Genomic DNA, 72,089 nt, shown 5'->3' on the forward strand with positions numbered 1-72,089 from the left:
CATATGAAGTCTTCTCTTCACAGCCTGATTCCCTTCTTGCCACTATTCTGCAGCTGCCAATTCCGTAGACTCGACTCAATTCAATTCCTTTGCTCCCAGGCTCATATCCTGGCAGGCTGGAGTCTCGAAACTCGACCCTCCACTCTCGAGTACTGTTCTCTGCTTTACTGCTATAAGCTGCCGAACACATCTTTATAAGCACTTCGCACGGACCACGCAGACAGCAGCCTCTGCTGTTAAAGAGGCGAGTTGACTGGTCCGTTGTCTAACAGTGGACTTCCCATTGTTGCGCGCGTACGCTTGCGCGGGAATGTGTTTACAGAATCGTTGCCTAGCAATGGATACACGCGTCACATTATACATATATACATATAAACGTCATCTTAGCAAATTAGAAACAAGATCACAGTATATATAATGAATTGCTTGAAATTGTTTTTTTAAATCTAAATGAATTGCACCAGCTGTTAAACAATGAAATACAATGTATAAATTCTGGAAATTTAGGTTATTAATAGATTGAAAACCCATTATCAACGCTTCAAATTTCAAAAAGCACCAAAGCACAAACCATAACTTTGGTAACTTTGCTTCTATTCTGTCGTTCTGAAGCTTTGATTTTTACTTTCGAGGGTTAAAATAAATTACGAGCGTTTGAGACCTAAGATATGACGAAAATACGAGTATTTCTGTTTAAATCTATTGTATTTGCTCACAAATGATTCCATAATGTTTTGTATGCGTTCACAGTTCCTTGCCGTTATGTCAACACAGTTCATCCTTCTAAAAAGAACTTCTCTTCACAACTAGGTCTGTTTTGTAAAAACAATTTTTATTCATTTCACAATTCTCTTTGAACACCTCACTTAACTTTACATTTTATAAGTTTCTCTCATTATATCTCCCACTTTTACAGCATTAATCAGTAATTTATATATTGCCTCACCCTCTCGCATTTGAGTACAAACTGTGGCTTTTCCTCTCTCGACACTTTGGTCAGTTCCCTTTAACGCCGCTCTTTTTCAACCCGCCTTTGTTATATCAGCGCAGTCGGAATGGTGCTATCCCTGCTACACCTGTTCCTACCTTCGGATGGTGTATGATGGTCACTGCAAGTTGTCCTCACAGGTCGGTATAGGTACGGGAACCTAGCTGAGTCGGTTAGCATGAGGCTCCAGGTGGCGATGCCGAATTTAGTGGTATTCTGAGAGTTGATACAGCTAGATGTTGATTCACTTATATTTTCTCCAAACCACACTGTTTAATTTATTGTATGCTTGTGTTTTGAATTACAATAAATTGCTTGATCTGCAAACAAGGTCTCGGAGAGTGTGAGGGTCACGTCCGTACACTTCAGAATATGGTGAAAGACTCCTGTGGCATGCGCATCCCATGTTGGGAATTCGAAACAAATCGAATTCTCCCCGGTGCGGACATATACAAGCCATCCCATCTCTCGCAGGGAAGTTTGAATGAGGCAAGTCATAATGGCCCTTGAATGGTCCCCATTCACAGGCAATTATAACGAGTTTTAACCTGGCTTTTTCACTGATTTTTCTAGATAAAAGAACGGCTAGGATTGATCAGCGTCAGCCTCTTCACACCTTGTTTCTTGTACACTCTTAATGCCTGGCTGCCGCCACACTGCATTATTCCAGTAACTGTTTAGACTGTGCTTTAATCGCTCCTTGGTACTTAAACCACACAGGCCTGTTTGTTATTATCTTCCTCCAGAGTCGTTTCAGTTTATGTATTTATATTCATATTCCCTGTTGGGAGTAAGTCTCCAGATATGCTTAAATGTTGTGACATGACACCCGAAAGCCAGAATAGTGAAGTCAGAATACACGTTCATTCCTACGCAACGACTTGTTGAACACATTCTCGCGGCAACGAATACGTAAGACACAATCGAGAAACTTCCGTTGCTATGCAACGGCGTTGTAAAGATGCCTTCCAAACAGTAGGGAGGCTGTATATTTTACGTAGTCTGTGCAAAGTGTTTATAAAGAAAAGTTCAGTTGAGAAGAAGCCAGCCAGACCGGATATGAGTTCGGGAGCAGAGGAATTGAATTGATTCGAGTCTTCGGAATTGGCATTTGCAGAATAATGGCAAGAAAGGAATTAGGCTCTGAAACAGAGACCTCATTTGTGATTTGAAGTGACTGAGACTTTTATAAATCCGATGCCAGGATACGACTAGTGAAGACTGAGTATCCTAGTACCTGTGTAACGGTGAACTGTAAAGGGTACAGATCAGCAACAGCGCTGTACTGGTTGTAGTTCCGAGTTGTGTGAATCAGATGTCAGTAAATCCAATCATCCAATCCAAAACCTGTCTTTAAGTCACACAACAACCCCTACATGTTCTCTTGTTAGGGAATTGTGACTTTCTTTTAGAATACTTTATAATTTATCTGTCATTGTACAGGAAGGCCCAAAAGTCATTTAAATATGTTAGTAAAATGTACACTAAAATACGCTAGAAGTTTATTTAATACTTACTTCATTTACAAAAATCTTTCTAAATAAAAACGTGCACTGCACTCTCAGTGCACAACTCACATCTCTGTGATACCGCTTTACAAATTACGTCATACACTGATATACCGAACGCAGGATTCACTTTTTCCATTAATGTACGAGAACTCCCCAGCGTCTTCGTTGAATTTGTTTGCAGCGATTCACAATTCAAATTTTTTTTTCTTCAAAGAAACAATCATAATTTAACTCCGATAAAATGCATGAGCCCTATTTTTCGGCAGGATAAAATACCTCCACCCTAACCCAGCCAGTCGTAGAAGGGGACGTAAAGGGAACCCGCTGCCTGGGGGTATAACCAGACTACCCTGTCACTGGGGGACATAAATACAGGGACCTGATCCTCCAGGTTGGGAGTTGGACTTAAGGCTGACGACCTTGCTCTGTGAAAAAATCATTGCTACGAAATCCAAATGATTGAAAACCGGGTAAAATATGGCAGATCCTTGTAAGGAAGGCTATGGCCCAGAAAGTGCTGTTTTTCAAGTGATGATGATGATGATGGTGCTGAAAACGCCGAAGAAATATGCTTAATATCAAAATGTAAAAGTTGCCACCATGTCAGTTAATTGGTTTTCTTTTTTCTGTTCGGCTAGGTTTTCCATTTCCTAATGATTGCAGATGTTAACCATTTAGATTAGCTATGTAAAGTTATGCAATCAAAATGCAGACTGCTATACCCTAAATATAGGTTACATTTTAATAACTGTTTCAGAGACTCTGAATATGCAGTTGAAAATTTTATCAGTAAGAATGAACAGTAAGTTGTATGTGCTTAATTTTTAATGTTATTTATATCGTTATACGTGACCTCAACCGAAACATGTCATATGAATACGAATATGTGCTGCTTCTGTATCTGTATAAAGTTGCTCACGACATATGCCACATTACACACATCAGCATGAATCGCACTTCGTTGAGTATTCACCAGATCGCATAAACGTTTGGCATAGAATTTGTAAGTATTACTGAAATCTGTGCTCGAACTTACGTACTATTTTAAATTTATTTTTTATATTTCTCGTTCATTGATTTAGCATTTTACTTAAGTTTGTAGAACGATGGTCCTCTTTATTATAAAAATAATAAATGTAAAATTCAACATTTAGTGGGTTAAATTTTGGAAAGACATTAACTGTATTAATTCTCCCTTCAGTTTCTATCGCATTCATTGCGTTCTGAAAGATTTACTAATTAACTAACACCTTCTGTACTGTTTAACTCCAGCCTTTTACTTAATTCGCTTCCGAATTGTATTCATTAAAGCGAGCATTGAATACTTCTCACTCTTGTCAAAGTTAGTTCATGGACAGAAGCCTCGTATTACAATGAAGCTCTTCACTGTAACGTAGCTAGTCTTTTGAACAAGTGGTGAATATAATTTGTAACGCCTCTGCCAATTCCACTAAAACAGATATTGAGCACTTTTGGGGCCACAAACCAGATGAATTGAAATTATGTTTTTAAATTAATATTCTAAATTTTTAACTTTTTTCATCCTTGTCTGTCACACTAGTAATTGTATGAATTATTATTCACGCCGTCTGGTGTGATGGATATACTGCCACAGTCAATAAGTTCGTGGAATGGCCGCAAAGCGCCGAACGGGAATTTACTGCCAATATGTTTCAGCAATGTTTTCGGCTGCTATATCAACGTTGGCAGACTTGCATAGCGGCCAACGGCAACTATTTTGAGGGCCGATGTGGATCTGCGTAAGTGTATGTGAAAACCTTGTAATATGATGCGATAAAACGACATTCCACGAACTTAATGACTGTACCACGTATATATTGTTTTTCTTTTATAATCTTTCATGCTTTACGTGTTTCTGTCGGAGAGACCATCTTCAGAAGGGCATATCAATACATTTGGAAACTACTATTACGATGGCATTCGTCATTATCAATACATACACTCATTACTATTACAGTGTCATGAATACAAAATATTATCCTTTAACAATTACAGCCATGTGTATGAATTTATTGAAATGTTTATGAATTTTTATAATTAGTCTACTTATAAGTATAGTTTAAATTTTTTTTTGTTCAACTCTAGAATGAATTTGGTTCGTACCCTTTATACTGCCTCTCTTTAAAGAAGCTGTGTGTACACCTCGTCATGGTTCCGTTGTTTGAAGAACAGGATACCGTGTCGTCCAGTTGTTCGGGCCATGCAGTGTTGTTATTCTAAAACGAATACAGATTGATGGGTTATAATGCCGTTTAGTCCATATTAGTTCTGCCAGGCTGCACGGCGTTACATCACGCGATATACTGCTCCTCATAGTTACCGGTTTGAGAACCTCAGATTCAGTATAGTTGCCCCTTTTGGGGGAGGCTGCCACAAGCAAACTTAACAGAGCTCGAGCCGAGAGAGGGAAGCGCATCTGTGGCCTGTCCTTCGACCTGAAGGAAAGGGATCAATACACATTAGGGCGAAGTTCCACCAAATTACACGACATTATATGGCAGAAGACGGCTCTCGGGGTACTCGCCGATGTGAGACCCGCAAATCCAAAATAGTAATGTTTTCAGTTGAATTATTATTATTACTTTGTTTGTGTATGGCTTGTTTCTTTTTCATTACTCGTGCTGACTTTGTAATTGGCCTTTGGTCTGTTTACTTAGTGCGTAAATAATTAAGAACTGAATTGAATTAAGAGGCGGTACCCTGTAGCGTAGTTGGTTGAAGCACTATGCTATAAGCCGGAGGTTGCGGATTCAATTCGCGAGTAGATCATTACCTTTTTTTTCAATTGACCTAATCCTTCCAGCCGGACTATGGCCCTGGGGTCGACTCAGCCTCTAACAGAAATGAGTGCCAAAATCTGGCTGGGGCTAAAGGGCGGCCGGCGCGTAAGGCTGAGAGCCTCACCGCCATCTGTGAGCCGATTGTCTAGAAAATGTGGGAGCCTCGACGTCTCGCAACCCTATGGGCCTCCAAGGCCTGTTACAGGGATAGCTTTACCTTACTTTTGTTGATTTAAAAAGCAAAGAGGATTTGATAAAACGTCTTGGAATTCGGTCGCTTGGAAGACCAAGAAGGAAATTCGAAGAAAATGTTATTGATCCCAAGGGGATTGGTTGTAAAGAGTGAATTGAGCCAGGACTGTGTACAGCGACGGGATTTGTTATTAACGGTCTCGAATCTTGAGAATCTCTTGCCAAATAATGCAACGCTTTTATAACAGGAAATGTATTGTAATCTGACCACAGAAGATCTTCACTTCAGTTGCACCTCATACATTAGTAATATATTGTGTGTGAGACTTAATGCTTAATTCTAGAGGGTCTCATCCGATCACCGGACCGCGATGTGCAGACCACTGTTTTAGACCCCAAAAGTTACGCTATTATTGCGATATGCTACCAGAGTGTCCCTACAAGGCATCCAGGAAACTAGACCGTAAGACTTGAACTTTAGTCGTATCGATTATGAAGAAAGGAAAAGAAAGACCGCAGTGTTCATTTCAAAGTGTTACCAGTCCCGCGGGGCTCATTAAGTTACCAGCGCTCTGTAGGTCGTGTACACCATGAATAGTTGCACACCAGTTCCTTAGTTTAACCATGTACATGTATACCTACAATCTGAGATGCAGAAAACAGGTACGAATTCCTTTCCTAATACCAAAGCTTACACCTCAGTGTTTGCCCGAAGGAGCTTGTACTCTGCGTTACTTGTAATGATGTTAGTTACCCGTGGTCGCAACCCAACGACTTCTAGCTTGCAGTACTTAGCAGTTGTCACTCCGCTCTTATTGTATCATTCTATGAGGGTTAGTGATCAGAGTGTTATATAAACAGACCTGAGTAGTCCGTTGAAAGTCAGGTGACTTTTCGGAGGAATATATTGCCTCTGCCTTCAAGGTCGGAGAATAAGCTGTGCAAGAAACCAGCGTGAATGCAGGTGGCAAGCGGAGAAGTCTCTAGTCGGAGTTGTTGAACCTGCGGAAGGATCTGGAAACCAAGAAATATTGTCACATTTCAGAGATATAATGATTAATGGAAAAGAATAACCAAGGAAACGAACAGAAATAAGTTCAATATTTATCATCGATGTAAAATTCTTCTGCTTCTACATAGTTTTCCTTCTCCCTTCTTTGTACGAGTATATGGTCATTTCTAATACAATATGTATGGTAATGTACAACCCTGTTTCACCTCGAAACACTAAATCGTGTTGTAGTTTAAGCGATTGGTTTAGTATTTGTAAGCCTTACTACTATGCAGCTCACTGGGACGTGCCATTGTTCAGGCGGTTAGCCGCCGGCGGCCTGGGTTCGAGCCCGGGTCCAGTCATGTGGTGGACAAAGTGGCACTGGGGCAGGTTTTCTCCGAGTACTTCGGTTTCCCCTGCCAGTTCTTATTTCATCCATTGTTCCACACTCGTGATCATCATATCTGTCATCTTGGTCTGGTACAATGGGCCAAAGGGCAGCCGCAACTGGACTCAGTCTCACCCCATGAAAAAAGAATAAAAAATGCAGCTTGCTGTCGTAACTGAAAAAAGAAGCGTTCTTTCACATTTTTTCAGGTATATATATGTATATGCATCAAATGCAAATTGTATGTGATATAAAATATTTGTATAATGATCACTAACCTGGAGCGAATGACGTGTAGGCCCACATTATCAGCAGCACCTATCTAATGTGTGCTGTTGATAGATTTTTCTACATTCCTGCAATCGTTTTGCTTCCATCTATTTATCTGTGGCTCTACAGTCATTTTGTTGGACTTGGCCGATCTTTCAGTTTCTTAATCCAAACTTAGTAGGTAGGACTCCTTGCACGGGGGATCAGCCCGTCGCAAGGGCGCTGCCTACACACAGAATAAACGCACGCAGACATCCATCCGTTGAGTGCGATTAGAACTAACGATCCAAATGTTCGAGCGAGCGAAGACAGTTCATGCCTTAGACCGCGCGGCCACTATGATCGGCCATTTTGCTTGGAGGAACCATATTCCTCTTATCTAGACAGGAAACATGTCATGGTTAAATAAAACGCATCGTATTAGTGACACTTCAAGAGTTGACCGCCTTATTATTTTTCCTGCAACTCTTTGGAGTGTGTCAGTGAGGTGTGGAACCCAAGATACGTGCACATATGAATACGAAGAGAGGAAATAATACAGTACTCAAAATTGAGCGGCTGTTGGACGGTATTAAGGAAATGGTCAGGCATTTGGGAGGCCGTCAGTGGCAGCAAAGCGTTACACGGTAAGGATACAGGATATAAGGAAACAGCAATTCTAGACGACCCATTTCGTCGCATTTTCCAATAGTTCCTACATCTGGAGGCAAATTCCAGGAGAGTGCCTTCTAATACGGCACGAACGTGACCCTTCCCTTCCTTACACAATCACCGATCTTGTTCATCCTCAGATCTTCCTACGCTCTTCAGGAAACCGAAGACTGAGAATAAGGACTTTTACACATGAGCTAATGTCAAATGATCCGTACCTATGCCTTTAACAGAAACATGCTGTGGGATGTATGATCGGAGCAGTACAATTCTCTTTCTCCGTTGCGTGCTACGAGTAATAAGTATCCTACCAAGTTAGTACCGGGCGTCCAGTTGCGGAGGGTAAAGGAGCCACAGCCACATCTCCATCTAATGCCGGAATTAGTGAGTAAGAATATTGTGGCATATTGACTAAAAGTAAGAATTTTGGAGTCACAACAATCGGCCGTTACTAGGCAGCGGCCCATAAAATAAACAGAGGAATGGTGTTTTCTGCACAGTCTATTCCGAGGGCTGCTCACGCAACAATTGAATATGTCATGTCATCACTAAGTAACAGTTGCACTGTAATAGAGGAGCGGTGTTTTCCAAGCTGTCCGTACCGAGATATAAGCAAGATAAGTTACGTGTTGCAGTTAGATAACCGATGGGGTTCAGTTGTTGTGAGCTGTTGTTGTCAGAAGCTTACAGCTGAGGCCGGATACAGTTTTAATATGGAGGAAAAGGAAAATCCGTCGCTTGAAGCCGCTACCAAGCAACGGCACGGCTAGTGAAGACTGCAACAGACTGAGAAGACCTAGTATGTCCTATAATGATTTGCGAAGTGCGTAGAACAGTAAGAGCATAATCCTTACTTATGGTTACGAGTTTTAAGTGTTCAATAAATCCAATTACTGATCCAAATCCCGTTGGTTATAACCAAAATCGTGGCAATATTCACTAAACAGAGGAACGACTTTATTTTACAAAGGCACTCCCCCGACAATAATCGTCGCTATTCATCGGTTGGCATTTCTATTTCTAATCTTGTAGGCTACGAGTTTGAATATGGATCCGGAGACCAGATATTATGACCGAGGCTCTCCTTTTTGTTCCTCAGTATCCACAGTCCAGTGCCATGACAGCACTTTAAACAGGCCACGGCCTCATCAGTATTCCAGTTCATCATTCAACGCCGAATTAATTTAAAATAAACGAGCTCTGTTGAGTAGTCCAGTCATCTGTCCTTTGTGAGCGAAATTACAGAAATCGGGAAGACTTGCTTGTCCGGTTCTCAGCAGAGAAGTCGAACTACATGCAAAGTGTGAGAGCCCTGCCACATCGCCGCGTTCAGTCTCTGATACGTAGCTGGTCCGGTAACTTTGCAGATTGTGCCGAGTTCAGTCACGTGAATGCAGCGGAGGCCTTTCCTAGTTTCCGATATGGGAATATCACTTCAGCCGCTGATGATATTGTCCTGTCCACCCACAGATGAAATAAACTTTGCTACTATCCTTTAATTCTGAACTTAGTTGTTGCAAGTTTCCTGTGGGGGTATGTTTGAGCTCTAGCTAGCAGTGAGGTCCAAAATTCTGATCATTCGTATTTCGTTTGAAGGCCTTAGTATATATATGTTGTTTTCACAATCACTGAGCTCTGAGCCGCAGTGTTGAGTTGTGGAGATTGTTTAGTCCACATCCTGTCGAGAGCCTAGGTACAGTGGACAATAATATTTCGAGTTATTGGGACTGATGTTGAAGTTATTTTTGCCCCAGCATAGAATGAGCAATGATGATGATGAATGGCTTTCTCTAGTATGCATTCGCCTCAACGAGAGTGAGAGAACCACGAAATGTGGTTAATATTCCCCATTCGAATCAGGAGGTGTCAGTTCCATCGGAGGTGAACTAATTGCGGAGGAAGAAAGTCGTCTTCTGGGATCTGGCGCCGTGTATTCTTTGTTTCAGCCGACGTTCCTCCGAAACGTCGGCTGAAACAAAGAATACACGGCGCCAGATCCCAGAAGACGACTTTCTTCCTCCGCAATTAGTTCACCTCCGATGGAACTGACACCTCCTGATTCGAATGGGGAATATTAACCACATTTCGTGGTTCTCTCACTCTCGTTGAGGCGAATGCATACTAGAGAAAGCCATTCATCATCATCATTNCATAATTGTCGAGGAGTTTTTTATGAGTTTACACATTTTATCAGATAATTGTACGTACTGTGCTCTTAAACAGATCACGTATTCCTTGCACATCATCTCTTGCTTTTTAATTAGAATCAGTCTAACACGCGACAATATATAAACATTATAGCTGCAAGCATCCTTACAAAGCACCCAAAAATGGGCTACTCAGCAAGTACCACGTGGAATATCGCATGTCAGTGTTTACTTGCGAGAACTGTACTAAATTAGTTACGTATAGTATCTGTAGAGTTAAAACTGGGTGACATTTTACCCCATTTAGCCCTTAGTTTCGTACTACATTTTACGTTAAGCAGTGAGTTGATTTTTGTGGGCTGTCGTGTTCTTCAAGTCTCCTTCCGTTGTTACCGTCTTGACCACAGAAATCATCTCGTCAGCAGGCCACTGCCATTGCGCCGTAAGGGAGACTTGTTTCACGTTAGGAAGAGAAGCACGTGCTGGAGACACAATTTCCGTCCAATGTTTGTGAGGGCCGCCCAAACTAATACTTCTTGCCCTGGGGTAGCTGGTTAAACCATTCATTGGTACTGATTCTAGAAGCAAAAGTAAAAGAATGGTGTAGAAAAGAGGAAGTTGAAAGGGTGTTCAAGGAAACCTCTGCAGTAACATTATAGTTCTGCCAAAGTAGTTCCTCTAAGGCAGCTGTTGTAGCGAATTTTCTTTCCCCTATTACTTCCTGTGATTTCTTTCTCAATTATATTTTCACAATTCCTCTTCTTCGACAGATACGTATTTAAAACTGACTTGCGGTTTTACTGTGTGTGATTGAAGGGTCTTGCAGAGAGAACTTGAACTGCAAACTCTGATTTCATGTGGTATTATCTGGTATATAAATGTGCTTTAGCAATTGAATTTTGGTGTTAAGAGTCGTTTTATTCTCGTGAAGATAAAGCAACTCGTATTTGATTATAAACTTAGTAGTTAACTCCATAAGACATAGTCTTTCTTGAGAAGTCAATACAATCGAGAATATTTCGCCTTCTATGAAGCGCTTATATACCTTACAAGTTTTCGCAGGATGTACTATTAGCCTCTGTATAAAGTCTGATGAATTCAGTTCGCATCCTCACAACTTATTTAGTTTACATCTACTTTGATATTATAGCTTTGACTTATACGCCTAGATGTTCATAGTCGTAACTTGTCTTGTTCTGTGACTAAAATGACTTATCCCCTCCAAGGATGCATCATTTCCCTCGATCTTACGTATAACATTCTATGATGAGTGGACACTCTGATAACTACATTAGTTTTGCAATTAGTTTCGAAATGTCTGTTTTAATTGTTCGGAAACAAAGGCGGTAACATATTAGGCTCTAAGCGGCTTCAGGGAAGTGAAAGGTTTTGAATTACTAAGAATTTATGAATTTCATAAAAAGGTGTGAAGAAATATGGCGCGGAATTGGCGTAGTTCTGCTTATGGGAGGACGATTTATAGAGACAGATTACGAGACAATTGTCAGTGTTTGGTATGTACAGTTTTCCTTTTCAAGTGTCATATCTGCAGAAAATTTGTTTCGCATTGTGTATCTCTCATAATGTTTACTGTATCTGCAGATGGAAATTTGTGACGGCGGACTTTGGTTTTTCCAGATTTTTCCCGTTTTACCCGGAGACTCCAGCCTATACTTCCCTGCATTTTGCTCCCTCACACACTGATAGCAATTAGCAGCTTCTGAATAAAAGCCTTGTGCCACGATGCTAGAAGTGAAGCCTGTGGCTAAACGCATCAGAAACAATGTACATTTCCACTGTTGGCGTCAGGACTCGGATTTGAGGGGGTGATCATTGGGCACACCGAAGCAGTCCTTTATCTGTCCCCTCATAAATTGGATTCGTACTGAGGAGCTACATTACTATCCCGTAGGTCGGCTGGAGCTCGCGTGATAAGCGGGCGAGAGGCGGCGTGTCCAGCCTCGCGAACCACAATTCACGGCTGACAGTGGGACTGACCTCAGCACCCCACGAGCACTCCTTCAGAGATTCTCAATTCCTATTGCTTTCTCGCTTCACGATGTTCCCTGCAAGATAATTTCTAAGTTATAGCCGAAAATCGTAACTCACTTAAATTGTATGTCTTTCACAAAGCTGCTGGAAGAATAATGTCTGACTTGCTTCGACTCCTGAAGATTACTTCACGCCGTGTGAGCGTGCTAAACTTTCTGATTTGTATTCTATAATGCCCATGTAAGAGCTCCTTGACTTTCACAGATGTGTAGTAATGAAGCTACAATAGGTCATAAATGTAGCTGTTATCGGGGAAGTAGGAAATATATACCAAATTTCAGGGAGGATACGTCTTGGTATGTGTCCTCACACTTTTCTCAGGAATCTACTGTCTTTATCTTCAGAGTGAGCTCGCGTTTGTCTGGCTTAATGCTGGCATTATTTCTTGATTCTGAAAATGGAGGCAGTATATTCCTCCGAAACTTCAGTGAACTTCTGCCGCACTACACGACTTTACGTCTTTACGTCAAAGAAGACTGGAGTCTTCCTATACAGCAATTGTTTGTATCGTTTTCAGACTTGTAATTTTCAGAATGACATTTTTTCCCTCAAAACAGACAACTTCATGTTGAGGCGAGTCCGGGATTGAAAATTCAACTTATCTCTGCAAGGTCACAAACTGGTGAAGAAGACATTAAATCTGGGAAGCGCATAACATTATTCAGTGCAGGATATTTTGTTTTTTCGGTAAGATTTTTTTTGGAAGTTTAGATTTAAGTATATGGCAAAAAATGGAAGACGGGATCACGAGTTCGAATCCCACACAAGGCTTGGATGTTTGTTTATGTGTGTATTCTGTGTTTATGTTGTCCTGTAATTAGGTAGAGCCCTTGCGACGAGCTGATCACCTGTCCAAGGAGTCCTGCCGTTTGTAAAAATGATCAAAATGGGAAGACGACCTCGACACCATAAAGGTATAAGAGGAACGGATTAAGGAATTTTTTTATTCCTAGTGGGGTGGGACTAAGTCCCTTGTACTGCGGCCACTTCTGGCCTATTGTACCAGCCCCAGATGATAGGTGAGGGTGATTGTGGAGCAATTGGTGGAATGAAGATTGGCAGGGGAAACCGAAGTACTCGGAGAAAACCTGCTCCAGCGCCACTTTGTCCACCACAAATCCCACTTGACCAGGATCGAACCCGGTCCGCCATGGTGGGAAGCCAGCGACTAACCGCTTGAGCTATGGCGCGGCCCAGCGGATTAAGTAAGTAACTATTCAACAACTTTGTAATTAGGCCTGTGGGAAGACTATAGCTTCGATATAATTGTTCTTACTTTAAAAATATTTGTGAAATGTGGTCTCTCATTCTGTAGGGGGAACAATTAGACTTCAAAATAGTGATTATTGGAATGAACTGTTTTGATATATTGTTTGCCGCTATTCATCCTTATCTCTGTTTGGATATTTTATATGAAGCAAAAAATGGGAGTGACTGTACATTCGACTGTATTGTTGCAGGAAATAACTGAATCAGGTAATCACTTCGTACCTGTAAATGAATTGAAAAAAGTCCTGATTTTTAATCCAGTTCAATTAGAGCTATGTAGCTTGTTGAATCACTACGTAACAAAACGAATTGTATCTAATAGTGTGACTTGCAACGCGTTTGCAAAATTACATCACAGTTGTACTGTTTAACGATAATAAATTTTCAGTCTTTAACAAATTCAATTCATCTGATTTGTTTAAAAAATGCGGCCATTTAGAACAGAATATGTCAGCTTTAGTCGAATCACAATGAAACGTGTCTAATTGCAGTAGTTCGCCGTTAAGGTAAGCTCACTCTAACAAGATTATCACACTCTAAACGCTGAAGCCAATTCTAACACGGCGAAGAGTTTTAAACAGATTCCAACAATCAAGAGCATGAATTGGTTTGTCAACTGGGTGCAGTACCAGAATGCGACGCACAATGGACTCCCATTGTTTTGTGTTTTCATATTGATTTCTGAGTTCATGAAGTGGTTTTGGGACAGCGTCTGTTTAAACTAATGGTACAGTGTTCCAGGACAAAGAGATTTGCCTTCCTGAATAAAACTGACGATGAAGGATGTTACCTTGTTAATTGGCACACAACTGAAACCAAAGTGCATCATTGGAGTTCCATTAATACACTCGGAATTACATAGATTATTTCCATAATCATGGAATAGTTGATATCGCTTTCATATCGACTTCATTAATGTATTAAACACACCGAAAACGAAATCACAACTATAGTATATTTGGAATTATCTCCACTAACTGTTATAGATGCCGGTCACGGTAGCCGAGCGGTCTAAGGCATGCACTGTCTTCGCTCGCTCAGAAGCCGAGATCGTGGGTCCGAATCGCACTCAGGGCATGGATGTTTGTGTGCGTTTTTCTGTGTTTGTCTACAGGTAGAGGCCTTGCGACGAACTGATCACTCGCCCAAGGAGTCCTACCGTATCTGTAAGATCTAGTAAACCGAAGTGAAACGGAGAGTTTCATGGAGGTAGGCCTAGGCCCAAATGAGGGCTGTAGCGCCAAAAGAAAAAAACCGTTATAGATAACAAGATAGAGAGGTTCGTTTGAAAATTCTGCTGCTGGCAACAAGGAAGATAAATGACTTTTTTTCTTTCTCGCTACAGCCCTAATTTTGGCTTGGGTTACCTCCGTGAAACTCTCCGTTTCATTTCGGTTTACTAGATCTTAGACATCCGGTAGGACTCCTTTGGCAGGTGATCAGCTCGTAGCAAGGCCTCTACCTGTACACAAACACAGAAAAACGCATATACGCACACACAAACACCAAACATTCATGCCCTGATTGGGATTGGAACCCACGATCCCGGCTTCCGAGCAAGCGAAGACAGTGCATGCCTTAGACCGCTCGGCTACCGTGACCGGCCATAAATGAATTACATAACAATAAATATAGAAATATGCAAGGAAACAAAAAACACCAATGTATTCAGATTATAATTACATGTAATCAATTATTTCAAATGCTTCTAAATTTTGTGGAGATGAGAAGACAAATGAAAATAAGGAGATTCTGAAATTTTCATGAGGGAAAAAGTTTGCATCACGCCTGCTTTAAAAAACATTGAAAATCGGATTATGAGTCTTTTAGTCTAAGTGGCTTCGCACATGAACGGAAGAACGTAAATTCCAATTGACTGAAAACCAAGTTTTGTGACGTTGCCATTAGAATATTACATAAATGGGCGTTATTTATATAATTTAGTATCGCTGGGACATTGGAATATGCTAAAACATGCCGGGCATATGTCTAGGATGAGGAGGCGTTTAATTATGCTAGGGAGGCCTCTTGGAAAACACATTTGAATGATTTGAGGTTTTCGCGGCGGTGACTATGAAGAAAGCAATCTTCTTGGATGTGGCGCCGTGTAGATCTTGTATTAACCGACGGTCCTCTGAAATATCTACACGGCGCCACATCCCAGAAGTCTGCTCTCTTCACGCATTGGAATGATTGAGATTTGGGTGAAATGACTATTTTAGTTCGATCTTCCGGAAATACGATTTGGGAATGATACCGAAATAGCTAAGGATGGTGCCCGGTGGCAGGATTTTGAATTAGCGGAGATAAAGTTGTTGGACCTTGAGAGAGCGTATCCAGAGTGTACTAATATCTTCTTCACATGAGAAAATAAGCGTAATAGTACCGTAATAATACCTTCAGAAATACTAATACACTTCAGCGTATAAACTTATTACCTCGATTATCATTATTTGTGTAATTACAGTTTAAACTTATATATTTTTTTATCTTTTGATTCTATCCCGTAATCATTACTTCTTCCTTCAATACACATACTCCCTTTCTTTTCTTATGATATTTCTTCTTGTGTCCCCTTCGTTAAACTTGCACTTCGAGCACCGAGGTCTTTTTTATTACTTTACGAGTAATATGTTAGTCTTTCCCTCTTAACTGTGGGCGCCCAATATTTCGTCGTCTTTTGGTATTGTGGGTAAAAAGTTTCTTACGAATTCACCTGTTTTCCATTTTGATGACTTTTCAGCTGTAATCTGGAGTTTAGAATTTTGATGACTTAAAATGTTTTTATTTTCCCAAATTTTGGTATTTCTCATTTGGAATTTGTGTGATATATTTATCACTTGAGCCCAGGCTAGCTGTATGCCTTGTGCGTTGTGACCTCTTAGTTTTATTAAGCTTACAGTGCTAAGAGGAATATATTAATCACGAAGTTCCTTATTTGTTATTCAATCCGTCATTAAATTATTTTGTGCCGATTTCTGTGGTCGCTCGGTCTAAGTCATGAACCGTCTTCACCTGCTCGAACATAGGGTTCGTGGGTTCGAATCCCACTGAATGGATGTCTGTGTGCGTTTATTCTGTTTGTGTTGTTCTGTGTGTAGGTAGGGGCCTTGCGGCGGGCTGATCCTACGTCCAAGCAGTCCTGCCGACTGTCTATAGATTAAGAAACTGGAAAAGCTGCCAAGGCCCACAAGGGCTCTAGACCCATCGATAGATAAGAGAGCATTATACGAATTACGACTTCCTTACCGACCGAGTAACCCCACCGATGGTCCACATGAATTGTACTCTACAGGAAAATTGCTCTGAACTCTTTAGAGAGCACACCAAAGTTGGGGTTTTCATTATTTTCCTCAGTGTCTCCACTCAAATGTCTTTTAATGCCACCATGTAAGTAAACCACTCTTTCTTCCATTTACTACACGTACAAACGTAGTCTCGATCCTTTCGTCGCTAATTAATCTTTAATTGTAAGATTCAACTTTAAACCATCGATATATAACAGCTGAGACATATTGTGTTGCCTGAATGTGAAGTATTGGCTATGGGTTACAGTCGAAGAGAAGTACCTCCCCATGTTTTCAGAAGAAACAAAGTTAACTTGTTGTATGACAGGAAATTGTGAATGTAATCTATCTGCAATTGCAGTACCGGACACAGTATATGTATACCAAAGAATGCAAATAGCGATTGGAAAACTGTCTCATAAGTCTAGTTCTGGAATATGAGCGTGGCACGAAACAGTCTTGTGAGGCTATGTTCTACGTTTGATTCTTATTTTATGATCTAACTTTGTGTGAATTTCTTATTTTCACCTTTCATATAATTACTCTTATACCATTAGTTGAATAGTTAAAATTACGAAATTCTTCATTATATAATTATCGACATTATCCTGTTTCTCGAAAGGAAGGAGACCGCTCAGAAGACCAAGGCCCAGGTGGGTGGACAATATTAAAGCGGATCTTAGAGAGATAGGATGGAATGGTATGGATTGGATTGATCTGGCTCAGGATAGGGACCAGTGGAGGGCCCTTTTGAACACGGTAATGAACCTTCGAGTTCCATAAAATGCTGGGAAATTCTTAAGTAGCTGCAGATTTGGCTCCTCCTCAAGATGGACTCAGCTCCATAAGTAAGTAAGTATCCTATTTCTCAAATCCAGCTGCAGACCACATTTAATCGCATACGGCTTAAAATCGCACTTGCATCCGTTTTCACCACCGTTAGACGTTCTGCAAATATGGTTTTGCTAAGCTGGCATATAACTGTAGGAACGAAGGCTGCTGTATTGGAGGTAAGGTAAGTTAGATGCTCATGTTTCATTATTTTCCAGGGTGCAGTTGCCTTATGAATCGTGCAAATTAGTTGCAAACATACTATGTCTCACATGAAGGAAATGACATCTTTGTAGTGTGCATGGTTCATTACGTGGCCACAGCTAATGAACTCCATTCTTGCTCCTATCCTGTTATAGTGTCCGAACCTTCTCTTTGACTGAGGGCCAGTCCCCAGGGAATCAAATATATACAACACACAGAGGCAAGGGAATACCGCGTTTCCAAAGACAGGTCTGAATATGAGACTCCTCTACTGAGTTTCTCCCTTCAGGGGAAGAACATAGAGGGGAAGTGTTTATGACAAGAAGCTGAAGGAAATGTTTTAATTTAAAAGAATTTGAATAATGAGGTCCTGCGTGAAATTAGTTATAGGGAGACTTATACTGCTCTTCAGATGGCGTTGTTAGAAGTTTGATGCGAGTGACCAGTTAGCTTGGACGGAACTAGTGGCAAGCCTAATGCGTTCTTAACAAATGATACTCAGATTAAATTATCACATGGAAGCTTTAGACATATAAGAAACTGTACTGTTAAAATGGATCTAAATGGAATAGCATGAGAAGTGATAGATTGGATTAAACTAACTCAAACTATTGCGCAGTAGCAGGTCTTGATAGAATATCAGGTTATGTGACAGCAGCTGATTATAAACTTTTCAGAAGCAATATTTAGCATGGAGTTATTTTCCAACGGAAGGTTTTCGAAATATAATTTAGCGAGTTTAACAGTGGAGCGATCTGATTCCAAACGTATAATACGGTTATTTCATGTTTGTACATCGCATTCCTGTTTTGTCATAAATGCTTCCAGCTGTGCAAGTTTATTAATTTATTATTGTCGTGCTTTAAACAATAGTAATGTTCTTAAATGAGGTCGATGGTTTAGTTTTTATTTTATCTGCTGACAATAATTACACAAAATTAATACTACGATCACGAAGTATCTTTAATTATAACAAATTTCTGCACAGAAAATATTAGTTTAAAGTAATATTCTGGATGTTATTTTTAAAAGTGTAAATATATGTTAAGTTGTTAGCTAAAAATGGCACTGTCACTTGAGATTAAAGACTAGAAGCGGCAGCAATTGGGACTTCTATGGCCCTTAGATGGATGTGTGAAATTGGACAGAAGAAAGTAGTTGATTATGTGACGTACTTAAGACCGGCCATTGGCCTACACATAGGCCGATGGAAAGACGAAATAGGTAGAATGAGTGGTCACAGGTGGGCAAATTTAGCGTGGAATGCAAACTTAAAGAATGCGAGAAAATTAATCCCTAGAAACTGAGTTTTCTGGACCAGTACAGACCTTTGATGCCAAATCTGGGAAGGTAAGAAGAGTTTGAAGAAGACTATAGAAATACTGTCGTAGTTTAAACGTACATCTTAATCTCGGTCAAACTTTGTTCAAGGTTTTCAGAAATAGACGAATACAATTTATTTACACCAAAACTTCAAAATAAACAGCTGAGTCTTGTAAAGAGATGCTTCTCTTGACCTTGACAAGAAAACATCTAGAATCCGTTGACCGTAGTACCTAGTTCTGGGACTTACCATCTTCTTTTGTGCCCTTGACTATTACGGGATAACAGAATGGATTAATAAAGCTCTCACTTGTCTTTCAGGTTGGAAGTTGCAAAAATATTGCGTTTTGTTACTGCGCATTAAGATTTACACAGTTACCTCCGTGCTTCAAGAACAAGCGTTCTGCTGCAAAGACAATAGGGGCATGTGCTACTGTTGGTTAGAAAGAAACTTTGTTTCTCGAAAACTTGAGCTTCTCATGCCGAATTAGCTCAGATATTCCTGAAGCATAGCGAAATAACATAAAACGCATTATACTAGGTAGAACATTTTAAACAGCCGCTTAGAATAGTTCTCAAAATTTATGTATTACTTTTCTGGATTAACACAGTCATCTTATGGGACATAAGACTCGCAATGCAAGTGTGTACTTTAGAGTATTGTAAAATTAAGGTCTTCGTGATATGCATAGGTCACGTAACGTTATTAAGGAGCGAGATCGAGGCATATAAGGCGAGTGGGAAAAGTATTTTCGGAAGAGAGAAGTAAAGATGAGTGCAGCTTATCAGCTTCATGACATTAAGTGGACTTAGAAATATTCAAACCTCCCGGACTGCTACCAGATAATTGTTTAATGAACATATCCTAAGCTAAGCTTTATTCTCCGAGAAAGTACAATTACTGGATTCGTACCGTTGGCAAGGTTAAGTATAAGGACTTTTGATGAAGGGACTTATGATCGCACTAATACATGTTGTGAGAATATGAGATGCCTTAAGATTTCTCACAGCAGCGTTGGTTGGAAGAATTTATATTGATTTTGCATAAGAACAGCGATTTATTGAGCTGTTGGGTAATTATCGGATGCTAAGGGGCACCAGTTGCCGGACACCTACGATGCTAACCAGTTATTTTACTATTGGTGGTTATTTTGAAATGTGTACTTAGGAAATATTTAGACCTACGCGTATAAAAAGGAAGTGTGAAGTGATAAGAAGATTGAGGAAATTACGCAGTTAGGAACTTTATAAACGCTAGGGTCACCAAATATTGGTAAAATAAAAAAAAAGTAAAGCTATCCCTGTAACGGGCCGTGAAGGCCCATAGGGTTGTGAGACCTTGAGGGTCCCACACTATCTAGACAATCGGCTCAAAGATGGCGCCGGCCGCGCTTTACTCCCCAGGAAAATTATTTAATTAATTCCTGGTACTCATTTCTGTTAGAGGCTGAGTCGACCCCAGGGCCATAGTGCGGCCGGAAGGATTAGGTCAATTGAAAAAAGTCCAATGATATCATCGGGACTTGAACCCGCGACCTCCAGGCCTGTAGCCTAGTGCCTCAACCTCGTGCCCCCACCAAATATTGGTAGGACCATTAAGTCAAGATAAGGCGGCTAATTGAGGATTCTGCGTAGTTCGGTCAGTGGACTGGCTGCTCTACTCAATTCTTTTGAGTGACGCCGATGTTGGCATAACCCATCGCGTCCAGACTGTCTGTGCCGGAAGCCAACGGACAAGGACTCACCTCCATGTAGCGTCGCAATTTCGAATGCCTCCTTTTTCCCATATATCCTCATGACGTGATGCCTAAGCAAGCACAGAGACAACTTTATTGTCCTTTAATGGTAGTTAAGTGATTATATGAGTCAGTTGCCGGTCACGGTAGCCGAACAGTCTAGCATGTACTGTCTTTGCTCGCTCGGAAGCCGGGATCGCGGGATCGAATCCCACATAAGGCATGGATGTTTGGTGTACTGTATGCGTTTATTCTATGTTTGTGTTGCCCTGTGTTTAGGTAGAATTCTTGCGACGAGCTGATCACCCGTCCAAGGAGTCCTAACATGTGTAAAATGATCATGAAACTGAGAAATCAGCCTTATGCTTCAAAGTGGGAGCAAGAAGAGAGGAAAAAACCACTCAGTTATCTAGTTGAATTCAAAGTTGATTACTTCTTTATACTCAGAATAACTTTAAAAGAATTAAAAACAAAAAAAAAAGTAGTTCACTTTTCGTGCGTGTGCTATGATTTCATAATTTCAAGATGAAACATATATTTTTACAAACTAAAACATTCAGATATTGTTATTGAAGTTCACATTTGTACTGTGATCATGGATTTAAAAGATGGTTTCCCATGACCTTGATATCTGAAACAAGGACATTTTTCCACCTATTCTCACGGAGTTGACTCTGAGATGGTGCTCTCCGTGGAAATTTGCAATTTCTTACTCTCTTCAGTTATACTTTCTCAACCGAGTGTTTCTAGTTCCGTGTAACGTGCAATTGGAAGATTATTACGCTATGAATGATGAATTTGGACAGATAGAACATAGTGGCTATGGCCAATTTTAAGTTACATTCCCGGCATAAGCCTAGATTTTCTACGAAACAAATGAGAGACTGCAGTTATGACGGATTGCCTTTGACCCAGTAAGGTAACTTATTATTTGTAGAATTCGTTGCAGACATACTAACTTCTACATCCTGATATTCCGGTATAGGCCTGCATACAGTTTTGTAAAGAAACTTCGTTACTCGCTTGAAAGTTAATGTTTTAAAACTTAGAATACAGGCTTATATTCGATATGGACGTGATAAAAGCTTCATATCTTTTCTGAGTTTTCTATTGTTAGCTATTAACTTTACGATCTGTTGTCATAAAATCATACCATAAGGCCTTGAGATTTCTACTTCTTCTATTCTTCGTCCACTTTCCGCGTTACTTTTGCACATGTATCGATGTAGTGCAGCCGTTGACTTTCTGAGGCTTTCCTTCCAGTCCAGGTTTTATGAACTTATCTCAGGCAATAAAAGTGAAGCTGAAGTAGCCATGATGTCCAGTTAAATCTAGCCATTTCGTAAGAAAGGCCGGCGACGTCGATGGCTGTACAACCTTTTGAACTTGAGAGGTCTCCGTGAGCCACTATGCCAACACTGATACCACTTTCAGCTACACAGCATACATCCAATCGCCAGAGACCGTAATTCAAGTTATACGACTTCTGCCATACGCCAAAACAGCAGCTTATGTTCTCTACCCAAAATAAATATTTTACTTGGATGCTCTTAATATTTCCATTACCTTTATGCCACTTGGTCTTGGAATAAAAGCTACAAGGAGTTGCTAATGGAGTACTAGAATAATTGGACTGTAGGTAATTTCGTCACTCACAATTCGTAGCCATGACCTGGTTACCTTGGAAACGCCCCTTCTAGTTATGGTCTGAATAATTTATTTACGAATCTTCACGTTTCTTTCTTATTTCACGTCTGAAATATTTATACATTACTAAGACTGAAATGTGTCCATCACATAAATAATGCGGCAGAATTCATTTGACATATCCTCGAAATGCTATATTACTTTCAAATCCAAATTTACCGTTCCATCACAATACCCAGGCACTACAGCTAGCACGCACATTAACAGGCCGATCACAGTGGCCGTGCGGTCTAAGGCATGAACTGTCTTCTCTCGCTCGAACGCTGGGATCGTGTATTCGAACCCCAATCAGATCATGAATGCTTGTATGTGCGTTTATCCTGTGTTTGTGTTGTCGTAGTGGCCTTGCGATGGGCTGATCACACTGATCAGTCCTACCGACTGAGTAAAAAGATGGAACTGAAGAAGAGGCCAGGGCCCACAAAGGGATGTACAGCCATTGATGAATGAATGAATGAATGAATGCACTTTAGCCGGTTCAGCCTTTACTCATGACACAGGAATGCACTAAAACTTACTTACTTACTCATGTAGCTGAGCCCTTCTGGAGGAGCCGCCAATTCTGCAGCTACTCAAGAATTTACCAGCATTTTACGGAACCCGGAGGTTCATTACCGTGTTCACAAGCGCCCTCCACTGGTTCCTATCCTGAGCCTGAATACTGGTGTGTTGCTGTTCGCCTTGGTTTGAGAGGCATAAGTAAGAAGCAGTGTTCCCATCGCGGCGGCCCGGGTTCGATCCCGGGTCTGGTCAACTGAGATTTGTGGTGGACAAAGTGGTGCTGGGGCAGGTTTTCTCCGAGTACTTCGGTTTCCCCTGCCAATCTTCATTCCACCAATTGCTCCACAGTCACCCTCACCTATCATCTGGGGCTGATACAATAGACCAGAAGTGACCGCAGAACAGGAGACTTAGTCCCTCCCCACTAGCAATAAAAAAAGGAAGCAGTATTCACTTATCCTTTATAATAGGGCTGGTTTCAAGAACTCGAAACCCTGTCCGGGTAACAAACCGTATAAGATGAGTTATATATTTAGCACTGTATTTGCACGCAACATTTCAGGCTAACAGTTCATAGTTATCATCATCATCATCATCATCATCAGTAATCTGTCAAGACGACAGGTCCACAGTCTCTTCCAAAACAATTCCTCCACTTAATGCGATCTAGAGCTTTCTCCTTCAAATGACAGTATCCTCTTCTGTCCCCAAGATCATCCAGCATCTTCTTACGTTATAATAATACAAAAAATAAATATTGCTGTATATGTTTGTGACTAACATTTTCATTTTCATTTTGTGAGTTATTTTTCAACGCTCTCAGTAATTAGACCATACCGCATAGAATGCCGACATAGGTTATGAATGCTCTATTGAAAAAGAATTTCAAAGAAACTATCTGGGCCCTGTCAAGGTACTAATCCGGAATCCAGCATTTGGCTGTAGGGACTGAGAAAACCACGAAAACGCTTATTCAGGAATACCGGTAATTCGGCCGATATTATAAACGAACACCTTTCTAATACAAGTCTTAAGCTTAATGTTAGACTAACCAATCGATTTGAATTTATTGGCGAAAAATCCCAAACAGAAATTACGCACATACACGTATTTGCCATAATTTGAGCGTTTGTAGCAGTTAGAGTTCTAATTTTTCCTCAATCGAAATGCAGTGTGCCGGTCACGGTGGCCGAGCGGTCTAAGGAATGTAGCGTCTTCGCTCACTTGGAAGGCGGGATCATGGGTTCGAATCCCACACAAGACATTGATGTTTTGTATGTGTATGTGTTTATTCTGTGATTGTATTGTCCTCTGTTTAGGTAGAGACCTTGCGACGAGCTGATCACTTGTACAAAGAGACCTACCTACTGTAAAATGATCGAAATGAAGAAAAACAACCTCGACACCGTAAAGGTATAAGAGGAACGGATTAATTAAGAATTACAGTGTCGTTTGATTCTATATAATGAAACGAAGTAATTTTGCATGCTGGGGATTACTGTTCGTTGAGCAGTTGACCACTGCTCCTAGACAAAGTGCCCCATTTTATTTCTGTTACTGCCTGCTACAGCTGCCGTGCTCCCCGCGGCCCGCCGCGTCACCGCGCTCTTGTTTGCGCCCGCTGCGTGATTGGCCGAGTGGCTGGCAGACATGTCTTAGTAGCCGATTAGCTTAGGGACACGTGTGACATGCTAGTGGAGTTGCGTGGAACTCTCGTTGGAGTATCGCGTTCGGGCAGTGTGTATAAACATTTGTGTGATTTTAATTGTGAACGTTTGGTCGTTCGACATTTTGAAGCTGCATTCAGACGATGAAAATGAAGAAACTCTACTGTAAATCCAGAGACTAATCCCAAGGTAGGATTACCTCATTGACCTATTCGTGATATCCTTAATATTAACTATAACAAGCACAGAATCCAATGGGGTTAAAGGAATGTTTGTATGTCTCTGTCCGTAATGATTGTGGTGTGACCGTTTCGTGTTACTTTTCTCATACTTTGGGTCATATTATTCCTTTAATCCGTTGTGCTCTCTCTTTTCGGTATTTATCATTGCCGGAGTTGTTTATCATTGTTTCTTAGGTGTGTTCGTTTAGTTCCATATCTGTCCTCTGTTTTATTCGTTTCGCGTCTGAACTTGTGTGATTACGTGTAGTCTGCTTTTCTTCTTATTTCGCTCACTCTCTCACTCACTCATGGAGCTGAGACCTTGTTGAAAACCGCAAATTGTGCTACTACTCAAGAACTCCCCAGCATTTTATGGAACCCGAAGGTTCATTACCATGATCACAAGAGCCCTCCACTGGTCCCTATCCTGAGCCAGATCAAGCGAATCCATGCCAACTCATCCTATCTCTCCGAGATCCTTTATAATGTTGTCCACCCACCTACGTCTTGGTCTCCCCAGTGGTCTCTTTCCTTCTGGCTTTCCCACCAATATCCTATATGCAGTCCTCTTCGCCCCATTCGTGCTATATGCCCTGCCCATCTCATCCTCCTTGACTTGATCATTCTAATTATACTTTGAAAAGAATAGAAGTTATGAAGCTCCCTCATTATGCGGTTTTCTCCAACCTTCTGTCTCTTGTTTCTCTACGTGACCAGAAATGCGGTGCGATTGTTTTAATGTCCGAACTAAGATACGATGAAACACATAAGCATCACAGGAATTCCTGTACGAGTACGAACCTTATGCAGTTTACTTTTACACATGAATCGCAGCGGTGTTTTATTTATAAATATAAGAGCAGCATAGATAATAGCCCACACATATCTCTCTTAACGTCAAAATGTTGAGTGGTTTATAAACTTTTGTACAATATTGGAATTTATCTTCATGCTCTCCTGCTGGTTGAAGTTCGTGTCTTCAGTGCAGCAATACGAAAACTGAAAAACGGGCATCACTCCTTATTGAGCGTGATAAATTTTAGTTACAGTTAATCTAGGCGAAGTGGGATGCAATTCAATCGTGATTCTGTAGGAGCTACCTTGACTGAAGAGTGCAAAGAGAACGAAAGTGAAGAGTGGACAAGGCGAGGAGAAGCTTTGACCGGCGCCTATCAGGCGAACCTTTCTCTGGTAGTGTGTAACATACGAATATTTTAGCGTAAAGTCCTACAAACTTAACCAAACTTCGCTTTCCTTCCACAGAGAATATTTCCTCTTTGGTATTTATTTCTTATTTCCTCTTCTTAACAAATCTATTACGATAATCCCTATTCTACCTCATGTGGAGCTGGAAGAAATATTTCATTCCATGCTGTTCAGGAGTCGTGTAGATGCCAGCATTTTGGAAGGCTAATGTGGACACAGGCCGGTCACGGTAGCCGAGCGGTCTAAGGCGTGCACTGTCTTCGCTCGCTCGGAAGCCGGAATCGTGGGTTCGAATCCCACTCAGGGCATGGATGTTTAGTTTGTATGTGTGCGTTTTTCTGTGTTTGTGTACAGGTAGAGGCCTTCCGACGAGCTGATCACCCGCCCAAGGAGTATGTGTAAGATCTAGAAAAACCTAAGTGAACGGAGAAGTTCATGGAGGTAGGCCTAGGCCCACTGGGGCTGTAGTGCTAAGGGGGGGAAAAAATGTGGACACAGCCGGTCACGGTAGCCGAGCGGTCTAAGGCTTGCAGTGTCTTCGCTCCCTCGGAAGCCGGGATTGTTCGAATCCCACTCAGGGCATGAATATTTGGTGTTTGTGTCTGTGTGTTTTTTCTGTGTTTATGTAAGGTAGAGGCCTTGCGACGAGCCGATCACCCGCCCAATAATTCCTACCGAATGTCTAAGATTTAGTAAACCTGAGTTTTGTTTTTTGTTGTTTTGATTGTAGAGAAATCGGTGGAATGCGAATTGGCACTGGAAGCCAAAGTACTCGAAAAAACTGGGGCAGTGCCACTTTGTCCACCACAAATCCCATATGACCTGACCCTGGCTTGACAGTATGATAGAAGATGAGTGTCCAGTATCTGTAGCTTATGTACTCGTAGTTTGTTTCTGACGTAAATATCTGATGTATTGTGGGATCTGACGTTCTCCCGGCAACTAGTATGACTACTGAACAGAGCGACGTACGTCTTGACGGTCACTTCTCACCAAATGATCTTTGGCTCGAAAGAACATGCTGCTCCTTCTGTACTGTAGAAAATACGCGAGTCGGAGAATCTTCTACCGTGGAGGCACTACGCCCTCCCGAAACATTCGTAGTTATTTAACAGGCTGGCCGCGCCGTAGCTTAAACGGTTAGTCGCTGGCTTCCCACCGCGGCGGTCCGGGTTCGATCCTGAGTCTGGCCTGGTGGGATTTGTGGTGAACAAAGTTGCGCTGGGGCAGGTTTTCTTCGAGTACTTCGGTTTCCCGTGCCAATCTTCATTCCACCAATTGCTTCCCAATGACCCTCACCTATCATCTGGGGCTGGTACAATTGGCCAGAAGTGGCCGCAGTACAAGGGTCTTAGTCCCACCCCACTACCAATAAAAAAAATAATATTTAACACGGTGTCGCATTCATAAAAACAGTACTCGGTTGTCATGCGTTATTTGCACGATTTACAAAGAACGAACTCCTTATGGATGGTTAGGATACCTGTTTGTACATGTTTTCGCCATGTGAAGCTGCCATGCCGCCATAAGCCCCATCGGCAGTTACTGCAATAAACCCAGCCCAGTAGCCGAGAGACTGCAAGTTGGTCTTTCCGCTAGTAACAGCGAACTACTAACACATCTCAAGGGTAACGAATGTGATTGCGTTTATTTTTTAAACCTTAAATCACGACATGTATTCTGTTTGAAAGCAAGCTTCACATCTCATTAACACATTTCAAAATACTCTTTTTTAAAATTATAAAATATTCTCTCTGTAATGGAACAAAGTCACCCTTCTTAGAAGAGCACTAATATATATTTAATTCACTAAAGAGTTTTTGTTAATATTTTGAAATGTCAATAATTATGTGTATTCGTTGTTCTTGCTGCTACATATTTCGGCCACATTTGGGCCGTCATCCGGCAACGTTTATTGTCTGAGGAGACCACAGCACTGTACACTTTGTCCTCTGTGCCCTTAGGCACATGTTTGTTTTTGTTGTTAATTTTCTTCGTAGGATATTTCCATCCTATCTTTTTGACAGTTATTTCAGTGTTCCTTTTTAGTGTCGTTCGCTTTTCTTATGTATGTTTTAGTCTTGTACGAGGAAATACTTTTAGTGAATTAAATACATTTTAGTGTTCTTTTAAGAAAGGTAACTTTATTGCACTACAGACGGAAAGTTTTGCAATTTTAAAAATGGTGCCCCAATGCAACAGGATGCTGAAATATAATATTTTAAAATACTCGACGTAGCTCTTTTTGGGAAATACTCGCAGTCACTCGTCGATTATATGCCTTCAGTGCTTCTACCAAGTGAGGATTGTTTACGAAAACATTATCTTTTAGCATGAGCCACCGGTAAATACTGCACGCGTTTAAGTCTGAGAAACACCAAGGCCATCGCTCGGTAACTTACAGCATCGGCTGATTGGATGTGTGAAATGTAACATTGTTCTGCACGAAGCATCCCTAATACTTCTTGGAAAACAGTCTAAGCATTGAATTTACATAAATTTCTGAATTCGTGGCTCTATTAAAATGAGAACGGCTAGATTATTCGCTTGAAGTTAACAGCACACCAGACTCAAAAGCTTCATAAAGAGCATATTCTTGGCAACTGATGTGGGTTTTCTGTATTCCAGTAGCCGTTGTTCGCGTAGGTGGGTGGAAAATATTAAAATGGATCTTAGATAGGATGGGTTTGTATGGACTTGATTGATCTGGCCCAGGACAGGGACCAGTGGAGGACTCCTGTGAACAGGGTAATGCACCTTTGGGTTCCATAAAATTCTGGGAAATTCTTGAGTAGCTACAGAATTGGCAGCTCCTGCAGAAGGGCTCAGCTCCATGAGTAAATACTAGTAAATAAGTATTTTTTTTCTAGTGGGGTGGGACTAAGTCCCTTGTACTGCGGCCACTTCTGGCCTATTGTACCAGCCCCAGATGATAGGTGAGGGTGATTGTGGAGCAATTGGTGGAATAAATATTGGTAGGGGAACCCGCAGTACTCGGAGAAAACCTGCCCCAGCGCCACTTTGTCCACCACAAATCTCACTTGACCAGACTCGGGATCGAACCCGGGCCGCCGCGGTGAGAAGCCAGCAACTAACCGCTTGAGCTATGGCACGGCCAAGTAAGTAAGTAGTCGTTCTGAGTGGTTGCTAATCCCCTTAAATGTAGCTATGCTTCATCACTAGAGGGCAATATTTCTGCTTTAACCATTCCTTCATGCGCGGGTTTCAGCAAATAATTGCAGAAACGAATCCTAGCGACGCGCTCAGGATTAGCGAATAACTGTCTAGCAGCTAGCTGTCTTACATAGTCGCAATTTCAGCAGATTCGTTCCTGTGTAAGGAGATCCCAGCGCCAATCCCGACTGTGCGCTTAACCGTATCAAAGATTCTGTTGGTCTTCTTTCCTAAGGAAGCCCCAATTTCATCTAATTTTCCTTCCATCAGTACACCCTGTTTCCTATTCTCCTTATTGTCCGGCACTGATCTGATTTTAGTTTACCAATACTTCTACTACCAACATGCTAGGAACATGAACACCAGGAAATTTCCAATGAAATTTAGGGTCGAATAATATGTAAGGTGAGTTTTTAGCTACACTTACCAGCTAAGAAGACATGTACCATGCACCATATTCAACACGGCACTCAAAGAGGGAATGATAACCTGTTGGCTTTGTGGTATCTTCTGTGTTACTCAAGGAAACAGAACTAGGCTTGATAGCTCTCTTCCTAAGCACAATCTTAGCAACATAATTTGAATTCCATATGTCTGTCCGTCGACGCGTATCATCTTCAAAACTTATTAATAAGTTTAGATTAATTTAATGTTTTGGAATCTACATCAAACATTATAGATCCGTTGCTGCTTATATATCCCATAGGATTATGCATGCGGTGCCAAAGTCGATTAGATCGATCCCCCGGAATTTGTTACATCCTCCATTTTGCACTGCCTCAGGCAGTTGTCATCTTGGAGTAAGGGGGAAGTAATGTACTATGTAACAGAGGCGGGAAGTATAGTCACATTTCTGAACTGAAGTTAAGAAGAACTCAACATCAAGTAATTATTATTAAAAATAGTTCAGTGGTAATTATTGCATATAATCGGGCTTGGAGGCGGACACTTAATATCACTAATTCTATGAGGATAATTGCATTTACTTTTCCATCCAGCGTATGTAAACTCGCATGATGTGAGGCTCTAATAGAATTATGTAAAGTTCCTACAGATAATCAGTAGGCCGTATAACGTGGTTGTAAATTAAAAATTTGGGACAATTTTTTCTGATACTGTATATCGAATTTCAGGGAAGCCAACAGTAGAAGCCAACACTTGATTAACAACAATAATTTAATCTCTGTGTAGACTTAACCTTGAGACAAAAATTTTGAACACAGTTGTCGATAAAGTTGATAGCAGTGATATCCAACTATAATTACTGCAGTCAGTTTTATCGCCCTTCTTGTAAACTGCTGCAGTAATAGACTCCTTCCACTGATCAGGCAATTCTTCCATATTCCAGATAGAATTAATGAGCTTATGAATCTCAGACCGTAATGTTTCATCTCCTTCCTGTATTTGATTACTTCCTGGCGATTTATACTCCTTCAACTTTTCTGCTTGATCCTCAAAAGGAGTAGGATCAAATACTAACAGCCGAGCTGTAGTATTTATTTCTATCTTCCTAACATCACTGACCCTATGTACATTCAGTAACTGAGAGAAGTAGTTCTTGTACTTATTCAAAATGTGGGAATCTGCAAGCAGATCCATTCTCCTCCTTCATTAAAGGAGCCCATACACGTATAAGTCTGGCTCGCGAGTCCGGCTCGGCGAGCTTGACTCGGGAGCCGGGCTCGGATTAATTTCATGACACACGCATGAGCTGACTCCCAACTTTGCGACACACACACGGACGAGTTTTGCTCATTGGAACCCGAGCAGAGTCGGACTCGTGAGCCTTACTCGTAGGTGTATGGGCCCCTTAAGTTACTTATAGGTTGATGATCCCTATTAAATTCATTTATTGCTCTATATAGGTCTCTAATATTATTGTTCTCTCTGTTCGTTGCAAGCTCATCAATTTTGTCTTTCAGATATTCCCTCATTTTATTCCTGAAATGCCCGTTGATTTCAGGTCTTATATTCAGATTATCCACATTTACTCCGCCTGGATCCTGCAACCACTGCAATTTGGTTTGTTCCTTTGATCTAATGGTTCTGAGCATCTTTCGTCGAACTATGGCTTGGCTTCTTCAGTTCATAATAACCTTGATTCTATTTGGCTGAAATTTTTGTATTATTTATAGTAGTTTTCCAAGTTGTATTAATATCCACCTCAGTGTCTGAGGCTTCCAGATCTGAGAAACATATTTGGGATTTCATCATGATACTGCTCCTTACCCTCTACCTCGTTTAATTTCTTGAGATTTTCCTTCTCCGTATGGAATCCGTAGATTAGGTTGTTCATCCAAAGAATGCGTCCAAGTCCAAGGCTCTTTGCGACATTTCATAATAAGCTTATTTTTACGACGAGTTGTTAGCACCCCTTTTCAGCTGTCCGCCACTGCTTATTCAATATAATCGCAGATACTCTCCATATCTGGAAGCCGTCTCCTCCATCCGCAACCTGAGAACGCGCCATGCCGTGGTGACAGGGACCCACCTAAAATAGGTACTTTTATATGCTCTGTATATATACCGTATATCCAATCATTTACCACAGCAACATGTTATAATCAATTATTATTCTCCACTTTAAAGTTGCTGACGGACGGATATGACCTCCCATATATGCTGTGTTTTATTCACATTGAGCACGGAACGGATAATAACCGACATGCTTTAAATATTTAAAACAGAAATGTGGTTTCGTTTAGTATCGAGTTCTTTCAGTGGCTTGTAAACCACAGTTTGGAGTTGAATTCTGCTGCATTATGCAAGCCGACCATGTTTTCGAAAAGAATCATGCTATGGAGGGTGTTGTACGCATATATGAAAGAGCGGTGTTGGTACCAGTATCACAGAACACTCCCAGAGGGGCGACGAATAGCCAATATAAAATCCCAGTATCTGCAACAGCATATCGATTCCCAGCGTTACGTAGATTCTGTGAAAAATATTTTGCCCTGAAAATGCACAGAATGTTATAACACAGATGAAGTGAAATACATCGTTACACGTTGCAAGGTGAACAGACTGACGGCGCATTTATTGCGTTTTCCTTCAAATAAAAATTTTATGGTCTGTTTTCATTTCCAGCAAATGACTTAAGTAAGGTGATATGGCAACAGCATTCCGCAGAGACGTTTATTGGTTGTGGAAACGATTTTTCTACTTCTATGGCCTTTGGTATTCGTTGGTTTCAATTTCAAGTAGTGCTCGATAAGAATACATGTGTGTGTATAGATCTCTATGTTCCTATGTGTGTAAACATTAATATGCACGGTTCGTTTAATAGTTGCTTAACTCTTTCCATACTGAAAACAACGTGTCTTTCGCTGCTCCCATCTTCCACGGAGAATTGTGGTATTTAATGATTCAGTACCATCGCCATAGCCAAGACAGCATTTCTGCGTATATGGGAGAGCCCGGAGACATACTATCAGAAGAAAATACGTGTATCTCGGAGTTTTCTACAGTCCCTCCAAGCGGTATACTTGTATGCGTGATACTACTTTCAAGTACATCCAACGGCATCCGTCCACATCCCCTCCGGTTAAACATCCGCAATGATCACACCATCAGGCACTATCTAACTTACTGAGATGAAACAGAATTGTAATATAAACCGAGGATCAGTCAGTCGTCTGTTCAGTAATGGAAATTATTTATGGATTTTATCAGTAAAATGAGACTTGAATATGTAAAGACTTGCTCCGAGATATTTTTTGAGCGAGAAAGTCATTATGAAATAACAAACGTTAAAGTTTGGGGGGAAGATAGTTTCCTTTTTGATAATATTTGCCTTAAAATTAGGGAGTCCTTCTGTGGAGCGACACTCTTAGTATTTATTATTTTTTTTATTGACTGCGTATTTACAATTTATTTGTGAAGCATTAAGTAAATTTGTGGGTGAGTAGCATGAGTGGAGCATTCATCCTCCGATGAATCCCCTATGGGTCTTGTAGATGGATAATATTGGTTTCCGTGTCTTCAGCGGGTTCGGGGAGGTCAGTAGGCCATTGTCGTTTTAGTCTCCTTGGCACCTTTGGCGGATTATTGAGGGCCGCTATGAGTTTGTTTCTATGTCCATCTAGCCGTGCGCTGTATAGTCTCGACAGTCTGCGAATGTCGTCACTGAAAGGAGTTTGGAGGTCGTTGTGAAGAGATAACTTGGACACATACCAGGGTACATCTGCGACTGCTCGTAGGATTTTTGACTGTATTCTCTGTATGATTTTTGTATGTGACGGGTTTATTCTTACGAAAAAAAGAATTGGCCATTGATTTTTAAGTCTACCCCTTTGCAGACTTCTCTTCTGGTCTCGAGATTAATTTTGAGGGCATTAGTTGGTAATGGATAATAGGGTAGAAATTCTTCGGACGTGTTTGGAGATTTATGCATTTGATGCTGCTCGAAAGGGAAGTTAGGTGAGGAACTGATGTATTTATGAGTACAGGAGATTAATTATAACACTGTTATGTGTCTTAATTAAAGTATTTTAATGAATGTATGATGAGACATAGTGTAATTGTTCAGTAGTAGCACAAATAACATTGTGTGAAATTAAACGAAATTCCTTTTAGTTTACAGGAACAGATTAACGCTGTTCTAAGTCTGCTTGGTTCCAAGTAGGGATAATTTACTTATTTCGTTTATAATTTATGCGATCGCGATCATATAATTATGAGGAGCGTGGTTGGTGGCTGATTATAGACTCGCGCTGAATTCCAACTGACGGGTGCCTTATGTATTTTGGATTTGACTAGTAGTTGTTGACTTCTTTAGCAAAAGAAATGATCACGTACACGAAGAACACCAAGTTCCAGCATGACGTATTCCATCACAGAATTTGCGTTTGACATGAATTTACTGTGATGCATTTACGGGCTGATAAGATGTCAGGGTTCTCAGGTCAATTTACATGGCGGTTGTGTTCGTTAGGATAGCGTTCCCCAAGCCAAACATCAGGCTGGCTGTAATGTTTCGTCCTCGTTTGCTTCTGTGTTGTATCACATCATAAAGGAGGAAAAACATAACATTTATTATGAGAGTTTCGCTTCATGCCAGGGCCTAAGAATTTATGAGCGAAATCTGCTTTGATGGATATAGACTGTCGGATCTCGGTTCTCACAGCGGCGGCAGTGACGAGGACTGATTTCTGGGGTGTACTGCCTGTATTTCGAAAGTTCACAGATATATCTGAAAAACATACTGCCTCTACCTTTAGGGTAAATGTAAGGTAAAGCTGCCCTTGTACCAGGCCACGGAGGCCGTAGGGTCGTGAAACGTCGAGATTCCCACATTTTCTAAGACAGTCGGCTCACAAATGGCATTGAGGTTGTCAGCCTTAGGCGCCGACCGCCCTATACCCCCAAGAAGGTTCCTGGTTCTCGTTTCTGTTAGAGGTTGCGTCGACCCCAGGGCTATAGTGCGGCTGGAAGGATTAATTCAATTGAAAAATTCAGTGACCTGACCTGGAATCGAACCCTCGACCTTCAGACTTGTAGCATAGTGCCTCAACCAACTGCACTGCCGCGTGCCTTAATCTTCAGGATCTAAGAGTAAACCAGGCAAGAAACCAACAAAGATTATGCCGAAAGCAGAGCCCTACTTATAATAAGGGACATAAGGAGGAAGAGGCGGAGGGGAAAGACGTATATGTGAAGGTGATGAGAGGAATAGGAAAATGAATCAATTGTGGATTTTGGTGATGATGATGTTGATGACGAACATGAGAAGAATATGGAACGGGAAACAGAATAATAATGAGTGTCTCGAAAGAATATATGGAGATAAATATATTATTACAATCTTCTTGGTTGTGGCACAGTGTGAATTGGAGATCGTTACCTATCAAACTACACGACGTATTATCCGAGGAGACCGCCGTCAGAACCTCACATCTCAAGGTATCACGGTCATTTCTTGATCGAAACATCCAACTTTGGTAACAATACTTAGAAGAGTCTCAGTGTCATCATTAAAGATGAAAATTTGATGGATTTCTCTGACGAGTCACGTGATATCCGTAAGCATATTACATAGCTTATTGCAATTTTAGCTGCTTCTGGAACGCACAGAAGGCCACATCTAATTTTATTTTAATTATTTGAGGTTAACTTCTAGTTATTATTTGGTATCGAAACCATATATTTATCTACTTAATTATTCGTTAATTTTACTGTGCAATTGTTATGATATTGAATTGTAATTATGTTGTGGTTATTCTGTCAGCGGCTAGTAATTAAGTGACATTTGAGTAATCAGATACACAGTCAATTACACATATGTGTTGTTTCATGATCATTAGCTTTGTTCCTTTGTTCTGTCCCTTTAAAAGTTTTCTCTATCATTCATTGGTATTGTGTTTTTACGATACAGTCCCTGTCACCGTAATGATACCAAAGGATAATACAATTAGCCAGCTCAAAAGACAAAATAACAAAAGAAAGAAGAAAATAATTTAATGAATATCCATATAAATATGCGGGCTAAGCGGTAGCGTTGTTGGTTGAGGCACTATCTGCAAGTCATAATGTCGCGGGTTCGATTCCCAATGAGTTCACTGGATTTTTCAATTTACCTAATTTATCCAGCCACAGGCCCTGGGGTCAACTCAACCTCTAAAAGAAATGAGTACCAGAAATCTTTATGGGGGGGGGGGTAAAGAGCGGCCGGCGCGTTTTGTTGACAGTCTTACCGTCATCTGAGAACCGATTGTCTAGAAGATGTGGGAGCCTCGACGTCTCACAACCCTATGGGCCTTCACTGCCCGTTAGAGGGATAGCTTTACTTTTTCCATATAAATATGCAGGATGTCCCACTGTTACATGTCGTATTGTATGGGAGGGCAATATTAGAATGGAGCTTGAAGAGACAGAATTGGAAACTATGGACTGGGTTCATCTGGCTCAGGATAGGGACCAGTGCGGACTTGTGAACAAAGTGATTAAGCTCCAGGTTGCATAATATCTGAGAATTTCTTGAGTAGCAGTACCAGTATTAAGTCCCGAAGAATGTTTCAGCTCCGTAGAGTGAGATGGTTGTTTGCCTGGTAAGGTTGTTTCAGCTCCGTAGAGTGAGATTGTTGTTTGCCTGGTAAGGTTGTTTCAGCTCCGTAGAGTGAGATGGTTGTTTGCCTGGTAAGGTTGTTTCAGCTCCGTAGAGTGAGATTGTTGTTTTGCCTGGTAAGGTAGGAAGGTGGGTGGTGGGATGGATGGATAAACTTATAGGTGGATAGACGACTTATTGTGGTATGGATGACAACAACAATTTTTCGTAGACTTTGTATTATTCTGAAGTATTAACCTGGAAACTGAAAGTGCCTGGACCTAATATGTATGGGGTATTCAGTGTAAGTAATTGCGGCGCATCGTAGCAGAAACCTGTGATTGATTCGCCGATTCTTTTGAAATTTAATGACGCTGTTCCAACTTCAGAGCAAGGTCGATGAAGGTGGGAAATTAATAGATCAAGATTTGTCAGAGGAGAGTCGTATTCTATTTTATATGCACCATCCACTAATTCTAGTGAAAATGCTTAGGAAAAGCACTCAGAATAAATAAGGGCTCAAATACGAACCGTATACTTCCTGAATTCAATCTTAAACCGCAGCCTTCACAGAAATTTCTTCGGTTCGATTCAGTGACAATATTTTCACATGTAGGCGGGTACACGTGACGAAAATAACGGGTTCTGGTTCGGATGATTGGATTTATTGGCACTTCGGTTACAGTCTCTCTTAATTGCAATTAATACAGCGCTATCGCTGATTTACAAAATTTACAGTCCACCGTTGCAGAAACACACACTAGGATTCCCAATCTTCACTAGTCGTCTCCTGGCAACGCATCTCAACACGGAAGCTATCACTTCAAATCACTAAGAAGTCTTCTTGTCTTCAGTCACTTTGTACTCTCCTCTGTCCTAACATCTCTCTCCCCCCCCCCTCCCCTTTCGCTCCCACTGTGGAGCATAAGTCTGATTTGTCAGTTTCATGATCCTTTTTTTTAGAGAACGGTGGGACTCCTTGAAAGGCAAATCAGCTCTTCACAAGGCCTCTGCCTAAACGCAGGACAACACAGACACAGAATAAACGCATACACACACCAAACATCTATGCCTTGTTTGGGATTCGAACCTACGGCTTCCGAGCGAGCAAAGACAGTACATGCCTTAGACCGCTCGGCTACCGTGACCGGGCTGTCCTAATGTTCCCTCAGCTAATCTTCACAATTCTCCAAGGACATGTTCCATTCTCGTCCTTGTGCTCTCAACTGCTCCTACATGAATTCACTTCTACTATAAGCACTCTACACAGACCCCACGGAAAACAGTCCCTTATTGTTGATGACGTCACCGCTTTGAGTAAATACACCACAATATGATTATGATTCACTAGCCAAGGTAGAATATTTAGTGTTCTGGTTTATTACGAATATTCACATTTTTTTGTCTTTGCTTACAGGTAAGTGCAAGCCTTTCGATTCTTGGACCTTGGAATTGCTGCAATGTTCTGTTTAAGGTAAGTTTCAGAATAATAGTTTCCTTGTAGCTCTGTTATTTCGGACATTGTCTGTTAGTTAACATGTATGTTATGTCCCCACGCGACGGTTTTGAGTGCTGGCTTTAATGTTTTCTTGACGTGACAGGTTATGTCCAAAGTAGTACTTACATAATTGATCTGTCATTATGAAACTCCTTTATAGAATAATTTATTTTATTTTATTTCAATTCTGCCACCATACTGGCAAAGATTTTTTATCCTTGGCACTACAGCCCCAGTGGGTCTAGGCCTACCTCCACGAACTTCTCCGTTCACTTCGGTTTTCTAGATCTTACACAATCGGTAGGACTCCTTGGGCGGGTGATCAGCTCGTCGCAAGGCCTCTACCTGTACACAAACACAGAAAAATGCACACACACGAACTAAACATCCATGCCCTGAGTGGGATTCGAACCCACGATCCCGGTTTTCAAGCGAGCGAAAACAGTACATGCCTTAGACCGCTCGGCTAACGTGACCGGCCTGGCAAAGATTAAAACACTAATTAGAAGAAAATGTGAGATATCGGAGTCGTGATTATCTGCAGTGAGATTAATCCGAGCTGCTCAAATGTTCAAGTTGGTATAAATCGGCAGAATGCATTTGTATTTGAGTGTGTTACAATTAAATATTTTCATGTCATGTTCTCACAACTAGTAACAACATTACTAGCACTCATGTGTTACTATATCTCTTAATGGAGGGTTCTGCAAGTGACTGTTTGTTGCAACTCTGAAACACAGTGAGACAGAAGGTATTGTATGCATGTTTACAGTCACTTATTACTGTAATTTCCACGAAAATCTTATCCAGTAGTTACAGAGACACATAGCCACTAGTTATCGCGATATGATTTGCCTACAGTTCAATTCGTTCAGTTGTCCAGTGCTTTAAAAAAGATGTTTATTCAGTTAATGCACGAGATTTTTTCCAGGATGATATTATTTTGATCGTTGATATCCACTTCTTAATATATTTTAAATGGCTGTGAGTGGTTTCTAAATTTTATTTAGACCGAAGGGACGAAGTGGATCCAGGAGGAACAACTGCGGATATGTCCCGCTGTACTTTCAGAGTTGAAATTCGTTGGTTTGTCTCTGTTTTAAAGCAGTGGAGCCGATTAGAATTTGTAGAAAAAGGTCTCTGTCCTTTTGTAAGGAAAACATTACAGTGAATCGTAACTAAGAACATAAAGGAATACGGAAGGAAATAGAAAAGTTAATTAGAAAGGAAAACTAGCCATTTTCTCTCTGCTGCCCTCTCTTAGCACGCTCAATTAGCTTCCTCTCTTTCTCCGAACTGCGTCGGGTCCAGACTTATCGTCGTTTCAGCTGGCTATGGCAGTTTGCTTTCAGGGGTTCGCTCTCAGCCAGTGTCCTGGAGGGGTGCTGGTTATGCTTCTCTAACTGGCTCTTTGTTTCCGTGCCTCGCTGGTACGTTTTTGTATTTTCTGTTCCATTGCGTATCATATATTTTATTTCTTTGCCTTTAGTGCTTTTCAGGTCGATAGTTTGGAATAAGTAATTTGTCAATAATAGTTTTAGGAATAGTGAAAGTGACGAAAGATTGTTGTTGTCGTCTTCCTCCTTATATTTCTCCTCCTCCTCCTCCTAAGTTTCTTCCTCCAGCTTATGAGGCATTGTTTGGCATATCTGAAGACCAAAATGGACTGCATTTTTATAATATATTCACACGAAATCCTGGCCAGCACTGACAGGAAATGTTACATTGGCTGTACGCTTGTGACACTACATTTTCTTTACCATCTTACCTGTTTCATTATATCTGTCTCGCTTCCCTATTATATCTTGCAGTCGAATGCATGTGACTGGGGAGCAGATAAAGCCTTTTAGTATTTTGTAAATGAGTGTTAGTCCGGGCAGTCCGGAGTGGAAACGAATGCCGAAGAATGCATCGGAACTGATAGTGACAGACAAGCTACATTGCTGACTGCTCTGCTGTTACGATATCCACCCGTAATTGGCCCCTTAACACACCAGAAGACGGCATTCTTGAAAACTATTTGTTCAGATTTCCTTCAGCCATGTGTTTCGAATTGCTGGCCTGTGCGTTGGAGTGGTAAAGAAGAGGGCAGAATAGGGTGTGTCTGGGAGAAGGGCATTACTCAGAGGCGGACTAGAGGATGGTAGGAGCAAGGTGGGATTACGAGAAGAGAGAATGAACAGCATCACATTTAATTTCTTTGCTTCCTATTCCGTTCCACTTGATGGGAAGCTTCGCGATAATAGTGTCGTCTTTTAGATAAGTTATAGTTCAGCTCACTTCCATCTGTCTCTCAATATATCGGTGTGATTGTCACTCCCTCCCGATTCCTCAGTCAACCTCACAAAAGAAGAGCACTCTCCTAAGGAATGTGACGTCATGTAGTCAAGTAGTTCGCCGTTTCGGAAGAGCGTGCTGCCTCCATTTTCAGGTGTGAAAAATAAGCCAAGCAGAAATACAAATTCTTGGCCGCACCATAGCCCAAGCGGTTAATCGCTGGCTTCCCACCGCGGCGGCCCGGGTTCGATTCCGGATCTGGTCAAGTGGGATTTGTGGTGGACAAAGTGGCGCTGGGGCGGGTTTTCTCCGAGTACTTCGGTTTCCCCTGCCAATCTTCATTCCATCAAATTCTCCATCATCATAATCACCCGGAGCAAGTACAATAAGCCAATCTGTGGCCGCCGTGCCGAGTGGACCCAGCTGGACTCCACCCCCCACTAAGCGAAAGCCAAGCAGAACTCTACTCGTTGCTTCCTTTAGTCACTTCTACCCTGTAGAAAGAGACGGTACGTTCATTGGAATCGTCAGTGAAATTTTGCTGGAGTGTATGTAGTCACATTGCAGAAGATACACACTTTATGTTCACTATATGAGAGCTCGTGGTCCCATGTGCAAAGAGGAGTCAACTTCATCTGTTTTCTACAGTGATCTTAGTAGTAACACTGTTTTACTAGCAGTTCTTATTAGCACTTAAAGATTTCAGCTGTTGTTGTCGCATGATGATTTTCTTCGAAGTGTTGGCCCGCAGAAAGAAAACTGAGTGCGTTTAGTTAGCGCAGAGGTTACTGCTGTGATTTTCCAAATTTGGTTGCATTAGTCAAGTGTAAAAGCTCTGATATAGAAGAGTAGTGTTCGTGTGGATGGGAGTAAAAGTGAAAAAGAGTAAAGTTGTCCCTGTGCTTAAATAAATTAAACACTATGATAAGAAGGCGTATGGGGGAATCGATGTATAGATCCATAGTTACTTGACCTCAGCACTAGCTGGAGGTGAGTGGTCAGCTTCACGCCCCGACCACTTTACCTGCGTGGAGTATAAGCGTCCGGTACCCATTGAATAGGAGGTTGGGTGGACCCCAAAGCCGGTCTGGACGCTGTGGAGAAGAGAAAATTCTTGATCCTACCGGGACTCGAACTCCGACCCCTCGGTCGCCCAGCCCGTATCCAGTCGCTATACGGACTACGTTATTACAGCACTGAAGTAGATCTTAGGGAAGTAGAATGCGAGGATGAATTACATGGCTGAGGTGCAAGTCCATAATTTTGCGAAGACGCTTATAATTCTTCGCTCTCCATGAAATAGTGGAATACCTTTACGAATTGAGTGCCAAGTTATCAAGGAATATCCCGCACATAGAAGCATCGACTTCGACACGAATTTTTAGGGGGGGAGAGGGCTTCAGTCAAATAATTTGCTTCCAAATTCACGTTTAAGCCGTATAATATGATTCCTACTGATTCAGGGTATAAGAAGGGTTTCTGTTTGATAATTGGAATTTGTATCATTCCTATTAATATTTTATGGGGGTCGCGAGGTACCGTAGTTGGTTGAGACACTTTACTACAGGCTGGAAGGTCGCGATATCGATTCCCGATGAGGTCATTAGAATTTTCAGTTTACCTAATCCTTCGAACCGTACTATGGCCCTGGGGTCGACTCAAAGGGCGGCCGGCTCGTAAGGCTGACAACCTTACCGCCAACTGAGCCGATTATCTAGACAAAATATGGGAGCCTCAACGTCTCACAGCCCTATGGACCTTCACGCCCTGTTACAGGGACAGTTTCTTTTGTTGTATTTTAGCGTCCTGTTGCACTGATTTAAGTCCATGATTTATTTAATCCGTCTTACAGTGCATACACTCATTTATCTCCTCCTCTCCCTCGCACTACATGTTTCGGCATAATAATGCCATCTTCAGGTGCTTACTTATCCACGTCAAACCAGTTCATTGCATGCCATGTTCACACATTAAAATAACCAAAATATGCATCTATCATACACATTGTCAAACGTCAAAAATATTAAAATTGTTCAGGATACCACATTGCTACGTCGCCCCTCACTACGTCAGTCACGCCCATTCTCCCTTGTTGGAGCACTCCTTCACTATCCTGTGTGTTGTGCTTTTGTTGTGTCGTGCTCCTGCGACTGCGTGTGTTATACTGCGTGAGTATAACACACGCAGTCGCAGGAGCACGACACAACAAAAGCACAACACACAGGATAGTGAAGGAGTGCTCCAACAAGGGAGAATGGGCGTGACTGACGTAGTGAGGGGCGACGTAGCAATGTGGTATCCTGAACAATTTTAATATTTTTGACGTTTGACAATGTGTATGATAGATGCATATTTTGGTTATTTTAATGTGTGAACATGGCATGCAATGAACTGGTTTGACGTGGATAAGTAAGCACCTGAAGATGGCATTATTATGCCGAAACATGTAGTGCGAGGGAGAGAAGGAGATAAATGAGTGTATGCACTGTAAGACGGATTAAATAAATCATGGACAGTTTCTTTACTAATATTTTGTGCATTTCCTTCGATTCTTCAATATCATTTCTTATCCAAAATTCCAGGAAAGGGGCTGGAGACATAATGGTTTTGCCCTTTTGGGCTCGCATGTCTGGAAGTGAATGCTTTCAGTTCGTCGTGCATATCTAACCTGAATGCCATTAACGGTAGTTTGCTGTCTCCGCTTACTTGATACGATGTCGCCACAAACCTTTCCTTTCACTCCCTGCAGAAAATATTTACGAGAATATAACCGAAAATGGCATACAGTTAAAAAAAGTCGCGATTGAGTGGTTCGGCTTTATATTCCGGGGGGATCACGAATTCAGTTCTCTGTCAGACGCACTTTTTCCCCGAAATGTGCTCAGTCTGTGCTCTTTCCTTACAGTGGGGGATTTACTTTAACTAACAAAACATAAAACAAATTCCTTGGTTTTAGTCCGCAAGCGAACAATACCGACCGAGCGACCGCCGCTTGTTAGCGAAGTTAGTGCCAACTTTAGTGGATAGAGAGTGTCGCGTAGTCAGCACAACGAATCCACACGGCCGTAAATTTCGCTTTTTTCTCTCTGTCCCCAACCGCTACTTTTCCATTCAAATAGCTCCTCACTTATCTTCACGAGGCTGAGTGGACCCCGTTCCAGATCTGCTACTTCTCAGAAAATCTGGTAGCGCCGGGAATCGAACCCGAACCTCTGGATTTGTAACCAGAAACTCTGACCAGGCGGTCCCCCTAGCAGCATTAAATAACAAATTCATCAAGAAATATAATTACAAACCATATTTAATTGAATAGTAAGGTCCGCTATATGGACCGCTGCATAGCTCAAGCGGTTAGTCGCTGGCTTCCCACCGCGGCGGCCCGGGTTCGATCCCGGGTCTGGTCAAGTGGGATTTGTGGTGGACAAAGTGGCGCTGGGGCAGGTTTTCTTCGAGTACTTCGGTTTCCCCTGCTAATCTTCATTCCACCAATTGTTCCACAATCACCCTCACCTATCATGTGGGGCTGGTACAATAGGCCAGAAGTGGCCGCAGTACAAGGGAATTACCCCCACCCCCACGCCCACTAGCAATAAAAAAGAAATGTCCGGTATATGGGACTGAGTAATGTGCCTAGCCATTTCATGGAGCTTCAGGTTATCATTCAAAATTTTGCCAATTAGAAATATTCCCCAAACTCGCGGATTTTATGAACCTAGCGCTCGCTCTTCAACCCCAGTAATCCCCTCACAACTCACATTCTTTCGCTGTCACCCCGCAATCCTTCTAATCGTCCAGCTCCCCTTAATAACTGATTCAAGCTTCCTTATAAGAATGAGAGTCAGTATTCAATTGGAGGCCGACAAGTGTTAAACGATGCGCTGTAAATTCGGTACATATTATGTTGGCTGCTAACAGTAGTTGAGCTCATTAGATTGTTGGTTTGGTAGCGATTGCTACACAAAGCTATCTGAATTACGCCCTAATATATCTCTCCCACTGCACGAGTGTGCCATACATATAATACTCTACACCACCAGAGGTTATTATGCACTTAAATCTGACTGCGTATATTTACAGCGATTGCGTTGGAGTGAGCGAGTATATGATCCGACTCGCTTTGACCCTATCGTGATCGAGTATGAATGATACAAGCCTTGTATTGTATTCATTAACCATTTAGTGTTCAGTAGAGTTTGTTAAATGGACGCCCTTCATAAACGAAATTTCATTGTTATTTGCTTTACGAAGTCTGTCTATTAAATAAACGAACTTACGTACACTGATGTCATGGAAACTGATTAGTTAAAGCAATTTCGATCATTTTACCGTATATTCCATCAGTTTTGTGTTAAACATCCCATGAGATAACATTTATTTTCTTGTTATAGTGAGTGTTTCGTTGAGTAGTGTTATGCATGTTTGTCAGACAATGCTGACAGAAGCAACTTGCATAAAATTCTCGGCAAGATTTTTTGAGGAGTTAAGCCTACTTGTAAGATAGTGAACACTGAAGGGATTTGAGCCATTTAATTCTACCCGGAGACGAGCGAAGTCTTCAGTAGAAAAGTCTGGAGTTTCAGAAATCAAAGATAGCTATAATTCCTTCCTCCGTGGCCTTTAGTCCACAAGCTAACTATATCGACCGAGCTCCCGCCGCTTGTCGGCGAAGTTAGTTCCAACTTCTCCGGATAGAGGGTGTCGCGTGGTCAGCGCAACGGATTCCCACGGCCGCAGATCTCGGTTTTCTAGACCGCAGAAAGCGAGAATACAAACATGAAATAATAAATTCAAAATAAAATAATGGTCTGTTCCAGTTATATGAAAATGATTAATCGTGATACATTTCTTCCTCCTGAGCAGTCAACGAAGTATCCTACATTACAGACGTGGAAAGACCACTGAAGATCATTCGTCGTAAAGGCAAAGCGTTTGGTCTGCAGTAGCGTGTTTCAGTCTTGAGAATATTCCACCCCACATATCGTTTTCGGTAATGTGATTTCTTGAGTGAGACAAATACCAGTGTTGGGACGTACTTCGGACACATATGATTTTGTCCGTCATGACATTTTCATGTTCCTGAAACCAGTAATGATGTTTAAGCGATACCGTTTGAAATCAGAACTGAAATTTATCTTGGGGAATGACATACAGCGATCTGTATAAGCATGGCAGAAATGTTGAAATGCTTGTGTCCAGTCAAATGGCAAGGACTTTATAAAGGCGACGTCATGCATTGAATATTGTGAGACAATATCATCATCAGTAATCAGTAATCTACCATACGACAGGTCCACAGTCTCTTCCAAAACATTTCCTCCAGTTAATGCGATCTAGAGCTTTCTCCTACAAATAAAAATATCCTCTTCTGTCCCCAAGGTCATCCAGCATCTTCTTACGTCTTTTTCCTCGTCTTCTGGTCGCATACATAATATCTCTGTTTGTGGAAAGAGACTATCCAGGAAAATTGATAATGTGGTAGTTTTTACATTTGCTTTCCACATCACAGTACAACAGCCGTTATATATATATAGAAGCTATATATATACGTACGTAATAATACTGGTTATTCAGTATTCACACCACGTAAATCTCTTGTTGCTCATAAAGCAATAGTAAATTGTCCAAAAGAGCTGGAGTTGAGATAAGGAAGAGAGAATAAGGGTCTCAATGGAAGCATCAGTAGGCTCACATTTGGTCACGTAGTTGATGAAATACCAGACACGTTGAAGGGACGATTCAGAAGTGCCACGGGGACCTCATTTGACGAAGTCATTCAAATTTTGTAAGATTTGAGGTTTTCACGGCGGTGACTATGACGAACGCCGTCTTTTGGTATGTGGCGCCGTATAGATATTGTGTTAACCGATGTTTCGGAGGAACGTATATTTATATGTATATATACATTCCTCCGAAACGTCGGTTAACACAATATCTACACGGCTCCACATACCAAAAGACGGCGTTCCTCATTCAAAAATTGTTGCTTCAAAATGTCTTGTGGAACATAGGATGGCTCGTGGTTCATGTGAAGACGCTTTTACATCTTCTTGAGTTGTATAGTGACGAATTTGTTGTTCTGAATTGTAAATTGGGAAAGGCATCAATGAAAATGGTCGCGACCTATTGTAAGGTGCTTTCCATGGATTTCCGGGACAGGATTGAAGAGTATCATCAGGAATCTTTGAGTTTAGCCATATTGCTGACAGGGAACTTAGTATTGGACCTCTCCATTACGAAATTGGCGCAGTCATTCATTTAAGACTTCTGGTAGATAATTTCGTATACAAGATATCTTCGCATTTGCCCGTGACCGAAGCCGTAACGTTGTCCGTGACGTCCGGGATGCCTCACGTTTCCTTTCACAAAGTTGAATATTTATTAGTGAAGAGTTTATTAGCAAGAACACTCCCCAAAGCGTAACCGTAGAGAGTATTATCTTACCCTTCTAAAAATAAAGGCATTCCAAACCAGTAGATTAGTTGTTAGAACGCGTGTGTTTGGAACAGCAACGTGTCCACAAGTTTAGGCTTTCGATCTTGTTTTTAAAAGTTTAGGCGTTTGGTTATGTTCTTATAAATACATTTTGAAACACTCTGTGGTTCGTATTTGGCGTTCATTTTTGTAAATAAAACTTATTTTGTTATCTTTCGAGTTAGAACTTCGTTCAGCCGCTGCCATGTAATTACTTCCGCTAATGTAGTGGAACTACAGATTTCCTGCTAAGGATAACATCGCTATCCTGGCGGAAAATGCCAAGGGATATTTTAAACGTTCGTGGATCACCTGCGAATGAACCGTATCCAATTATTATTTTAAATATCAAACGTTAACATAAATCTTCCTTTGGAGAGAATTAAACCAGGTTGTTCTTAGTCTCGAAGACCCTACATATATTATTCGTTCCTTGACACAGTTATTTCTTCAAGTAATGCTTTAAATCTTTGAAAATTGGATTTTCCTTTTCGTAACAAAAGCCTGTAGACTTTCTCATTTCACGTTCTTGGAGGGTAGTCGTTTGAGTCATGAATAGAGACTTGCAACAAACAAACAAGGTATCTACAGTAGTTTATGGGATGTGTTTTCATTGTAAAATAGCATCTTCTGCGATGCAGACATCTCGGGTAATTTCGGTAGTCTGTAGAATAATATATGCTAGTTCCCTGTACTTATTGCCTTACACTGGAGCCTACATCTAGAAGAAAGCGCTCACTTCAGCAGTAAATGCTAGGCACTTTCTTTGCCTCTAATATATTGACCGATTCAGACCATTGTAGGCGGCGTGTTGTAACATTCGTCATTTGCAAGAGAGATGCTGGGGCCCTGCAAGAGAGAGAATGTGAAAATAGAAGGGGGGAAAAACGTATTGGATGACTAGCCCTCTTACTTTCTACCGTTACGAAGAAAATATTTCCAAAGAATATACGAGGGTAAGTCAATAAGTAAGTTACAAACGGATATAGAACGTAAACAAATAAGAGTACTGATTTGAAAAATGTTTTTATTTCTCAACATAATCTCCCTGCACATTAAGGTACTTGTTCCATCATTTCACAATCCCCTGAAAACCAGCAACATAAAATTCTTTGGGCTGTTGTCGGAACCAGGCATGTTGCTCTAGCATGACAACGCGCGTCCCCATACTGCCAACAAGACAAATGAGACTGCGAAATTTCAAGTGGGAAGTCCTCGAGCATCCTCCGTATAGCCCCGACCTTACTACAGGCGACTTCCATTTATTCGGGCCTCTTAAACATCTTTCGGCTGAATATTTTCCCGACGATGAAGTTGTAGAAAGGGAAGTCACCGCCTGGTTCCGACAGCAGCCCAAAGAATTTAATGCTGCTGGTTTTCAGGGGCTTGTGAAACGATGGGACAAATGCCTCAGTGTACAGGGAGATTATGTTGAGAAATAAAAGCATTTTTCAAATCAGTACTTTTGTTTAAGTTCTATATCCATTTGTAACTTACTTATTGACTTACCAACATAGTATACTTGTGAAACAGATATCGCTTTTAAAATGGATGGTAATTATTTGTACATACTCATCAATGGAGAAATTTGCAGAAACTCTGTAAACAACGCCAATATTTAAAATTGTAAAAAAATTAGTTGTATGATTGTAAGACATGAGAATGTGGTGAAAGAGAATAAAGAAGAATAGACGTGAAAGAAATAGAGTAACTTCATTAAGAAGTGAACGGAATATGTAACGTGTAAGGTAGAAATAAAATGTATTTTGAATTTTGGGCCGAAAAAGTAACTTAACAGACCACTTCGAAAACCTAGGCATGAATGGGAGCATAATATTGTCACGCGATGGAGTGACTATAGACGGGGTTTGGTTTGGTAATAGGATTTATTGGATACTTTAAGACACATATCGCGACTACACTTCATAAATCACTAGTACACTGAGATTAGTGTTCTTAGTCACGGTCTACACTACGTTGCTTGGTAACGTCTTCCAGCAGTGGACGATCCTCTGCTCCCGGGCTTACGTTCTCGCTCGCAGCCGGTCAACTCACACCAATCTCCTACTCTTCTAACTTCCGTTTTAGAACTCTCTCGTAATGGCAGCTGGTCCTATTTATATAGCGTCGGCACTGACCGCACAGAAAATACAGCTTCCTACAGTTACTCTCTTGTTGCGTCTTACACAGTCCTTACCTAGAAATGGCCGTTTCTCTGCTTCCACAGTTCTTGCTTTGAGTAAATACTACCTAGAATTAAAATAGATAATGGGGAAACATCGTGTGAATATGTGAACTGTATCAAAATATTTCCGGATTTGAGCCAGTGGTGGGCGATGCTGTACACGGAAATAAACGTTCGGGTTCCAAAAGCGCAGACACATCTTGAACTGTTCAGTAAATTTCGGTTTGTTAAAGACTCTTCTTCGTGGAGTTAAGTGCATATGTCGCTTTGAGAAAGACACACATATACTAAAAATACGTTGGAGACTGTCGTGCACTGATGCATTTCAAAAGGAGGAACAGATGAAGACATCATGTGGACAGATATTGTTGGGCATAGTTGGTCAGAGGCGATGTAAAATAATAATAATAATATTGAACGGAGAGTAAGAGTGGGACCAGAGAATGTATTGAACGAGGATTTGAGGACAGGTACAGATGTCTAACCTTCAGGGATAGAAACCAGACGATATAGCTGTATATTTTGTAGTTTGATTCTCCCTCTGCCATATATATATATTTTACTTGGGAAGGCACCGGGCTCAAAAGAACTTCCGTACAGGCTTCAGATTAATGTTTCTCACAGGAGTGAAAGCGTCAATTGATGGACTATGGGGAGTGGTATTTTCCCTTAGTGACTCAGATGGGATGTAGGAATAATTCGGTCTTCGATTTACTCCTGCCATTTATTTCGTTTCGTCGCCTTCAGCAGAAACACGGCCGAGTTCTATCTCTTTTTTCTTTCACTTAGCCAATTTATGATGTGGAAAATTTTATGCGAATTGTGGCCATAGCCCGAGTTTCATGCTAGTATCTGTGACCACGGAGTGTTACTTCATTATTTCCTCAGCGACGTCCAGAGTTGAAGCATATTATTAAGCGCTAAATTAAATTAATAATGCTGATTCTATAAAGGTATGTACCAATGAATGGTTCATTGTTCCAGCATCTTGTACGTCTTTGTCCACTGCGTGAGGTACGCTTATGTTTTATAAAACGGTGTTTTGGGCGTTGAACCCACATCCGTCTTCATGCGACGGATAGCCACTATACAGATATTTTAAGATTGTAGCGAAGATTGAACCACTAACCTTAAAATTAAAGAAAAGAAACTTGAGAATTCTCTAGTGTAGGAACAGGCAATGTATAAGATGAGAGTGTACGTAGCTCACGAAACGTCGTACGTTTTAATATACAGCCTACTTCAGATCACTCACTCATGGAGCTGAGCCCTTCTTGAGAATCTGCCAATTGTGCAGCTAGTCAAGAACTTCCTAGCATTTTATGTAACCCGAAGGTTCATTACCCTGTTCACAAGAGCCCTCCACGGGTCCCTATCCGGAGCCAGATTAGTCCAATCCATACCATCCCATCCCATCCCATCCTGTCTCTCTAAGGCCTACTTCAGATACCGAATAATATTCAGAACGCCAGTCGCTATACCGACTACGTTATCCCAGCTCCATTATTAGACTAATTAAATCATATTAAATAATATATGATTATAATTTGATAGGAAAATTTGTAAAGAAAAAAAAAAGCAATAGAGAATTCGGTCTTGTGGGATGTGACCCACGTATACTTTTTTTAGATAGGTTCCAAAATTTTGGAGCAACGTGTTCGCTCAATCTTTCCGTCAATTGTATTTGAAACTTTGGTACCTGTCAGCCGGACTGCAACGCTTCATGTTCCAGAAGCCCTTAATTCTGGCAGTAAAACTCTCAGTTTCAAGGTCTCTGATTCCAAGCGTTGACATTACTTAACAGGAATTTTGTGGTTTTCCTAAGTCCACAAGCGGACACTGACATGATAACTGCAGATACATCAGGACTGCCCCATTTAAAAACCTACATGTACCCACCGTGCATAAACAACTTCCAAGTTCCTTCAACATTATATTTTGTCACGTGTATTAGTGACTTGTAAGCGGGGTTTGAATTGGTGAATAGATTTACTTGATATTCGTTAGTCGTAACTACAATTAATTATGACATTCTCAGGATTACTGTAATTATAGCACATAAATAAAGTCTTCTTTATCTGATTGCACTAGTCTTTGCTAGGTAACAGATCACAACAATGGCTAAGCCTTGATAATATTTTCACTATCCGTCTCCTGGCATCGCAATTATAACATACGAACAGTCTCACTGAATTACACAATCCAGATATTACACATGAAGTCTTCTCTTCAAGCCTTCTGTATAGAACTGAACTCTCAACTTGACTCTATACTACACCTTACCATGACGGTTTCCTGTCCTTGTTTCACGGTTTCTCAGCTACGACTGACTCCGTGTCAAAGTCAAAGTCATATTGCTACTGACCATCTGTCAGTAAGTCTTGGTATCGAGCACCTTCCAGGGGCTCATGTCCAGATATTTATTGCTCCTCGACTGTTATGGTCTTGTTTCTGCGGGGCGCCCTCTCTGACGAGAGGATGGGTCTGTCTTTTGTATATGCTGCTGGCCCTTGTCAGCGCAGATTTTCTAGGGTCCTAGTCCCTTGGGACTTGCGACCATATTTTACTGTCTCACATTTGAGACTTCCCTTTTCGTTGCTTCCTACGACTCTCAGGGTTACGGTGGACGTAATCCTACCTGACTCCGTGGTTATCTGGAATATCTGATAATTCCTAGGCACGGACCACATAGAAATCCTCTCCCATTCTCATATTACAACGCAATTGCCTAGCAGCGAGTTATAACAATGTACTCCTTATTGTTATCTCTGTTCGTTGCTGGGAGAATGTTTATAGGGTCGTTGCCTAACAATTGACATTCCTCTGTTGTTGTAGAAACGGCCCTTGTGTCACCATATGTTTAATCTCCGGAGTTGAAATATCATCATTAAATAACAAATGCGTCAAGAATCGATCATAAGAACTGATAGCCGAACAGCTTAATATAGTGTTAACTCTTTAAACTGTTATGCAAGAAATACCTGACTGAAATTCTGGCCGCCGTACCGTACATGCGTATTTACTGATATACGTAATGACTTATCGAGTGATTTTAATCATTTTCATGGTTATGTCGCTAGATTGCCACCATACTAGTCACTACCCCTCATTTGAAATAAATAAGCTGTTACTTACGGCACAAAATCGCGTTTCAACTTCGTTCGACGCTTTAAGTATAATATAAATGAAGGAGCGTCTTTAAATATTACAGGATTAACTCAGTTTGTGAAGGTAGCAAGTGTTGTAACCTTAAACTTAATATTAACAGTATCGATTTTGGGAAAAGCACGACTCTGACATGAAGGTAATTTAGGTGTATTTTGTATTGATAGTCTCCGAGTCCAAAATGAATGGGTTATGCGGTTCATAATTTGCTGACTCTGCCTCTATACGTAATTGAACAAATCATAGAGAAATATTGTCGGAGACAACTACAGTACGAGATCGACCATAGCTTCCAGTTTGTCCTGTAGTAAATTTATAATACCTGTCTCAACACCCGTATTTTGTTAGTATACAACTCTCGCATGGTTAACTCAACTCAAATGTGATAATACGGCGAGGTTAGAACTTTGATGTATAGCTGTCCACAGTTATTTTCCAAGTTGAAGTTGTTTTTCTGTGCTACAGCACTTCATTCACATCCAATAGAGAAAGGCGTGCCAATACGCACACACGTACAGGAGTTGGACAAAATAATGGAAACACTACCTATACTGTACATATTTCTTTATTAATATTGTAGCGTGTAGAGCCGTTACTATGCAGCTGTTGCGAGTTAGTTCCAGTGGCGCTCGTTGAAAAGTCCGGCTGTGAAGAGAACACTTTATATGTGATATTTAGCGTGTGTAATTCAGAGAGACTGTACAGTTCCTGTGTTAAAATCCGTTGCCAGGAAACGGCTAGTGGAAACTGTAATAGAATGAGGACACTAGAATGTGAGTCAGTGATCTGTAAAGTGTAGGGACGAGTCGTGAGTGTATTAAGGGGTCAATAAATCGAGTCACAAATCTAAAACACGTCTGTAGTCTCTCATACAAGTAACAGTATAGTGTTGAACCACCTATGGCTACAGTACAACCCCAATCATTTTTGGAATAGAATCGTAAAAGTGTTGAACAGTGTCTGGCAGAATTGTTATACCATTCTTCTTGAACATCGTCTTCAAGTTGCTTAAGAGATGTTTGAAGTGGGAATCTGTTCCTCACTCTAGTCTCCAAAATTTACCAGAGTGGTTCAGTGATGTTCAAATCTGGTGATTATGCTTGCTTGCTTGCTTACTTACTTACTTACTTACTTACTTACTTACTTCCTCATGGAGCTGAGCCCTTCTGGAGGAGCCGCCAATTCTGCAGCTACTCAAGAATTTCCCAGCATTTTATGGAAGGTTCATTACCCTGTTCACAAGAGCCGTCCACTGGTCCCTATCCTGAGCCAGATCTATCCAATCCATACCATCCCATCCTATCTCTCTAAGATCCATTCTAATATTGTCCACCCACCTACGCCTTGGTCTTCCCTGTCGTCTCTTTCCTTCTGGCTTTCGCACCAATATCCTATACGCATTCCTCGTCTCCCCTATTCGTGCTACATAACCTGCCCACCTCATCCTCCTTGACTTGATCATTCTAATTATACTTGTAGAAGAGTACAAGTTATGAAGCTCCTCATTTTGCAGTTTTCTCCAACCTCCTCTCACTTCATCTCTCTTCGGTCTAAATACTCTCCTCAAACACCCTCAGTCTATGTTCCTCCCTTAATATCAGAGACCAAGTTTCACACCCATACAGAACCACAGGTAAAATTATAGTTTTGAATATTCTAATTTTTATGTTTTTGGAGAACAGACGAGAAGACAAAAGGTTCTGGACTGAATGATAGCAAGCATTACCCGAGTTAAATCGCCTCTTAATTTCCTCCTGAATCAGGTTAGGATCTGTTATCGTTATACCCAAATATCTGAACTGGTCGGGGAAAATGTTTAAATTCACCTTCATGCTCTTCAGACCATGACTGAACAATTTCAACCGCGCGAATGGATGCATTGTCATCTTGGAAAACTGTATCACTGTACGGAAACAACGCCTGGATCACTAAATAACCAACTAAATAAATAAACTCCATACTGCTGGGTTTCTCTTGAAAAACCAAAGTTACTAAACTTCACTTTTATGAAACCCGAAAGTTCATTACTTTTTCAGAAGAGTCCAACCGCCAACTAATTCTCCTGAATCCAACGAACTTGTTGACGCACCGTTAGATACGTTCAGCTTAATGGTTCCCTCTCATCTGCGCCTGCGCCTGATGAGTGATCTCTTTGACATTTTGAGGCTAAACCTTTACCCACACATTCTCATTCGCACTGCTTATCCAGTTTATCTCATCTTCTGTGATTTTGTCACAATAATAATGTTAATAATAACAATAATTGGTTAAGAGGACCAGTTACATGCTTTTCTACATCGTCCTGTTATATGCTTTATATTAGGTACAGTTACTGTCCCGAGCTCTAGAAATGGTCGTTAGAAATGTAAGAAATCAACCTAGACCTAGTTCCTTTCCCAAAGACGTTCATTCTGCGTGCGAAACTACACCTCTGCTGGTTCCATATTAACACGCTCCAGATGTTTGTTATTATTTTTCGTGTGGCAGATTACTTTCCAAATGTAAATTCGGAGCAACTTTCTTCGTTGTTTTCTTGCGGCTTTTCTCGTTCATTTTAGCATAATGCCATAGTAACTATCCAAAACAATTTGTATATTGGTAAAGTTATGCAATTTTATTAAAAGAGTTGCTCAGTTTGAGTTTTGGTCAGGTTGCCATCCATTTTGACTGAGGTTCCTTACGTTTTATGTGTTCACCAGCAGAATCGTTTTATGTGTTCACCAGCAGAATCGTTTTATTCGTTCACCAGCAGAATCGTTTTATGTGTTCACCAGCAGAATCGTTTTATGTGTTCACCAGCAGAATCATTTTATGAGTTCACCAGCAGAATCGTTGTATTCGTTCACCAACAGAATGTTAGGAAGGTACCATCAGAGAGCTCACCACTTTCTTCCAAATTCTTATATCCCCACCGTTCACAATTACTTTGCCATATAAATCAATAATTGTAATACCTGCAGTTGAAACAGCGTTGTTTCATAACCGAATAATCCGCAAAAGTAGCCGTGACTTCCTTAAACAGGCCTGCTCACTCTTGCCTGTATTAAAATGCAATCGTGAAATTAATGTCGGTTCACGTCTGTTAACGATTCGCTTGATTCGAGTTGCTGATGGGCATGCAGACATTCTGTACTTACATACATAATCAAACATATGTACACATGGAAGGGCATTAATATAAAAATTATTTACGTATAATACATAATTAACGCCAGATATTTTTATAGCGTATAATAAAAAAAGGAGAAGAAGGAAACTGGGAAATTTTATTGAACATATGTAATAATTGGGCATAATTCTTAAAGTCAGTTAAAACATAACGAGTAATACATACTCTAGATTCATATAGGCCGCGTCATAGCTCAAGAGGTTAGTCGCTGGCTTCCCACCGCGGCGGCCCGTGTTCGATCCCGGTACTGGTCAAGTGGGATTTGTGGTGGACAAAGTGGCGCTGGGGCAGGTTTTCTTCGAGTACTTCGGTTTCTCCTTCCAATCTTCCTTCCACCAAATTCTCCATCATCCTAATCAGCCGGAGCAGGCTACAATAAGCCAATCAGTGGCCGCCGTGCCGAGTGGACCCAGTTGGACTCCACCCCCCCCCCCCCCCAAGCGAATTTAAAAAAAAAGAACACTCATACATAAAATGAATTATTTTTCATTCNAAGCGAATTTAAAAAAAAAGTAGATTCATATATAAATTGAATTATTTTTACTTCAGCAATGTAAGTACGTGCCCCTCTGTTCTTGTGCTGCCCTAACAAAACTGTCTGGTAGGCGCAGATAGGCGCGTTTTGTAAACTGTAATTGGCTCGTACCGTAGTACCAGATGACGGTATTTGAGTAGTCTGAGTGTGCGTCTAATTCATTTGCTCTGTTGTGTTTGCATGGAGAATGCCCCTAGTATCTTTGCTGTAAAAAGCAAATTAAAGCCGTCCGGACCTTATAAGAGTAGTAGGTAGCTTACATTTACATCGAAACCGTTCGAGTGCTCCTGAGACCGTTCCGCGCAGATGACGGAGAGACACAGGCCCTGCTATATATGTTGAAATTATGCGCGTCATTCATGGAACGTCCTATTCAGTATAAACCAGTTATATATTTCACAGAGATAGGTCTGCCTGAAAGTACCATTGCATTCTCTTTTAAATTTTATTTTAAACACTTAACGCACATGTTCATAGAATTTTAGCCCTGTCTGCTTCTTACTTTGGTATTCCCACGTAGGCATTTCCTTTCATAAAGCTACGTATTTGGGCTTGAAGTATTTTATAGGAAATTAGAAATAACCCTCTATAATTTTCCCGGTTTATATGATTTTAATACAACTGAGTGGAGGAAAATTATAGTCGCTTTAAATTAACTTAAAGCCTGACTTTCTAGTAATATCTGCTTCATATAATGTAGTTTTATACGTCGTTACTACATCTCGGACGAATACTTTAATTTTTTCAGAGACTGCAAGGGATTTCTGCATCTCTTTCTGTTCTTGAAGTTTAACCACACTTAGTAGAATTACATAAACAGCGATTAAGTTTATTATTAGCGTTTCTTATTTTGTAGAAATTACTATCCCACTTTCTTCCTAGAGCACTGCTTAATTCAGTGACAATAGTGTTTCGAAACACAGAGTCGAACACACAAGTCACCTTAGAGGACGAAACGAAAAACACATCGCAGCCACGGGAATAGAGACATCACACAAGAAGACGAATAAATAATAATACGCAACATATGGATTTAAAAATATTTTAACAATAACCCAACTTGATTTTTAAAAATAATTATTTTTAACCCACACGTCTTTCGTGCCATGAAATATTGGATATAGTGTTGCTGCTTAACATGAATCATCATATATAGCTGATTATGATTCAGTATGGCCGAAGTATGTCATAAATACGTATGGAAACTTGGGCTTAATCGTATTCTGACCAGCAAGCTACGAAAGTTGATCTGTTATACAGTATATCAAGTGTACAGGGCTCAGAGGAACATCCGTGCACTGTAGAAATGAACCAAGTGACAAGTTCAGAACTCTGCATAACGAAGAATTCCATATTAACGTGTGTGGGTCTCTAGGGTCTTAAGGACAATTAAAGCAAGGAGGCGACTATGGTTTCCATATACGTGTAGTTCTTGGATGGAAGAAAAAAGTAATAGAATTTGACCAACGAAAACTTTTGCAAAGCGGATGGTTGAACACAGAAGAGTAGTTGGGGAAGGGGGGACTTGTTAGAATGGATCGTGATGAAGTAGGTTGTGGATTCAGCGACCTGAGGCCCATATCCAACAGTGGGCGTTATTTTCACTTTTGAACCTTCTGTTTCTCTGAGAGTTTGGTAGTTGCTAATGTATTTATTTTCTGGTGATACCCTTCATATCTGATGTAAGAGAATATGGACTTGTCCGTTCCGCCCATACATGAAAGTTGTTCTCTACTCATGTGCCATCACATTTCAGTCGAGGTCTACAAGAGTAAGCTGGGCTTAGACAGAAATTGTGTGGAAAGAGGGCGAGGGTGGACAAGAATGGGCACTGAGCGCACCAATAGGAGCAAAGAGAACAGTACAGCATATAGCGTATCGACGCTGAAAGGGGGCCATTTTCCAATGGCATATTGATCAGGAGAAACGGCACTAATACGGACTGATTAAAATGGCATACTTGAAGGATGAAGAACGACGAAAGAAATGATAACCAAGTTAACTGGAGCATAGGATAATTTAATGTTAACCCTTTATAGTTAGTTATCCAGCGGCAGAGAGGTGGGAAGAGAATATGTGGCTCTGAGTGAAACAGTGCGAGGTGCAATGAAGTCGGGAGAAACTAAAGTAGCTTTTTAAATGGCCCTTATTGTAGAAAATTATAAATTAAATAGTCGGCGAAAAGCAAACCTTGGCGTAACCAGGGAAAGATCAAGACCCAACCCGAAACCTGAGGACCCGCAGCAGACCTTGGGGTCTACTGCTTAATGTAGACGTTTAAGAATGGAAAGACAGCGCTAACAGGAACTGATTCAGAGCGCAGCAGCACAAGTAAAATGGAAGAGGAAGGAGGCCCTGAGGATGGTTGCTGTGACGTGGAAAGGCCGGCGCTCGCCAGGCCTAAGGACCTGACTCGAGAATCAAATCACTGGATATCCCATGAAGGAGTCTACCTTCGTCGTTTCAGGGAGTAACTGCGAGTTGTCCACCACTTGCTTAAACATTGGCCATTTTCCATATACATGTAATTGGAATGGCGCTCTATTGGGGTCTCTTCCATGATTGTGCAGCTGTGTAGAGATGATACTGGTATTCTGCACTTGGGTGTGATATGCCACGCTGATGTTGTGCTTCACCACAGCTGGTTTATCCGGGAGATCGATACAGATATTTCGATAGTGGTCACTGACCCTGGCCTCAGGCGGTCGACCGGTCTATCCAATGCAAAACTGACCGCACTCGCAGGGGATACTTTACACTTTGTGTCATCAATACTAGGTCAGCCTTGGCCGGCCAAGGAAGCTGAAAATTTCTCCGACGGGTGGCCAACCGGCTTAGTGTCTGGACAGAGTTGCTGCTAATGCGGTTGAAGGTTTGCCGACATACGGCAGAGAGGTGACGGAGGCAGGTTACTCCCCTTGAGAACGGAGCGACTCAACCAGGAGGGCTTAGAGCCGAACATGTCGATCTAGATTCAAGGTTCTAGGATTTTATTCGGCAGTTGCCTGGGTTTAATCTCGGCCAGACCACCGGACATCCTGACAGTTTACTCGTGGTTATCCTCAGTTCCTTGAGAGAAATGACGGAGCAGTTAGCTCACGGCCGCTTCCTTCCAGATCTCTTCCTGATCGCCATTCATAAATTGTCCTACCATCCATCGCTACATATTCTCAATACTAAAAGCCGTATCAAATAACCCCCCTCCCCCAAAGAAATTAAACCATCTTCTATCTATGAAGTCTAATATTCCATACTATTACGCCTTATTTTATCATCATTTTTCCCATGTCCTTTTTCTTTCTTACTCTTTCTTCCTCCTGCGTCACCTGACTTCCCTCCATCTCCATTTGGTTCACTCAAGAGCCATTTTTTTCGCAGTAGCCGTGCCCTTTGGGAATTACGTTTTTAGGGACAAACCTTCTTTACACTGTTCTCCTTTATTTCGTGGGGTGGGGTGGGACTGAGGCCACTTGGTACGCCGGCCAGTGCTGCGCCTCTTGTACCAGCCTCTGAGGAGGATGGCGGTAATGTAGACAAGTCTGGAGAATTTGGTGGAATGCAATACGGCAGGGAACCCGAAATACAAAAGAAGAAACATGCCACAGTGCAACTTTGTTCACCACAAATACCACATGACCTGACTGGGATCGAACCCAGACTGCCGTGGTGGGAAAACGGCAACTAGCCACCTTAGCTGTGGCATGGTACCACTCTTCTTATTATTCCCATTGGTTTGCTGCAGGCTCCGGCCTCATTCCCCTTTCTTTGTATCCGTATAACCTTCCACACCTGCTCGGATTACTTTTCTGCAATGAAAATTGTGGATGCAGGTTCCTTTCGAGCGCTGATAACAATCTTCCAGACAACATGGCGTCACAGCATAAGTGTACTAATCTTCAGGATTCTCTTATATCGAGAATTTGAAGAGAGTGGGAAAGCCGATTGAGGAGAACGTCAAAATGGAAACTCTTCATACGAGTATATATAGCATTATTATGATGATTAAAGTGATGATGATGATAATGTTCATGTGGAGAAATCGTGTATGATGTACAGTGAACTAAGAGAACACATAAGCTCTTATATTTTGGTTGGAAAATCTAATGGAGACTAAGCAAAAATTGGGTAAGGTCTAAAACTGAATAGGAGAGGAATATCATCGGAAAATTTTGGTAGAATTTTACCGATACAGGATGGGGTTCAGCTGTCAGCTCTTTTAATGGCTGTCAATAAGCATATTCTTCCATAACGGAATGGAAGTGAATGATCAAGCTTATGTGTCATCCGATTAAAAATATTCTTTAGGATATATAGAGTATTTTTATTGCTAGTGGGGTGGGACTAAGGCCCTTGTACTGCGGCCACTTCTGGCCTATTTCACCAGCCACAGATGATAGGTGAGGGTGATTGTGGAGCAATTGGTGGAATGAAGATTGGCAGGGGAAACCGAAGTTCTCGGAGAAAACGTGCCCCAGAACCACTTTGTCCACCACAAATCCCACTTGACCAGACCCGGGATCGAACCCGGGCCGCCGCGGTGGGAAGTCAGCGACTAACCGCTTGAGCTATGGCGCGGCCCGTATATATAAAGTTAGTGTAGGTACGTAAGATTTGAGGTTTTAACGTCCGTGACTATGAAGAATGCTATCTTCTGGATGTGGCGCCGTGTAGATATTATGTAAACTCACGTTTCGGAGGCACGTATTGCCTCAATCTTCGGGGTAGAATGAAAAATCCGCGAGATAGGAATCAGCGTGAGCAGGTGGCTGCAGACTGCAGTCTGCGGATTTTTCTTCTACCCTAAAGATAGCGGCAATACGTTGCTCCGAAACGTCGCTTTACACAATATCATCACGGCGCCACATCCCAGACTATGGCATTCTTCTTGGTGTAGCTAGTTCACCTGACAGGCGATGCTGTACCTGTACGAAACCACAGCCCCAAGAGGACGGAGCGGAATGAAAATAAAATTCTGCTCATTCTTACTGTCGGTAGCATTTCTAGGCGAGTGGCGAGCTTAACGATCCATTCGCATTGCAGTGATGAAGGTGCCAGACATATGAGCTCCATGCGAACGTCAGAATCGAAACCCCGCAGTCATTCACCTTTCTGACTCACCCATCCATGCTTTATTCGTCAGAAAGTAGCTCAGTAGATCAACAAAACATATTTGTTTCGTTACTGATTATACGTCCTGGTAAATTTATTCCGAGCAATAAAATTGTGAACAGTCCTGTGGTTGACACATTAGCTTTGACATTAATGCGGATATGATATGCCGTGACAGCTACCAAGGGCTTGTGGATAAGTCTATTATGTCACTGATGTCTGTTCTGTCCTTTGTTTTATCATGTAACAACTCTACCGAGGATTTGCTGCTGAGATATGGTCCAGCAGCCTCAGAGCAATTGTTTTAAAGGGACGATAAAAGGGAGAAGGATCGGAAACCTGACGGTACAAACATCTAAGTTTATATTTGATACTGACATTAATAAGACCCAAGTTTTATAGCTCCTCTAGACCTTTTTTGTCATGAGGAGCCCACAGCTTACTTGGATTTACATACTTTTTGTTTCCTTTGGCGCTACAGCCCAAGTTTGTGCCTTAGCCTACCTCTACGAAACTCTCCATTTCACTTCGGTTTACTACATTCGGTAGGACTCCTTAGGCGGGTGATCAGGTCTTCGCAAGGCCTCTACCTGTACACAAACACAGGAAAACGCGCACATGCACAAAACACAAACATTGAACATCAATACCCTGAATGGAATTCGAACCCACGAACGAGTGAAAACAATGCATGCCTTAGACAGCTCGGCTACCGTGACCGGCCGGGTATACTTAGCAGTATATTATTAATTACGTAATTGTCTTTTGAGTGTAAATTCATCAGTTCCGTTGTTTGGAGAGACAAAGGGTGTCTGAGTGGACGTGTGTGTGTGGACCCTTATTCTTTCTTCAAAATATCCCATTGAATTGCAGAGTTAATCTCTATTTCAGCCTTCAGATTATTTTGTGTGTATACGATCAGATAATGAAATTGTGTGTGCTCTGCATGCACACTGACTTCACTTTCTCGCTATGTGTTGAAACCTTGTTTCCGTGTTATCAGTACTCAGTCGTAATCACGGAATTGCATATAGTTAAACAGTTCAACTCCTTTGCCTTTGAAGAAAGTCGTCTTCTGGGTTTAGGCACCGTGTATTCTTCGTTTTGGCCGACGTTTCGGAGGAACGTAGCGCCTCCATCTTCAGAGCAGTTGAATGCGGAGAGCAGTAGCTACTGCTCTCCGCATTCCAAGCCATTCAACTGCTCTGAAGATTGAGGCGCTACGTTCCTCCGAAACGTCGGCCAAAACGAAGAATACACGGTGCCTAAACCCAGAAGATGACTTTCTTCATTGTCATCGCCGTGAAAACCTCAAAACTTACATCCTTTGCCTTTGTTTTATTTTTCTTTATAGTTGCACAGTAGTTACTCTCGACACTGTTGCCTTGCTTATCAAGTGTCAGGGATATTATTAGATATAATTACTTTACTGCAGTTGGGTGTTACCCGGTGACAGTAGACCTTACATTGGGCAGCAGACCTTGCATTGAGTACTAAACCGTACACTGACACAGACAAGGAAATTAGACTGTACGTAAAGGGAACAGTAGAAAACAAAGTACACACAATGCAAATCCAAACATATATTGTAACCATGAATACACACACACACACACAATAATCCCAATGCATTTGAGAACCCTTCAGAATCTGAATAATATAAGAGCATTCTCAATGTTTATAAAGTCACACAAGGGCACGTGAGACTTTTATCCTCAAACTTCATTACAACTCAGTTCACTTCACATCACTTCACTTATTTCTTTCAGTCCCCACTTAAAACCTCTTAGCTTATAACTGCTTCCCCGGCTCTCTTTCTAAAAGTATTTAATTTACAAGTGACCATCACGGAAGGATGAAGTACTTCATTCTGTGGAGAATGTCTAGCATTCGAGGTTGTTTCGATTCAGAACTGATTCTTCTTTCTCAGGTCAATCCACTTCGTCCTGTATGACAAAACACAGTGACTCAAATTTATCCTGAGAACGGGCCAGAAATTTGTTCGCCCATGCCTGTCCCTTGCTGGCCGCCGGACCTCTCGTTTCGTCGCTTGTGCCTCGACAGCACTGATAGTTCAACAACTTTAGTTTTCCTTCTGATACGTCAAATGCTGTTCGTAGTGTTCCCAAATATAGTGTTAAAAATTAGTTGAACGGAAATTATTCATATGCGATACCTTGTTACGGGAGTTTCCTTGGATGAAATGTAAAAATTTTCGTAGGAAGTGTTCTGACTGTGCAGTGCCGCCTAATGCAATGATCTAAAATATCGTAAGAAAATTATATTCTACGGGGTCGGCGCTGAACATAAAGCAATCTATACAAAGATAGGTACTGATTGAAATAATACTTAATTACGTCGATATTCGATTAGGAGCAAACCCGGAATAGCAGTCACGTGTTTCGGTCTTCAGTGAGGGCTCGCATACAACACAGCTCACGCTGAGTCGCCGAAGTTCCTTGCCGTACAAACCTACAATGGGACACAGCCTTCCGCGTCTTGATTACGAAGCAAGAATTCGACGCTGTAGGTGCTTTTAGGAATCTGTAATCTATACCTAGAAGTTACGTTTTACTCTGACGAGATGTGGCTCACTTTATAGGTAATTACTTCAACTAGCACATGCTCTTCATGAGTTACCATTGCATGATTATCAGTTGCGATTTGGTGTGCAGTTAATGCGCGGACAGTAACGGGAACCCTGCTCATTTTCAGCAAAAAATAAATTCTAAACCTTTCGTAAGATTGAATCTGTGTCCCTTTTTCGTTCAAGTGGCTGATCAAGGAGTGCAATACGGGCGTTTTGTGCGAGGTAATGAGACGGCATACATTGCGAACAGTTCTGTGATTCCATTACATCGAATCGTGGGCGAACTAGTTACAAGTCGAGGATCATGACCTCCACGATTATCCGATTTAACTCCTCGAGGCTTGGGATTTGTGGCACGCGCTGAAAGAAAAATTGTATGTCTACAATCCACACTATTTGGAAGAAAGGTAAATATTTTTATGATGTACGGTACTATACCGTTCCCGCACCATGAGATATAAGATATCGTACCAAACAATACACCCACTAACCACAGCATACCATACAACAAGGAGATTAATTTTACATCACATGTATTATGATTTACATCGTCTTGAAGGAGAGGGATTTTGGATTTGGAACGCGTCGGACATTCACACCAAATAAATGGTAAATTAAAATAATTTGTTTCCTTAAAAGATGCCTTTCTTTCAAAGAAATTACCACGTCACACATTTCAACCATTGAGCCAGCTTCGCAAACGATAGCTTCATATAAAATAATTGGCTTTGTCGCTCTATCTTGTACATTTCTTTACCTTACATATAATCTGACTTGTGTGAAAAGTGAGCCGCAGCGCTGTACTAAGCTTCCGATAACGTGATGGCTGGTCTGGCTTATCGTGTACGTTATGTGCAGTTATGGGGAATGTTGGTGAACTGGCGATCTGGAAAGGAAAAACGAAGTGCTTACAGAAACCCTTGTTCAAATGGCAATTTCTTCACCATTTACCCCATATGAGATCCTTATTATTTACTCCAGAATTCAGTATAGAAAATACATTTTCCTCTACACACTCGCGTAGAATTTCGAATATATTTGTCAGTGCAATACAGTTTGCGTACGAACCTATACATATTACAAGAATAGATAGAATATTTATCAGCACTTTGTGTTTCCCGTTTAAAGGAGCATATCATTAATTGTTGATGATACGTTAGAGCTCTGTACTCTAGTTAGAATATTTACTAGCCCTCTCATGCTACACACGATGTATAGCGCTGAAAATTTCCGAACCTTCATGAGCTAGAATTATTTAGTGTTTAAACTGATAAGTGACACAGCAGGAGTTGCTGCAGTCTGTTACCACTCAAACACTTTTATAGCTTTTTAGCGATATGTTATTAAAATTATCTAAAGCAGTATGGTTATTTGAATAAAAAGCATCTTTGAAAACTAGGCCTGATGAATAATTGGTACTATTCATAAGTTTCTAAGACTATATAAAATTCGCCCGGACAACTGAAGATCAGTGCTACTTCTTGTGGTCTCCAGTGCAAGAAGGGAGAAGACTTCTCTTTGCATGCCTAGAACTCAGAGATTTCGAAAATGGTAACCTTAACATACCAATATTTCAGTATTATGTGCCCTGTTTGTCGTAGTACAGATCACTACTTATCTGATGAACAGAATTATAGTATACTTTTTGGTTTTCTGTCCTCGAGAGGTATGATGAAATGTGTAACGATGGGCCTTGAAGAGATTAGTTGAATCTCGGATACCAGTAACAAAACATTTCTCTACCTGATCCGTGAGGAAACTTATAATTACCTCACTGAAGGTTACTTATTAATATTCTCTCTCTGTAGATATTAGTGGCGTTTTGTTCAAACTACCAGTTCACAGTTGTTTCCTCACGTTATCAGTTTGGTCTTCCAGATGTTGCTTCATCTGTTTTCAGTGCTGAAGTAACATCTGTGATTCTAGATCTGATTACAGTGTGGAAGCAGAGATGAAACTATATTTGAAAGCGCAGGACTCAAACGTCCTTCTGGGGGGGGGGGGAAGAGAAACTCCGCCGACTTCATGATGTCTTATTAGTTTTTGTGCGGATTGTGTTGAAAAATTAACTAAAGCAATATGATTGTTTGAATAGAAACCATCTTGGAAAATTAGGCCTGTTGAATAATTCGTACTCTTATATCAAATTCACGGGCACAACTGAAGACCAGTGCTAATACTTGTGGTTACCAGTGGGAGAAGGGAGAGGACTTCTCTCTGCATGCCTAGAACTCAGAGGTTTCGAAAATGGTAACATGAACATACCAGTATTTCAAAATTATATGTCCGCTTTGTCGTCCGACGCTACATAGTCTTAATATCGATAGCGTCCTTAAATAAACAACGGAGTTATATAAAACGACCGCTGCTTTAATTGAAATATAAATGTTTGTTTGTGTGTTTGTATATTTACGTACATTTACGTGGTATAAGCCTATACACAACTTTCAGCCGTAAATATGATCCACGTATGAACACTAATTATAACAGAATTGAGGGCGATTCTTTGACGATCGAAAAGTGTTTGTCTATGTATATATACTATTTAGGTATTTTATTGATTGTATTTAGTAAAGGCTTGTTGGGAAAACTTATTTGTGTAGATGAAGCCACAGGCATGAGGGGATTTATACCAAATAAATGCAGAAGGAATGATTTCATGGAAGTTTTCATAGAGGTAGATCATGAGGTTTTGAGTTGGATGGAAATGGCTCATGATCGTGTACAGTTGTGTTGACCATTCGTGTTCTTGTATCGTAACATATTGCTAATATAGCTGTCATGTGCCATTTTATCCAAGGACCCTTTATGAAATACGTAGTTTATGCAAGTCTCAGAGGAATGGGAAGGGTGTATTTGGAAGTTTTGTGAGAAACATAACCATGTACTACTGCAAGGCAAGCCTATAGACCCATATAATCTCCTACCGTTTTCTGCCTGGATGAAATGAGAGAAACAAAGAGGAATCAACTAGGACACCCTGTATCCGACAGTTTTTAGATTAAACGTCGAAGAAAATAACGATATAAAATATTCTGGTGACACTATTAGAGTACTAATTTATATAAATTAACGTTACTTACTATAGGATTCTGACGATGGTGTATGACACACAGAGATATTGGGTTTTCGGACTTTATCCATCGTCCTGGTTTTAAGATAACTAAGAAAAACACGACGTTTCGGAAACTGGATCTGTTGCCGTCCTCAGGTGAGGGAAAACACCTATTCTGTTGGGTCCCTCACCTGGGAACGGAAACAGATCCAGTTTCCGAAACGTCGTGTTTTTCATAGTTATCTTAAAACCAGGACGATGGTTAAAGTTCCAAAACCCAGTGTGTCTATGTAAATTAACGTTAACTTGAGCACGTAGCACAGATGAAAGACAAATAGGTAAGCATATAAATATACGAGTAATATTTTGCTTCATCAGTTCACAATTATTCCCATTCGAATGTAAGCAACGTTAAGCCGATTCAATTGCAATATAGGTGAACACTTGCTCTCCCGTTTATGTCCCTTCGGACACAAACGAGGCACACGGAAACTCGATTTTGGTAGATCGACATGGATACATGTCGATCTATTTGTGTAAATCATCACAGCAGTCTCTTCATGAAGAAGACATCATCCAAAACGTTGCATTTCTGACTTCTAATAGACCCGAGAATACTTTGTGCACTTACTCGCATTCTTGTTTCATGTAGCAGTTCCATTAGATCTATACCAAGTTTGCTTTTTGCGAGGATGACTGACATATATATAACTTGCTATATAGAGAGTTTAAAAAATTTTGACACAAGCTGGAAATGGTGACCAGCTTCATATCCCAACCGTTTTGCTTTCAGGAAATAAATATTTTGTTCAACTCCGGCAGTACGTCTGCTGCATTCCAGGGACAATGTGAGGGGAAGACACTTACCCAGTCTCACAACCGATAGACTTCTTGCTGAGCTCGTATTTAAGCTTGTATGATTCAGTCCAACTGATCTTGCCTTTCCTGAACTATTTCCCCATGAAGGGACTGAAATAAACTTCATATTTCTTTTCTTTTACGTTTCAGTACTTATGAATTCTTACATACTTGTTCCATACTTCGTACACAGATTGTTTATGTATGTGTTTATAAATATTTCAGCTTGTTTGATGTTTTATGCACAGAGACTCCTATAAGATATCACACTTACATCTCATATTAGATTTTTGTGCGGTGGCAAATGATTTTCGAGGCAGATTATGTGGAATACATCTGGTATTTGGCGTATTGCAGGCGAGGTTTAGCGCCAGCATTGGATCTGCTCCGTATAGTCAACAGTCTGACAGGATTTAGTAGTGTGTGATGAGGTTTCCTATCCTGCACGTCAATAACTCATTTCACTCTGCACAATATGAAACGTGAAAAGCGGAATTAACACAAAGAACACGATACCTATATGTGGTCCACATTTTCCATGTGTGTGTAAGGATTTACATGTAAGTAAAAGCGGACCGGCTGTAGCTGTTCTGAATGGTGTTGAGATAAGCCAAGCAACAAATGTTCTTGCCACTTTACATTACGGTAGCGAAAGCAGAGCCCACGTGCACGACTTCTGACTTACCACATAAAAAACGCGAACGTTTATTATGAATAATATTTAAGAAGACACAGACCTACGAGAATTTAATTTTTAAGACTCATACTTCGGAAACTTCAGTATTTTCAGTGTAAGTACGTCTTGGCAGTAGTTAAAATCCTGTTATAAATGACTAAACAGTTTACTTCGAATTGAAGAGTATTTTGTAATGATTTCATGTAAATACATCGATGAGGTGGAATTTTTCAATTTACCTAATCATTCCAGCCGCACTATGGCCCTGGGGTCGACTCAGCCTCTAACAGAAATGAGTGCCAGGAATATTCTTGGGGGTAAAGGGCGGCGGGGCGGCGTGTAGGGCTGACAACCTTGTCGCCGTCTATAAGCCGATTGTCTAGATCAGGCATGTCAAACTCAACTTGTACAGAGGGCCACCTCAGCCCTATAAATAATAGTCCAGGGCCGCACTTCAAAATAGAAATATACATTAGATTTTGATACAAGGAAATTTAATTATATTTATTATTTAGGAATAATTTAAATATAGTTACCTAAAGTCACATATCTTACAGTTTTAAAAAGCAAGAGAATGCCATTTTTTACAAGTATCAAACAACTTTTCAATATGTAAAAAGAGAGATTACACAAGAAATTATGTTAGAAATAGCAAAACATTTAATTTCCTGCAGCCTGCTAATTTATGTCTGCCTGAGACTTCTTGTCTTCTGGTCTGTTGGAAAATTGTCTTTACAAAAAATATTTCTACTAAAATTTTAATATTGATTTTAATATCAATTAGTTCTAAAAGTTGAGAGGCCGCACTTTGTGGCTATGGGGGCCGCATGTTTGACACGGCTGGTCTAGATAATATGGGACCCTCAACGTCTCACAACACTATGGGCCTCGACAGCCTGTTACAGGGATAAATTTACTTTATTTTTACAACGTAAGTGAAGTATATTCTTCTATAACGTCGTGGGTTAATTAAATATAGGTGTCTGTCTCCATCAGATAAGTTACTTCTGAGTTGGAACGGACACGAGCAAGTTGACTCTGTGGTATGAATTGTGACATCCATTTGGAAGATTTTCAGTTCGGGTCTCAGTCTCGAAACCGAACTACACTGGCTGAGATTTTTCTTGGTTTTCCTCAGTCCCTTCAGTAATATGCCAATATAATAAATTAAATCAGATCACGACCTCTTCCACATTCATTTCAATTCATAATTCAATGCCATCCTGTCATTCGTCGCTCTGTTGTCTGTGTTACTAGCAGCGTCCTTACAGAAACTGCAGATATGATATACTAGTATTATATTTCAGCATCCTGTTGCATTGAGGCATCATTCTTATTATTCAAGTACAAGCTGTACTGTAGTCCGCAAGAGAACTATACCGACCGAGCGACCGCCTCTTGTCGGCGAAGTTAGTGCCAACTTTTGCGGATATAATGTCACAAGGTCAGCGCAACGGATCCCCACGGCGGTTAATCTCGGTTTTGTAGCCCGGAGCCGCTATTTCCTCGAAATATCTGTTCAGTTATCCTCACAAGGCTGAGTGAACTCCGTTCCACACCAACTACTACTCAGAAAATATCTTGTAGCGCCGGGAATCGAACCACTAGGCCACAGAAACTGCCTGTTATTCAAGTATACCGTCAGTAATGCAGCAATAATATAAAAGACACCTATTCACTAAAAGTGTAACTTTAATACGTTAAAATGATATTAACACACTGCAAGTGTATCTTATACACTAAAAGTGAATATAAAAATACTTCGAAATATCTTTTTGTTTTACATAATGTTTTTACAATTTTTCAACATGTTTCGGCCGCATATGAGCCATCATCAGGCAATTTTTAATTTGTGAGGAGACCACTGCACTGTCCACTTGTCTTTCGTGCTCCCATGCACGTCTTTGTTTTGTTGTTGTATATCATATCTGGAATATTGTCACAGTATTCTTTTTTCGGCCATCATAGTTTTTGTATGTCCATTTTTTCTGTATATGTGTTTTTGGTTCGGTCTTCCCATATGCTCAAAGTATTAAAGTTTCACCTTTAGTTAAAAATATATTTCAGGTGTCTTTTATATCATTGTTGCATTATTGACGATGTGCTTAAATAATAAGAATGATATGCTAGGCCTATGGAAACGCAGAAGGAATTATATTTGATAAATAGCTTTATGTCTTGCTGCAGTCTTTCCTCGCTGCTCGAGAAGACAGGAACGCGATCATCTAATTCTGTTGTGGTGACATATTCCCTAGGTGGTCAGGGTGTCTTAAAGCAAGAGAGGGGATATAAATGTGCCGAGCCGCAGATCGCCAGTGTACAAGTGTACTGTTCAGGCAATCAGGCAGTCAGGCAGCAGGCTTACGCGTTTACTACTGTGCCAGAGAGAGAGAGAGTTACACGATTCCCTAACCATTCTCTCCGCAGAAGGTCTCACTCTGACAGTCGGGACTCGGGATGACCCCGAGCGAAGCACTGATATGTGACACCTTCCGTTATCACGAGCAAACCACAATACATCTTCCTCGTAGTCACCGGATCGAAAGAGAACGACGAGGATGCTCACACGGGCACATATACCAGTCGCAGAGATTGCTAGGTGCAGGGGGGTCACTCGACTCAAAATGTCATTTGGAATGAAAAGTAATTGTGTCAAAATTAATTTGTATATGTTCAAGGCAGGCCTATACAGTTTTATTGAAGTCAGTCGTGCAATTTTGACGTTGGTAGCTGTGGACAGAGGGATTTTCGCGTAATTATAAAGGGGTTCATGAATCTCATTTGAAAAGCTCCTAAAATTAAATGATGTTTTAATTACATTTCTTCCAAAACCTTTAGAGCAGTGGCTATTAACCTTTGTCAGACCGCGGCCCGGTAAATTCTTTTGTCTACAAGAGGAGGGCCCGGTATAATTGATGCCAACCTCCGATACGGGCTGATGCCCGGCGGTTGAGGAACCCTGTGTGCTTACGGCCTCATCACTGTGTCATTTGACGGGTGCTAAAAGCGGTGTAATAGAGATGCTTTATTTTCTTTCGTTTCAGTTTTCCGTCACGCCAATTATTCGCTGCTTGTACACTTAGTACACGATATTTACGGACATGATTTAAATACGGACATATAAGCGACAAGTGCTGCAAACCTAGCTCACAGTGACCCGAAGTTTGAGGCGAAGTTGTTAAAATTTCCGAGAGACACTTCTCCCATCCCATCGTCAGTCAGTTTAATATAGGCAATGATTTTGCGGGCTGTGTAATTTTACTTCTTTGTTACTTTCGGGAAAGCCAGAAGGAAAGAGACCACAGGGAAGACCAAGGCGTAGGTGGGTGGACAATATTAGAATGGATCTTAGAGAGATAAGATGGGATGGTATGGATTGGATAGATCTGGCTCAGGATAGGGACCAGTGGAGGGCTCTTGTGAACACGGTGATGAGCCTTCGGGTTCCATGAAATGTTGGGAAATTCTTGAGTAGCTGCAGAATTGGCGGCTCCTCCAGAAGGGCTCAGCTCCATGAGTAAGTAAGTAAATAAGTAAGTTACTTTATTGCCGCTGTTCAGCTGTAACAGGTGGTAATAAAGAAGGCCAAAATTTATTCCAAACTTTCATGTAAGTAGGCCTGTTGTGATATAACTTGAAGAAACATGCCGGCGAATGAAACTTAACACACTGGGATAGTATTGTTATGTATAGGGGGTTGGCGTGACTGATATTAATGGGTTCTGGATTGGATGATTGGATTTATTGGCACTTCTTTAAAATTACAACCAATTACGACAGCCCGCAGTCCATAGCTGCCTGAAAGTCGCCCCATTCCTTACTGGACTACGAGTGTCTTCTCTTCCACTGTGACGAATGACAAACGAAGAATCACTCCCGAATGAATTCTTGAACTCCCCTACGAACGAACCCTCTTTATAACTTGGGGAGAACCGAATAAAGACCATCACCTCGAACACTTGTCATTCCCTATTGTTATTTATGTTTCGTCCGTTGCTACGAAACGTAGCAGTTTGCTACTAAGCAGGGCCCACTGTTGATTGCGTAACCTCGCGAATGGGTTTACCTAAGCGTTGTCTAGGAATGGACTATTCCGGGTTTCAGGCGTCATGTTACATCATGAACTATGTAACGCGTAGGGGCATTTCTGCGAGTCCTGAACGTAAATTGGGGCAATAAGCAAAGTATGGTTAACTATATACGCGCTTTCCTTTCGGATGTGTTCTTATTAATCGCATACCACTATGCAGTTGTGAAGGGGAAACCTAGGGCTTTGAGATAGTGTTATGTAATTCATTTTGAAGCCACCATGAAGGATATACATTTAATGCATTATATT

This window comes from Cryptotermes secundus, unplaced genomic scaffold (assembly GCF_002891405.2).
Source record: "Cryptotermes secundus unplaced genomic scaffold, Csec_1.0 scaffold78, whole genome shotgun sequence".
Lineage (NCBI taxonomy): Eukaryota > Metazoa > Arthropoda > Insecta > Blattodea > Kalotermitidae > Cryptotermes > Cryptotermes secundus.